Source organism: Cupressus sempervirens, chromosome 10, assembly GCF_028749045.1.
Source record: "Cupressus sempervirens isolate cs-2001-9-10 chromosome 10, ASM2874904v1, whole genome shotgun sequence".
NCBI classification, from domain to species: domain Eukaryota; kingdom Viridiplantae; phylum Streptophyta; class Pinopsida; order Cupressales; family Cupressaceae; genus Cupressus; species Cupressus sempervirens.
Genome location: NC_143127.1, coordinates 277,347,618 through 277,419,706, shown reverse-complemented (window position 1 = coordinate 277,419,706; position 72,089 = coordinate 277,347,618). Strand labels below are relative to the sequence as shown.

General features: G+C 34.1%; 2 protein-coding genes, 1 long non-coding RNA gene and 1 other non-coding gene across 4 annotated transcripts; 1 reads left to right on the top strand and 3 right to left on the bottom strand.

Annotated features, from left to right (window-relative positions):
- The first annotated feature begins 11,413 nt into the window (after nucleotides 1–11,413).
- On the top strand, nucleotides 11,414–12,806 carry LOC149533723 (uncharacterized). Its single transcript, XR_016357222.1, has 2 exons — nucleotides 11,414–11,545; nucleotides 12,472–12,806. It is a non-coding gene; the product is annotated as an uncharacterized LOC149533723 (long non-coding RNA).
- Nucleotides 12,807–13,422: 616 nt separating this feature from the next.
- CALS5 (callose synthase 5) lies at nucleotides 13,423–65,521 on the bottom strand. Its single transcript, XM_089805248.1, has 43 exons — nucleotides 65,246–65,521; nucleotides 63,925–64,107; nucleotides 63,731–63,831; nucleotides 62,552–62,673; nucleotides 62,323–62,416; nucleotides 62,036–62,146; nucleotides 61,622–61,750; nucleotides 61,408–61,500; nucleotides 61,218–61,309; nucleotides 60,314–60,440; nucleotides 60,061–60,198; nucleotides 59,879–59,955; nucleotides 59,683–59,770; nucleotides 59,475–59,585; nucleotides 59,261–59,378; nucleotides 58,398–58,732; nucleotides 58,104–58,156; nucleotides 57,871–57,931; nucleotides 57,706–57,787; nucleotides 57,562–57,611; nucleotides 57,134–57,220; nucleotides 56,713–56,835; nucleotides 56,521–56,615; nucleotides 56,317–56,401; nucleotides 56,054–56,214; nucleotides 55,298–55,421; nucleotides 55,103–55,197; nucleotides 54,752–54,908; nucleotides 54,493–54,644; nucleotides 26,490–26,599; nucleotides 26,276–26,401; nucleotides 26,117–26,185; nucleotides 25,820–26,009; nucleotides 25,575–25,686; nucleotides 25,340–25,459; nucleotides 25,121–25,236; nucleotides 24,923–25,006; nucleotides 16,107–16,219; nucleotides 15,771–16,000; nucleotides 14,739–15,536; nucleotides 14,599–14,649; nucleotides 14,108–14,293; nucleotides 13,423–14,009 (listed from the first exon to the last, which is right to left on the bottom strand). Exons 2-43 carry the CDS (start codon nucleotides 64,097–64,099, stop codon nucleotides 13,779–13,781), a joined length of 5,772 nt encoding a protein of 1,923 aa, XP_089661374.1. The 5' UTR covers nucleotides 64,100–64,107; nucleotides 65,246–65,521; the 3' UTR covers nucleotides 13,423–13,778.
- LOC149533722 (small nucleolar RNA J33) lies at nucleotides 26,108–26,188 on the bottom strand. The gene has a single exon (XR_016358230.1). It is a non-coding gene; the product is annotated as a small nucleolar RNA J33 (small nucleolar RNA).
- Nucleotides 30,681–33,113, bottom strand: LOC149533721 (uncharacterized). The gene is made up of 5 exons (XM_089804459.1): nucleotides 32,882–33,113; nucleotides 32,614–32,765; nucleotides 32,072–32,472; nucleotides 31,524–31,929; nucleotides 30,681–31,420 (listed from the first exon to the last, which is right to left on the bottom strand). The coding sequence occupies exons 2-5, from the start codon at nucleotides 32,756–32,758 to the stop codon at nucleotides 30,840–30,842; spliced, it is 1,533 nt and encodes a 510-aa protein (XP_089660585.1). The 5' UTR covers nucleotides 32,759–32,765; nucleotides 32,882–33,113; the 3' UTR covers nucleotides 30,681–30,839.
- Nucleotides 65,522–72,089: the final 6,568 nt, after the last annotated feature.

Sequence of the window (72,089 nt, the reverse complement as noted above, 5' to 3'; positions counted from 1 at the left end):
AAATGCCTTATTAACAATTTTGATGATAATATTAGCAACTTTGATTCATTTTGTGATGAAGGCATATTCTCAGTATATTATTCACAAGGTAAAGCTTATTTACAAATGTTTTAATAAAAGGTTAAATTTAATATTTGAAAGTGTGCATGTGAAAGTGGATGTAGTTGTAGAGGATAAACAAGAGGCACATGTGGATGATATTCTTGTTCAGAAATATAATGCCCCACCCGAAGATCCTTGGAAATAAGGATGGAATACAAGCCATAAATTTTTTTTTACAAGTATGAATGCACATGACAACATCATATAGGGATCACAAAGATTGCAACAAAAGACTTCACCATAATCCTGGCAACCAACGAATCTCCGAACGCCACTACCAAATTGACACACGCAAACAAAAGCCAACAAAAACCATGCACAAGATGAGGCCTCAAGAAATGACCACTCATCAAAAAAACACCAAGTTGGGATAAAATGCAAAATCTTGAAATTTGGCTAAGCCTGAAATCCTAAAGCCTTGAAAATTGGCTAAGTCTGGATTTCTGAAGCCCTAAAATTTCCTAGAATCTTTATCTTATCTCTGAGAGGTCTGAAACCTATCTCAAAAGATTTGTCACATATATTAAAATATATCTTAAGTACGTCAACTTATACTTAAATGATATATTTTAAACCCCAAAGGACTACAACAAAAACACGCAAAAAAGGACCTAAAAGAAAACAACCTGAATCCAAAAAGCAACAACATAGGGTCAAAGAACACCGAAAAGGGTATCCAAAACAACTCTCAAAAAGTTTGGATCAAATCGAGAAGTGCCTGCTGCTAGCCCGCGCAGGTTTTTACAAAACTCGTGCGATACTTTAATACAACACTAAAAAGTATCACGTGGCATTTCTAAAGAAGGAGGGTGACACTTTCAGAGTTTGAGTGATACTTTTCTCAAGGGCATGCGATACTTTCAGGGTATCGTACGACATTTCTCCAAAGGAGGTGCGATACTTTCCAATATCGCACGACATTTCTCCAAGAGGCGTGCGATACTTTCCAGAATCGTACGACACAATTTCTATGGGTGTGCGATACATTTTTATGTCACACCATGTTGATAAAATGTCGCCCATAGAAACACAAAAACACTTAAGGAAAACACAAAAGGGAAAAAATAGAGAAAAACAAAGTTCAGAACCTCCACACCGGGGAGGACCGGATCCACATAGATCGAGGAGCGAACACTCGTGTGCATAATCAACAAGATGCCAAGATCAAGAAGGAGATACATCTACCATCTAAAACTACAGCAGAAAAGAACGTACTGAAATAAACATCATAGTGAACAAAAGTAACATTGCAATGTACAGAAATAACATCACAATAACAAAACAACCAAATTAAGTATGCGGTTCCTCCCAACCATCAATAGCATCATAAGACCATCATGGATCCTAGTCATCCCCCATGTGTAACATCCCAAGCCACCGATCGGATCATCAATACTGTTGTAATAGGGACGTCACTACTAAAACATGCAACAATTTAAGCATAAGGAATCTAACATGCTAGTAGAAAATCATAAGATAATCCTACAGTAGATAACATCACCTATCACATGCTAAACATCAATAAGCAATAGATATGCTACTCTAGCAATTCACATCATCTAATCATATGCTAAACATCCTAATATGGGAATGCGTCAAATAAACTAACATCATCTAAACATGATATCCAAGCATTCCAATGAAAGCATAAATCACAAGAAAGCATACTCTGAAACTCGAAGTACCAAGTGAAAACATCCAGCAACGATTGCACTAGGACACAAGATCGTCTCTGTACACTACTCCCTAGCAGTAGTGAAGGTAGCTATGCCTCCCAACCACGTGGAACCAATAGGTCCACACCTGTCGTGCTGATGGATCCAACGAGCCCAACCTTGCGATGATCCCACGCCCGTAGGTCCCACAATGAACAAAACAATAAATCCTCATGAAGAGGATTTTGGGTTTTACTCTCCAACTTTCTAATTCAAAAGTGAGAAGTGAGGAATTAAATTCCTTTTTGGATATTTATTCACTTTTCAAGTGAATAATCGATTAGGGAAATAACTAGCCAACCTAGTTAAACCTTGAATCAACCCAAACAAAATAAGGCTATTCCTAGAAATAGGAATTCATCTATGGCAAAGCTACCAGAAATTAAAATAAATCAATTAAAAAGCCCAAAAACCCAAAAACACATAAATCTCCTTAATAACTTTCGTGACAATGCAAACCTCTAAATGCACAGACAAGCTTACTGGTCTAATCACATAATGCAAATGAGTTTAGATTTAATAATCACCGAAAGTTTTAATTAAATAATTAAAATAAGGATACATCAACCATACAAGGACGATATTGGTAAAATATGAAAGGTTGAATCACTAACTCCATGTGCCATTGCCAAGGATATAAATCATGCACACTAAACAACACGATCAAGTGCAATTGCATTTAATAACATAGCCAAAGCAATAAATGCATTAAATCACCTAATTTAACCATTTATTTAATTATATTACAATAATCTATTTACATCACTCACATTCGCATAAAGCATAACAACGCAGGAATGAAGTAAATAACCATAACATTAAATCCATCACCTAACATAATAAGAGGTATGTCCAAATACCAGATAACCAAATATCATCATAAAACACACTGTCATCTCAAAATGGCATCATCATGCAATATGATTAACTAAACGGCATAGTAGTCTAACATCTATGATACTGAAATCAAAGTATAACATCTGACCCTCAGGTCATCTCAAATGTAAAACATCACATAAGTAATAGATATCTCACAGATCAAAATATAACAAGATAAATGTCATAGCACATAACCAAATAATCCATTTTAATTACTTAAGCATTTAGTAATGATTGTTTAAAGAATCAACAAAAAGGCACTTAAAACACATAAGCAAACATAGTCATAGACATGACTACCCACTGCTACAGGAACCTAGTCCAGTGTAGCATGGTAATAGTACACAATGTAATCTCTACACACATCTCAGGATGATCACGGAACAACCTCATGATATCACATCGATCCTGGTAAGCACTGGCACAAACCTCAGTGAACCATAAATCAAATCATAATCTCAAAAATCAGTCAAAGCATAAACAGAGCAACTGAAACAGAAACATAAATCCAAACACCTCAACGGTGTAGACCACTCATGGTCACAATCATGATCCAACACAACAAAAGATCAACAAGGTTGCATCCATCAGAATGACTTACAGAAGTCAAATGCGAGAGGCACTACAAGAAAGATGAAACAAATGTGATCAAATTAGAATATGAAAATGAAATTGAATAAAGTGAAAAACTAATAGAAAATTAGATTTCTCTTTTCTGCAAAAATGATAGGAACACCAAATCAAATATCTCTTATCACAAAATTAATAGGAAAAAAGTCTGTACCTAACATATTAAAATGATCTCTTATCATTATCTCTTTTATGCTCAAAATGATCCCATATTTGTATACAAGGATCAAGTTACAAAATGAAAGGACATGCCCTTTCTTGACACAACTATCCCTAACAAATGATATTAACTCTGATTATGAACAATTGACTTATGACAACAACTTCAAAATAGAAAATTATAAAACTCAAGACAACATTGGATCAATCTCCAAGAAGGATGCCGCATTTCTTAACATATTCTAAATAATTCTTGGATCATAAAGGGTCTGCATTATGCATTGTGTCCTTATTAATGATCTCCACTATGATCACACATTCCATGTATGTTGTAGAACCTTCTAGTTCTATATCATCAGTATGTGCAATATCTAAGGCCTTCACAAGGATACCTTGGCACTCATTCAACCATTGATATTTGTCTTGTATTTCTCCCTTATTAGCCATTAGGTTGGGCACACCATCTTCTTTTATAGTTGTAAATTCATCAAAAAAAATTTAACTACCTCAAGAACTTTTCATGCCTATCAATAGCCTTTTCAATGACCCCAATCTCTTGAGAAGAAACCTATTTTTATATTCTCATCATGTAACAATATATCTAGTCTATTTTTAATCCTTTCACTTGTGATCAAATTCTCAACATTTTTTATATAGGATTCACATAAGTTGTCAAAGAAAATAGACATGTTCTCAAACCTTTTTATCTACATGTGAGAACTGGTGTCAACTTTGAAACTATGTATTTTCCTTAGAAAAGTTTGGTCTTCCTTATGTAATTCATCATACTTTGGCTTCCACTAGCTATCATCTCCTAAGGGTACTCCTGGATTGGTTGTCCAATCCTCCTAAAACCTTCTTCATAAAGATACTTGTATTGATCCTTCTCCTTCATTAACTTTGAGATTTGACCCCTATTTATCATGGAAAAGTTCACCCCCATATCTCTAGAAATTATTGGCTCAATATCCCCTAGCTTTAGCTTCATCATATGTCCAAATTATTCTTTAAGATTTATAATATTAGGCTTCTTTGAAGGTGGATATAGTGCCTAGAGCAACAAGGCTTCCTTACTTGGATAATATCTTGAACCAATGAAAACATCATGCACTCCTTCAAAATCTAATTTAACATCCCTTATTCTATGACCTTAGGAGGTTAAAAAATATGAGTGAATCCCAAATAGGTAAAAGTATCACAGTAGCTTCCATGAATAACCACTTTCCTCCCTGGGGAATCATGTTCTCCACTTTTACATTGATGTTCTCCTTAAGATTCCTTAGCAAACCTGCCTCATTTTCAGGGGTGATATTTGAGACACTCTCCCTTAATTTGTTACCTTTCTAACTAAATAGAAAATATTTAAACTCCTTACACTTGACCAAAACTTCACTTGCAAAAAAAATCATGATGTTCAATCAACATGTTATCCTTATGGATATATAAGTTAGAATCAATTTAATCATTAATGTTAGAGCACTCTTGAATGTTTTCTTGGTTTAATTTGGATATGGCCACTAGTTTATTTAGATCATCATCCTTTGTTTCTTTTGAACTCACGTCCCTTAATTATTGTCTCTTTTCATTCAATTTCTCATTAGATTGATTGACGCCCCTTTGAGCCTCCCCCTCTTCCATATTTCTAAATAGATCTTTAGTTTCTATATGGAATTGAATATAATCACCCAAAATTTGCTTCTCCTTGAAAGAGTGAGTATACTCTTTAAGATCATAATGTCTCCTGGTCTTATTCACAAAAAAATTATATTCTACCTCTTATGATTTCCTTTGCATCATCTCATAGACTATGGTTGACATAATGCCAAAGTCACACAATTTAAGAGTTCCTAGTAGATTAACCCGTTTGTGGTGTTTCTCATAATGGAAACGGTTAGAAATGCTTAACTGCGTCATGGTCTCCAAATAAGAAAATATGTTTGGAATACTTTTTTGAAGCATGTAAGGGGATTCTTCAAATATGTAGACTTTCGAACATGTAAAACCCAAGTGCACATACCATTCACCCCAATTGTGATCAATAATATTTCTTTCATCAAATAATTTGGGTCTAAGAAATTTATTAATTTCAATACTGATATAAGGGTCAAACAAAATGTTGTACATTTGGGAAATGATATCTACAAACCACTCTTCAAAATTTATATAATTTGACTCTTAATACTTAGATCCCTACACTAATGTCCATGATTTCATTGGATGATAATTTTCCTCCTTACCCACAATATCAACTTTGAATTGAGCTAACCAAAATCCCTTTTAATAACCATGAATCAACACCAAATACATAAAAATAGAGTAATTCATGAATCTAGGGTTTTCATCCTTTTGTATAGATATTAAACCCTTATATAATTTTTTCATAATATATGTCGTATAGTCAAATGGATTGGGATTGTATAGTGAATGTCTGTAGGTATTACCATCAACCCTACATTCATCAAATGTGGTATCTCCACATTGATCACTTGTCCACATGATAGATATGTATGGTATAAATAAGGCTAAAATAGAATCATATAAAAAGGAGGACCTTTTTCATTTGAAATTTGGCTACTCTAGCCATCAATCATTTCCCTATGTAGGGGTAATTTGCAACCTTTATATGTATTATCCACCTTGCAATATTCTTCTTCCAATTTACACAATGATAAGAGCATATTAAATGTTTTTTTCTAGTTTTAAAACTTCATCTAATTTATCGTCAACAATAATAATGAATGGATTCCCTTGTTCATCTAGTACATATCTATTTTCACTATCATAGCATGTTGCCCACAATTTGAGAAATTTAGCATTGCCAAACACATTTGGCAATGCTAACTTCCCCAAATTCACAATCTAAGGGTTATTGAGAGGAGTAGGCTTGTCTCTTCTCAAATAATGAAATATAAACAATTCATATCCTCTTACCTTTGTCCAAACATCTCCTACAAATTTGTATTTTTCCTCCAATTTATTTCTTTCTAAAAAATATTGCTTGGACCTCTTTGATCGAGGACTCAATGCTAGTATTTGATCAATCATGTCTTGACTCAATTTCCTACTTTGGCTTTATTTTGCTTCTTTTACATGGTCCTCAAATTCAACACTTTTAGCAGACCCTTTCCTAGTAGTTGTGCTTGAGGATTCCATATTTTCAAAACAAGGGGAAGGAACATTGGAAATGGTAGGAAGCTTGTTATGTGAAGTAGAAGAATAGTGGAAGGAGTATGGAAAACATTACGAGGATTTGGTGAAGTAAGATTATAAAATAAGAAAAGGAGCATTTTTGTAAGAAGGTATGAATGAAGGAAATGATACACATGGAATACTTGTAGGAAGAGAAGGAACAATGAGACTAGGAAGACTCACATATGTGGGATTTGAAGGTTGAATTGAAGTGGTGATGAGAGGTGGAGCACAAGTGCAAATTCTGGGAGTAGATGTTTAAATAGGGAATGTTGTTTCAACACTTATAAAAGAAGCAACACAATCTATCTCTTCATAATACTACATCATAGACTTAACAATATAAACAATAAGATGAGAAATTTCATGCAAGAGGGTAATGCCTTGTTCATAATGTTAAATAAGTTTCCATAAGCCTTTTGTAGTGGAAAAAGATTTAAGATTATGATGTTCTTGAGCTAACCAAATATCAAATTCATGAATTAAATTTTATACTTAAGGAGGAAGTCTTAATAATTCATCTTCATCATGAGAAGAATGAGAAGATTTATTCTCCACATGGTAGGATTAGGAGCACGAGAGGAAGGATATTTGTGTCATCAAGATTCCTAGAAAAGAATGAGGGTTCAATATCAAATGAACCCATGAGTTTATGACTTCATCTAACTAGAATAATATAGGCTAGACTTAAAGTAGTAAATCTCATGCACACGGTGAGAAAGAGAAAGAAGATGCAATATGAGGATGAAAAGAGGGTATTTGAATGCAAACAATGCAACCAAACCAAGGTAGGTATGAAGTAGATCTAAGTAGGAAGCTATGCGATATAAGATAGAAAAATGATCTAACTATCAAATCAAGAAGCATATGGAAGAAATATCACATAAATAAGATTTAACTATCCAATCAAAAGGTAAAAAGCATGAAAGCATAATTTATATAATATGAATATGAATAATTTATATAATAATATGAATACTTTATATAATGATATAATGCCATATTTTTTGTAAACCTTACATCATTTTCTCATACTTTTATCATTTTTGGTATGCAATTCTCATAACTACATATTCAAAATAAGAGACACAGTGTCAAGTGTTTGCCATTGATATGTGTAGTTTATAGTAAATAAAAAAAGAGGCAAAGATAGAGGGAGAGAGGAAGAGGGAGATAAATAGAGCGAGAGATAGGGAGATGTAGAGGGATGGATAAAAATACATTGATTAGGACAAAAAGATTTATGGATTGAGAGAAATAAAGGTAGAGAGAGACAATGAGGATGAGATTAATAGATATATAATTGAATTTATATTTTCTATCGACTATATAGAAGGTGGCTAGATCTGATGAGTTAGAGAGATGCATAGGTAATGAGTTGCAGATAGAGAAATAGATAAGGGAAGAAATGTGGATGGGTGGGAATATAGAAGTGAATAATTATAGTAAGAGGGAGAGGGAGGGAGTGAAACATGAATAGGTAGAGAAAGTCATGTATAGAGATGAGGGAAGGGGGTAGACATGAAGATTAAGATAGAGATGAATTAAAATAAATTACAATGAAGCTAGAGAGTTAGGGGGAGAAATAAATGATGAATATATAGAGGAAGACATGTGTAAAGATGTGGGGGATGAAGATAAAGACGTAGATAGAGAGGAAGATGGAGATAAATAGATGGAGAGGTTGAGAGGTGGAGAGTTAGAAGAATACATAAAGATAAAGACAGGGAGATATAGAGTAGGGAAAAGAGATAAAGATAGGTAGATATAATGAGATAGAGAGATGAAGATTTAAGAAGATACATAGGAGGAAAGGGAGATGGAGTAATATAGTTGGCAAGACAAAAGAAGAAGAGAGGGTGATATGTATAGAGAGAGAAGAGTTGAAGAGAAAGATATATATATATATATATATATATATATATATATATATATATATATATATATATATATATATATATATATATATATATATATAACAATAGTGTATAAATATAACATTTCACCTTATTTTCTATTTATTTTTGATCCTCCTTACACATTTCTTTTTTCTTCAAGTTTTAAAAAAATTAGTGGAACTAACCAAATTTTTAAATAATATATATAAAAATTATAAATAAAAATTAACTTTTTAAAACATAATAATTTTTTTTTGAGTTGTTATGAGTGAAATAATAGTAGACTAACTTAAGTATTTTCTTAATTTATTAAGTTAAATATAAGTTTAGACTTAAATTGAAATATTTTTGTTGCATTGAAAATTAAAGTGAACTAAAATAATTTTTTTCCTTTCATGAATTCAATGATATCAATATTTGTTGAATGCAAAATATATTTAATAGTTTGAATTATACATACATATTTTAGACAATAAATGTGCTATTACATATTTTGTAAGATTTAAAAAACTGAATTTCATGCTCATCAATATAAACAAGGAAAAGTTTCATTTAAAAATAAAAAAATTAAACTTAGAATTTTGTTTTAAAAACAATTCTAAGTATTAATAAACATCACTACAAAACCACTCTCAAGGTGACCCATAAATATCACTCTAGAATTTCATCAAAACCACTCTCAAGATGACCCATTAATCACTCTAGAATGTCATTGCACTTATTCCATTTTAGTTATTATATCGATAGAAATACGGAAAGATAAAGTGAGACTATATAGACACATTCCTAAGATATATTGACATAAGGAAAAATATTCATTTTAGTCTTTTTAGGTATGCCATCAACGCCGTCAACTTTTTAACATGAGGACAAATGAAAATGATTAAAACAATTATTGTAGTCTATGCAGATGATCTAATTATAAAAAACAATTTATGTCCTTATAGTTTTAAAATGGGACCAACATAAAAAATACAATAGAAATCAAGAATCCAAAAAAAATACAATAGAAATCAAGAATCCAAAAAACAAGAGCTCCCATTGAGCTAGAGTCTCCGCTTTATGAAGGGCGTTTTAAGCTCGATAGGACTTTAGTGAGAAGAATGAATGTAAGAGGAGGTAATTGCTAAAATGTTTACTAATGTGTTGGATGTTTTAGTATATACTTCTATATTCTAAAATTATGCACTTCTAAAATTTATTTAAAAATTTAAGTTTTGATAATTTTTAATTAAAAAAATAAGAATAAAATTTTAAAGAAAAATGAACAATTTCAGTAAAAATAATTTTTATTTTTGAATTTCTCATTGATCAACCCATTTGGTAATTTTTAAATATAAATATCTCATAACATAAGAATAATATAATTATTAGTAACATAAAAAAATTCAAATAATAACTATTTATAAAATTAATTCAAATAAATTATTTTTAAACTTAATAAAAATATTATTTGATATTATTAGTTGTGAAGTAAAAAGTAGAAAGTAGACATGATTAATATTATTATTTTAATTGTTATTATAGAAGTTTCAATCATGTAAAGTTATAAATTTGAAAATAAAAAATATAAAAAATATTTAGCTTCTTTAATTATTATTTTGTCATATTTAAATTAAAAATTAAACTAGTGTTTAAACAACTTGGCCATAAAATGTCATTGCATCTTTAGCACTACACACGTTGATGTTGTCAATGTTGTCAGTTTTTTATAAACATTAAAGACATTATATAAAACATTAATACATCCTTTTTTCTATTACGAAGTATTTATTATAATCTTTATAAAAAAATAGAAATTTGAAAAAGGAAAATTGAAGGAAAAAGATTAAGTAAAATCCTTTTTTTGTTTTTGGATGGAGGGTTTAGACTTGCGAGGTAACCTAGCGAGGCATGAAGCCTGTGAGCTACCAACCAATGAAGGTGACCCCATAGACTTTTTAGGCACCTGATTCAGGGCTACTCATGCTTGAAACCTCTTCCGCTTAGAGCCAATGACAGAGGGGGTTCAGACTTGTGAGGCAACCCAATGAGGCACGAAGCCTGCGAACTACCAATCAGCGAAAGCCACCACACAGAGTTGTTAGGGACTTGATATGAGCCCACTAGTGCCTAAAACCTCTTAGTCCTTAGCTCTAAGGACTGAGGGGCATCCACGCCGTCAAAATCACCCAAGGCACGATCCCAACCTCATCCCTTATGATGTCAGAGCTTTGCATTCAACAAGACTTGATCACTGGTGGGCTCTTTATGAACCATTCAACTTCACCAGTAGACCAAGGACCCATTGACCTAATATCCAATTTTGAATCGCAAGCTTCGTGCCTCACTAGGCTGCCTCCCAAGTCTAAACCCTCCATTATATATATATATATATATATATATATATATATATTAATCCTTCCCATTTTGAACCAAATTTAACCCAAACTTCAGAAAAATACTAAACCTCCCAAAGACTGCCTTTGAAGTGGTGCAAATCAAGGTAAAGTGCTAGATGAAAAAATTACGATAGACAATAGAATTGAAAATAATATATGTTCGAGCAGGATGATTTAGAGGGCAGATAAGTGCCCATTGTACAAGTGTGTGGTAAGTAGCTTAGCTAAATGATAAACTATTTTGTTTGCATCTTCATCTAGTGGGCAATAGCAGGGCAAACAAAATAGTTTACCCTTTAGCAGTTCCCGCAGGGAGCTTAGCTAAATGATAAACTATTTTGTTTGCATCTTCATCTAGTGGGCAATGGCAGGGCAAACAAAATAGTTTACCCTTTAGCGGTTTCTAGCTTTATCACCGCCTTTTCCGGAGGCAACTATTGAAAACAAAGTCACTGAAGTCTGACGCTCTGACAATGCATTCATTTCATAGTTATCTTATCTCTGCTGTCAAAAGGATTTGGTTTTAAGAACATTTAATGGATAGGCGTCGTGGCCAGGGGTGCCAAAGAACAATCGATCAGGTAACCGTCAGGTAAACGGTTCAGACTTTATCATCCAGTGGTCGCAGTAGTGTTGAATGCTTCTGAATTAATTCGAGAGGGAGGCATAATGCGGCATGATTCATGTCCAGTCGTCCACTTTAGAGCTTATTAAGGCTTTGAATCTGATTCTCCCCCTTGCCTTTGTCTCTCCTGCATCTGTCCCGATGAACACACTTATTTGAGTGGAATTGGAACTCAATCTTGATAGGTCAATGACGACTGGTGTTTATGCTATTCAAATTACTGGAAGCCACAATAGAAGTAATGAAAGATAGTTTCAGTGCTATCTATTTGGGGCTCCCCTGTATCCCTCCATATCTGCAGCCAAAGGCCTATTTTAACAGAAGGATAAACATTGCATCAGGAAGATTAAGAGTTTTAAGTTTGTGATTTCTGGACCAGAGTTTTATTGTTCTTATTTAACTTGTTGGTTCGTGCCAAAGTTCCCAAATCTGATCTATTTCTGCAAGGAGTTGCCATTGGCGGACAGTCGGGGACTGTGTCTTTGTCTCCTGCCATGTAGCATGGCAGTTGCTTCACAGAAAACCCCACATTTTCTCAATCATAGCTGCACATTTTCTCAATCCGTATATAAAATATCCGATTACTTAAAGCATCACTGGCGGAATCATATTTCAGGGTTGCCACTTTGACAACCAAATCCTCCTTATTATTATATATATATAGTCGGAATAATATATTATCATTTGCTTAGCTTATTTCTCTTCATTGCTGTTTTTGGGCTGCAACATTTCTTAATGCCGTTGATCCCACCCAGGATTCTAAAAGGCTAAAGTTCTAAAGAATTTGAAAGATTTGAGGACATATTTCAATTGTGTTTTTGAAGTACGAGAATGATGCTGCATATTTTAAAATGTGTTTATTGGATTTCGATTTCAATTGTTTACTGGTGCAGATTATGGAAAAGATCTTGTTCAATAATCATGCAAGGATTGCATTGCCTGAAGAGGGAGATTAAAAGCGTAGGAGAAAAACGGCTGCCTTTAGCTTCTCACACGTTGACCGAGTATCATTATTTTGTTTTGTTTTAGAGTTCTATACTTGTCTTTGTTACAGACTTGACAACGGTAGAATTTTTGAATTGATCAAATTAGTAGGCTTGCATTTGGAGACTTGGGATTTGATGCAAAACTTGATAAAAAAGGTTTTAAATTGTATATGCAAGAAATACATCTTCTCTGTTAAAGAGTCTTGGAGGGCAATAAGAGATGGTCCACAACTGCTTGATTTTCTGCTGGGTTCATTTGATTTATATCTGCTTGATTTTCTGCTGGGTTCATATGATTTATATTTGCTTGATTTTGGATGGGAGACATATGCCCTGCACAGATCCTATTCACATTCTTGACTAAGTTTTTGTAGGCGTTGATTGCAAGTGGGGTATTGGCGGTGCATGTGTTCTATAGATGGCTGCTTACCTTTATCTTCAAGTGGGCGTCTTCAAGTGGGGGTATTGACTATGGAGGCGAAGCTGGTGTTGGATCTTTCTCTTGGAATGTATTCACAAGAAGAAATTCTATCCAGAATTCTTGAAGCAGAGGAACATTCCAGAAAATTATTTTTCTAATTTTTTTTGTGTCAAAATATGAATTTTACCCCTAGCAAAATTGCAGCTGGACAATCAAAAAATAGAAATTACTATTTGAAAATTAATTAAAAAATAAAGTAATTTTTAAACTTTAGAAACTCACTAGTTCTGATTTAAAAAATTAAATGTGACCACCACGACTGATGAAAACATTCGTTCCCTGCCTATTTAGATAGGCAGGGACTAATAAACATTCACAAAAATATAGCTAGTCGCAAAGAAATTAAGAGGAAGAACATGAGAAGAATCAACACACTATTGAATAGAACACAACAGAATTGAAGAATCCAAATAGGAACAGTTGAAATCTATGCTCATGTCCTTGAGAGAGCAATCAGGGTCATTATTTCTAATGACGACTGAGACAATATTTGAACTTCAAAAGATGATAGCGTCTTCCTTACATTCATTTAACTGCCACGTTGCCACTACTAAATATAAGAGGAAGATTGAAAAAAAAAAAAAATCAACTTAAGATTATTTAGAGTTACACTCGAGAATTATACGAGTACAATGCCTTGTCTCTATTGCAATATGAGACATGCAGGCAGAAGATTTCGAACCACAAAAGAATCACAAAAGAAATGAAAGAATCACATCAGTAATGAATATGATCAATTTTGCTTCTTTCCACCCGCCAATATCCGGGAGATCTGCAAGCCTCTGCTGAAAGCTTGATTGAAGAGCAGGCGAGTCTGGAACTCAGAAACAAAGGGAAACCATGCAAGTACTGCAACAGGTAAGAAAATGACCAAACCCATCACATACTCATAGGCTCTTGCAAGGGACTTTACTGATTCCCAGTAACCAATCTTCACCACCACTGGTCTGCATGCCTGAGCAATCTGCACGGACAACAACCACCACAAGTTAGGTCTTACATTTCCTTTCTGCCACTGAAACCTTCATTATCTGTTGCATGTCAGTCCATGAGTTTAGTTACCTGAAGCAATGCCCACCCTGTTGGCATGAAGGCTAAAATACTGGCGAACAAATCCCCTACAGAGAGTTCAAGGAGAGAAAATAGTACTACAATGATTGCTATGGTTCCAAAGAAAAGGAGAAGTTTGAGTAATCTGAACATTAACTGAAAATCTGCACTGAACTTTTTTCGTCCCATGGACACCACCTGCAAAATAGATGATCCATAAGGAATGAACTAATGAAGAATGCATCACCCATTATCCTAATAACGAAAATATACTACACATAATATCGTTCTGTTCACCAGAATGTACATATACTCATGGGCACATACATACATAGATACACGTGTGTGTAATGTATGTATAACTATACATAATACATAGATACATACATATAGACACGTACATTCATATATTCATACATAAATACACATATATGGGCACATACATACATATATTATAGGGAGAAATTCTTATGATGATAAGAAAATGTTGCCCAAAAGCATACCTTTAAAATCAGCAGTACAACAACAATAACAAGCCACGATAGCCCATACACCTGGTGATAAAATGGACGTTCAATTTAGTGTTAAGAATCAGCACAAAGAAGTAAAAGAAAACTGAAAAGAGGAACAGGTAAGTGCTTACAATTATGTTTTTATTTCCGTTAGCTATTTTTAAATTGTACACCAAACCATATTGGTACAAAAAGAATCTTAAGGAAAGGAAAATCTCCAATATTCGCCCGAGAAACCCAGTACACCGAAGATGCTCCTGTTCCTCATCCCACCAAGATTCCCAACTTTTATTTGCAGGCACACCAATGCCACCCCAGCTGTTTATCCATTTGCTCCAATCTTCCCAATCATCAACAATCTTTTGCCATTCAAACCCTGATGGGTTAAACAAGAATGGAGCAAATAACCATGCAGCTACCAGGAACCACATGGAAATGTTTATAAAAATGTAAGCTAATGAGTCTTTTGTTGTGGTACCATAAATGTTATACACAAACAATAGCATCATCAGCTCCAGGCCTTTTGTAAAATGGCTTCTTGAATAAAGCCTGTAGTTTTCTGCAAATTTTTCATGTCGCACCACAAAGCCTCGTCCAGTGGCCCTGTACTTTGCACCACCGTGCAAAATTGTCCGCCCAAAGTAATGAGTTTTTGTTCCCAGAGAGAATGTGAAAAAGAAAGAGGCAAGCTGAAGTTGCATGATGATGAAATCACCAAATGCAGACCGGAAGCCTCGTTCTAAGCCAATCTCCATTATCATTGGTAAAGACATCAATATGCCTATCTGAACTAAAGACTGTGATGCAAGAGCTGCCTCAAGAGGATAATTCTCATTGACTTCTGCTTGTTTTATCAGTGATTTTTCCAACCCACTTAGTGCCAAGTACAGTCGCCCATATAGAAATGCATACACGGTGATCACAACCAACTGCATAATTCAGAGAAACTTGCTGTTATGTTAATGAAAGATTTAATTTTACTATAGAGTCTTACTGAATCAAACATCATTGTTCCTCTTCTACTTGTTAGTCAAGGGAAAGGAATATAGCAGCTAGAAACCACTCATGATTGTTAAATCCGAGAATTAGTAAGATTTACATACCATTGTGGCAGCTAGAAAATATTATCTCATTAATTCTGAGAATTAGGAAAATCTACTTACCATTGTACTGACATAATACCCAACAGTTGTGTAATAGCATGACAGCATCCGGAAGAAGTCAAACCGATGCCCTAGTCGGTAAATATCTCGACTTAATGCCTGCTCTCCATTGCCACAGGCTACCTTTGCTTCAAAGAGTGAGATTTGATTTAGTCCCACGTCTCGACCTTTTCCCACTTGAATGTATTCATGGTGAGTGACATTGCCTTGCCTTAGGGTGGAGTTGAAGCCTGATTAGACCAAACCTTACAATGAGTATGAAAAAAATCTTTATAATATAAGCAGAATGCCTATGAAACTATTTGCATTATAAGGCTCTACAGGCTAGGGAATTACCTGCAAAGATGTCCTCACTCAAGTTGATGACACGTGATGCCTTACTTATGCCTCCTCGTGTAATATGGAATATCCTATCAAAGACATCTGGATGGCCATAATGGAAGCGTACCCTGCATTAATATTGGGAAGTAATCAAGATATATGGTTGAACGAAATCTTATATGGAGACACATTGTGCAAACATGTAGAGAATCAATGGCAACAAGTAGGAAATCAGATTGGGTTTGATCACTAGAAACCATTCACCCAAATGTAAAGGGAATCGATATAATGCTAATAAGAGTTGTGACAAACACCAAAAGGAGGCGGTGTGTCAGAAACATGCACTGATAACTTCTCACTAACCAGCAATGTTGGATATTGTTCATCTCATAAATAAGAATCAGGGCAACTGTATCAAGAAACCTAATTCTCATTATCATGTATCTTTGTGCTGTAGGCACAAACCTGGTAATACCCTTAGAACATTAGAGGACAAAATATGAATTAATAGCAAATTGCTAGTCAATCTCCAGTCACATTTCATGGCACAGACCTTAAGCACAGAGGATGGAGTCAGCTGCCTTACACATTAAACCATATATTGAGCAGGCACCCTATGTTATGGCTACTGCATAGTACCAAATAAATGCAAACACTGGTGTCCAAAGAAAAGAAAACATATAGTTTTGTGTATGTAGTTATTTGCCTTCAACTTGAAATTACTAAAACTATAGCTCGGATTTTCAAAAGGATCTGAAATTTCTTTTTAATGATTAAATATTGGGACAAAACTGGACAAATCTGTCTTGCCCAAAAAATAGATGGACTATTACATTTCTTGCCAAAATTTGGTAAGGACACAAGTGTCAGTTCCTACTTTCTTTTTTCATGTATGATGAAATATTGGATTCTGTGATTACTAAGCTTGTACTAAAATGGTGGCATACTTATGTTAGGTTTAAGTTTCAATCCACTCTTGCAGTAAGATTGTTTGGTGTAACCTGGGAGTGTGGGACTCTATTATCTATGTGCAATCCAATCTTAGGCTAAGACCATTTGATGTATCCTCAAGATGAATTAAAATTGTATTTTCTAGGTCAGTCCATTATGCAAATAAGATCACTTGATGTAATCCATGAGTAGGATGACTGCGCAGCATGTTTACATCATTCTTAAGGTTGTACTATCTAGTTGTAATCTGCTGGTTTGCTAAAATTGTTTGGTCTAGCTAATTATATATCAAGACTATTTGTTATAGTGCATGGGAGGAGTGAGATTGTATTTTTGGTAGCTATCCCACTCTTCAGTCAAGACTCTAACATACCAAGGGTAGAGTAAGGTGCAATAAATTAATCAATAAATAGAGTACGACTATGCTGTATTTTGTAGTCTGGGAGAGGAGTATGATATGCTATTTTTCGTAATCTGGGAGAGTATGACTAATTAATTGGGCATATCCAAGTCTTGGAGTAAGATTGTAGTAGTGGATGAAATGCAATTGTGGAATGAGGCAGTGACAAAGCTGTTCAATCTATGAGTGAATTATGGTTGGCATATTGTGTGACACAGCGGGGGTTAAGATCAAAGGGCAAACAGGCTAATCCAATTTTTAGACCAAGGGTATGATAAGAGAAAAGCATAAAACTGTCTCACTTTTTGATTGTTTAAACTTTGGAACCATCAGACTATCATGGATTCGCAAGTCTTCTAGGCTGTGTTCTGTTATTTCAATTGTTAGCGAAGGTAGTGCAAGTTATTTAATGGTTATAAACAGTTCAACCCGATAGTAGAGACCCTACTGATAATTACTGGAATAGTTATAAACAAGGGGCTTTAATTGAAAAGTCATTATATCGCTGAAATTGTAATTACACATGAACTTTTAAAAAGGCATCAATTTTTTAACACTCGTGGAACCATTCTTGGTATGAATTGCTATTCTTATCTCAAACAGCCTATGTTAAGTTCAACGTGTCTATGTAGTGTATTATTCGGGTCTTGATATGAGATTATGCCTTGGATTCATCCTAGGTCTAGCTTAGGTACTCTAGGTTCCCTATTAACTAAACTAAACAGAACATTAAAGAAATTCAATTCATTTCAATGATGATTGATTAGAGTAACATGCAGCTAACACCAACAGTGGTGGAAACAACGATTACAAAGATTACATCACTCTTTATTAGGCAAATACATGAGGAAGAAATAAGTAAAATCTGAAAAGAAATCATCGCTATTAATAGGATGAAAACTAACCCACGATGAGAACTAACCCATCATGGATCTATAAATAACTTCTGAATTGAAGTCCAACACTAAAATAATCATGTCAAGAAACTCAAAAATATCAGTTAGTTTTCTACGTACTCATATTATTATGAAAACTATTACAAAGTAAAAGCATACCCCTCTATGCTCTAAATTAGATCCTTGAAAATTACAAATATGTTAGTATTCGATCTTAGGTCTAGTGTTACATCCCAATTTTTGACCTAATTTAAAATATAGCCGTTGTGGTTCACATGAATTCAGTTGACAGTTAAATTTGTTATAATCGTGTGAAATAGTAAAATGGTTAGTCGTTATAACTTCATGTGAAGATAATATGCTAGTTGATTATTTATCATGAATTCATGGAATTGAATAGGTGGTTAGCCATTATGATAATTTATGATTAAATAACTTGTTATAGTAATATGATTTAACTGCGGAGAATTTCCTTGTAGGAAGCACGTCGAAGGGGTGGAAGCATTGTTAGAAAAGAATTGGGTATAGGAGCATCACCATCACTGAAAAAATGGGCATGAATTGTGAATCACCATGATTGAGGACCTAGCGACTTGAACATCAGGATACAATCTATGGAACCACATGAGCTATTAAATAAACATTTTAAAACATAAAATAATTTGATTAAAAATATAATTCCTACCTGAAAGGATTTTAAATGATCTTTCACCATATTATTATAATATGTACTTATGTATGTACATATGGATATAAAATGAAGTGACATTATAATATTATTTTCTTATAATAAAATGATGCCACCTCACCAATATATTTACATGTACATAGATAAATATAAATCATAATAATTTTCGAATTATAACCTTCCAACTCTTTTTCCATCTCTTTATTTTTTTTTTTTTAAAAAACTGATTGAACACTTCGCATTTAATTGGTGCTCAAAGAGCCAAGATAACTTTTTAAGTTACGAAAGCCAAAGTCTTTTTAAAACCTTTTTATATCATGAGTCGGGAGTGACAAAAGATGCAAGAACACACATTCCCTATTTCCTTTTATTATCACATTTTTCCTTGCTTATTTCCGACTTCCTTCACAACCGATACTCTGCTATAAAACCATTGAATTTCTGCAAGACCATGGGAAGACCTTTTTCATCTCATAACAATGTCATTCTATTATAGTTTGTCGTATATGTTCTCTCCTTGCTGAGGATTTAAGAAATATTTGTACATTGTGGTTACGTCTACAAGAAGTTGAAGAAGAGCTGATTACCAATCATTTAGCAAGACTCCAGATAGTTCCGAGTTTATATCAGGTCATGCGATAATCATTCCCAATTAATGTTATTACAATTGTTTCAATTTCATAGCTGCAAGCTATAGATTATCCTCATTCATAACTAAATAACTCTACGGAGTTTCTTACCAATAAGCATAGTAAAGTGTCTATAACATGGAATCATAAGTTATTTTTGCCAACAAACATTGGAATCAGATGATAGTTATTTCTGCAATTATTCTTTTACAGAATAAAATCTTTTAAATCATAGATTGTGATAAGCTGGAAACATATAATATTCTTTTATCAGTTGAGGATCAACAACAAGAGCTAGTTGCTCTAAGATTCAAACACCTGGGACTCACCCGGCTGTATAGCCAAGGAAAAGGGTGAAGAGGTGAGAGAAAGGAACTTGCATTAATATGAAACAGAATCAGATGTGATATAACAATGTTTATTACTTCTAAAAGAAATCATTTAATAGCTCATGCATGATCATGTTTATTGTATTCTCCTGCTATCAAGTTGAGTGGTGTGATTAGATATTAGAATGCTTAGTGGATGACAAGGTGTTCCATGTCTATTTCAGGTAGGAGGGCCTTTCTCGTTAGAGACTGTGTGGGGTTAAGTTATGGTCCGAGGTTGGGTGGTTAAGCACCTGACAATGTTTCCCCTCTCCACAAGATGTTGGACATGCATCAGATAAAGATAAGTTATGCATTCAAACTTTTGTTGGAAATAGGTATTTTTTCTTTTATGATGTATATTCAAGTAGAAGGTACGATTAATTGAGTTGTATCATTGTTAAGTTATTTCTTTAAATGAAAACAACTCTTGTCGTCAATATAATTGGCAACCAATTAGATCAGTTGATCTTCTAACTGAATGTGGAATATATTTATTTGCAAGAGATAGAAATATCTAATGGATTGTTATTTCAGTCTTTCATTTATAAAAATAATGATTATGAGCATATCTTCTAATCTTATGTTATTGCCTCAGTTAAGCAATTGGAAGGAAAGGAATGATATAGTGGTATTTGATGCCCTAAATGATACGGTGGTATTTGAAGCCCTAAATGATATAGTGGTATCTATTGTCCTAAATGATCCAATGGTAATTGATGGCCTAATTGATACAACGGTATGTGATGCCCTAATTGATATAGTGGTATTTAATCACCATTTGATATTGATATAGTGGTAATTGTCATTTAATTTTGATATAGTGGTATTGGATGGTAATTATTATTTGATCCTAAGTGATATTTATGAACTAACTTGGGTGTTTGCAAAAGCATCCCTAGATTGATTTCGGTGTCGAATACCATGGTATGTAAATTTTAATTTTCATAGTAAATTTATTGATGGTGTTTTCAGATATTAGTTATGAGTTTTCTGTTTAAGTAATTGTAACTGTAAATCACATTCACATGAACATAACTGATATAACTGTCTTCCTATGAAAATGAAGTAATTTAGTTGTTAATTAAGATTCGGGAAAATTGGTTGTTACATCTAGCTTAGGTACTCTAGGCTCCCTAGGGATCTAGTTAGGATGCAAATCAATCTAACACAGTCATTTTTTCTATTTCAATAGCTTTTAGTGGCAATGGGTTCAGATGCAACCCCTCTCTTCCGAATTATATTTTGCTACTTTGAAAAGCTGTTTAAATACCATAAAATTTTGAAAACTTGTGGGGAATAAGATACTTTTTACCTTGGTGCTCCCAACATTATTGTAACTACTCCTAATGAACAAAACAACTTATTCTATTTGTTTCTTATCTGGCCTTGACATTCTACCTGGTTGATAATTGTTTGGAGTAGTGGTGGATAATTTTCTAAGATCATATATATGTTTATTTAATATTTAATAAATAAATACATTTATAGAATTATAAATACTAATAATTGATTTCTATTATATTTCTCACACATAAATTATTTAGTTATTTAATATATTTATATATTGTACAAGTGAACCCATAACAATATTGAGCTTTGGGAGGGGATTTCTGCTTTGTCAAAATTGAACTTCAAACCTATAAGAATCATATAATCATAGTCTATCAAGTTCTTGAAATGTTTTTCTGGGTTTGACTATGGCTTTTTGCGTCCAACATCTTGGATCACATGTTTAGATTTTCTCCCTTGGTGTTTTCTTGGTTGGTGTTTAGATTGTCTTATGATCCTTGCTTCTATTTAGGCACTTGGGTCTGCTAAATCTTTTCACTTCTTTGTTCCCATACTTTCATTCCCTAATGATGGATCAAAGAGTATGATCTGAGATGTTGGAGACAAAAAATCTAGAGTCAAATATAGAAAAATATTTCAAGACCTTGAAGGTCCTATATTCAAGCCAACAACTTATCAAACAACAAATGATTTACTGATTGTTAACATTTGTTTCCATTGCCAGCAATAACTATTCATGGCAACACGAAAAGATGAATTTGTAGGAGTGAATGGGGCAACCAGTACAAGAACTAGTTGATATGTAAAAGACAGGGGAGATCAACTCACTCAAAACCCTAGGTATTTGTGAGAAGTTTTGGTTAGAGAGCATGCCAAGGATTTGTTAGTTAGGAACAAAGTACTTAAGTGTCCATTTGACGTAAATCATAAACAAAGAGGTTGATTATCAATTCGATAGTTTGCCTAGATTATGAAGTGAAGACTAATGTTGTACTCTAGGAGTCTATAGTATCTATTAGACTAATTGAGCTAGGAAGGGAAGAAGGTAATGAGATGAAACCAAATATAGGAATCCATCAAAACAATTTTATGGTGGTACCACAAGTTGCAAAGAGTAGGCCAAAGTCCCAACTATAAACAAATAAATTTACAAGTTCAGTTTACTTCAAGAAATAGTTTATTGCTCACAAAATAATAATGTGTTGAAGTTGTTGGGCTACTTTCTATTGTTGAGGAAGGAGGTTTAGACATTGCCAGTCAAATTAGTTTAGATGTTGTTGTAGAAGAGTTTACTAAGTGGGGAGTTTATGGAGCCCCCTCAACTTTAGGTGTGTGTGTGTAGCTTAAAGAATCTCTCATTGAAGAAATAAGTGGTGAAGAATACACAAGCAATTCTTGAGGTATCAAAAAATGCGATTGGAAGACACCAAGCTAAGAATAACAAGGCAAAAAGGTAGACAACAATAAGGGGAGCTTGAAGGACACCAAAGTAGAACAAAAATCATTAAGACAACAGGAAGGTTGGAAAATTTAGTCACGCTAGAAAAAGGTAGAAGAGAAAATGAATTTCTTGATCAAACCTTCTTGAGGAGAATCTTACCAATGCAATTACATGGAAAAAGACAACAGGTGATGAATATTCCACTAGCCAATCGAAATTTAAGAGGAAAAAATTGTCAAGATTCACTATTGATGTGTCAAAATATCCAATTTACCATTGCAAAATATTCAATAACTATTTGGCTGTTTATTAGGTTAATTGATGAATGTCTTTGTTGTGATCATTCCTAGTCACGCTTGGGGGAGTTTCATTTGCTTTTTTCACTCTTATATATGTAATCATGTAACATCAACAATTTTTTTGTTGAAAGCTATAATACATACGAAGGATAGTATTAAATTGTATGAGCATACGACCATAGGATCAAGTAATTATTGGGTGAACTAGAAAAAATACATGTTGATGGATTGAAGAAATGATGGTTCAATGATGGTTGGATACTTTTGTTGTGAAGGAAGATTATGGGAATGCCATCTTCATGTATGACTATATATATGATTGTGAGATGGACATTGAAAATAATGTCCTTAGAATTTCAATGAAAAAACAAAGATAATAATATTGTTGTTGAAGTCTACAATACCTAGCACAAAAAAACATAAAAATATTTGATCATACAATTCTAGGACCAAATAGTTGTTGGGGGAATTAAAAAAAGACATGTTGATTGAAGAAATGATGGTTCATTGAGTGATTGATACCCTAATTGTGAAGGAAGATGAAGGTAGTACCACCTTCATCTAGGATGATGTTGATGGTCATTGAAAGTAAATAAATGTCTTCTCACTCTATATGAAGAAGAAAAGATGATAATGATTCAGGTGCAAGTCACAATAGTAAACCAAAATTAATTCAAAACCCACAAAGAGATAAGCTCAAAATGATGAATTCAAAAAAGATATTAATAAAGGTTTCGAAGATCTGCGATGTAAAGAGTGCAAGATTTCAACCCAAAGATATCATGAGATTTTCCAAATAATTTTGCACTCTATCTAAGGATTGCGTATACAACTTGAGAAACAAAGTATCGAAATACATTTCACCCTAGTAGAGTAGCCAAATCCCCCATCATGCATCTTAAAAAATATAACAATAAAGTACATATTTTAGCATCTATTGCAACTGAATAAAGAATAATTAGAAATTTCAAATTAATAATTGTGGAGGTGGTCAGAATAGCATTAAATATGTATTGGATATCCCATGTTCAACCTATTGTACAATGTTGACAGCACATTGTTGTGTCACTTTGCACGAAAATCTCACATAAATTAATGTAATATGAGATTTCTCTGTAAATGGTGTAGATGAGGAGATTATGATGATACTAGTTGCCACTAGCAAATCAAGCATAAACATCAAAATGATTGATGTAGCCAAAGACGAGGAAGGGTTGTTCACACAAACCTAAGAAAAGAAGGTTGCTCATGTATAGCAAAATATAGGTTTTTCTGAGCAAGAGTTTACATAACTCTGACAATGATGCTCCAAACTGCTATAATAGCCATAGTGGGACATGCCATTTAATTCAAATACATGGACAGTGCCAAGTCCATAATTGGCTGTATCTGTTTTTACCAGTCTTCAGTTCAATAATCACTGGGGTAATGAAATCTCCAATAACAGATAAGGGAATGAGATTTGGCAAAGCAATGATTCTTTCAATGACATCTAAAGTATATTGCAGTTGCACCACTGGCTACAACCCTAATCTAATCAATGCGCCAGACATTTTCACCACAACTTTATGCATAATGTCGATGGAGATAGTGAATATAATAAATAGCCCCTTTCAATTACTAAAAGGTACTCAAGTCTATGGTATAGAAATCTGAATATTTGATTAAACATATGAGCCAGTGTATGTAAAAAGGGATGTCTAAAAGGTATCTTATAATCAAGAAAAGATGAAGTGAGGAACATGTATGATTTGGTTTGTGGTATTGAAATCAAAATATTAGATAAAACATATGCACCATAATCTGTAACCACTGATGTCTAGAAAATATCTTATAGTAACACAAAAATGGAGTGATATTTCTTACTTCAAAGGGTTAGCAAGAACTCGCTGACCAATCGTAACAAAACTTGTTTCTTGATTAGACATAAACCAAGCCAATGAGGATACACTGCACATCAACAAATCAATAATCTTTTAAATATCTATATTCAATAAAGCATTTTAAAGTGCAGTAGTTGACTTGAAATATAGATGTCTATTTGTGCATGCCTTAACATGTTACCTTCCAGTGAAAATGTGTTCACGGACACCTAAAATTGTTGGAGGGTGTACACCATGGTCTTCATGGAATTCTTCCAGTAAATTACGCATCTTAAGAGCTTCTTCCAAATAATTATCCTTTAAGAGAACAAATCCATGTAGCCATCAAGAAAATACGTATCAATATTCTTAGTAATTTAATCCACTAGGTTGTTTAACATGTTTACTGTATAATAACTACCTGATTCATGTCAATAGTCTGCAGCGCTTCCCCACGTGTAAAAATAATGGCATGATTTTGATTTTCTGGTTTCCCCTCTCCTAGTTTTGTTGGTCCTGGGAGTTTAATGCGGTATATTTCCTGTAATTTGAAGATTGTGTAAATATCATTAAATAGGAAAAAAGTGGACATTTGCAAGCAATATCTAGAATATCTCCAGCTATATATAAGCCAGTTATGATATAATAGGCAATACCTGATCACGATTATTGACTGCTTTAACCAATACTGAATAGTACACTTTTTTGACACTGTTCTTGTCCCTCTCTTCAACCTCATCGATATATGCAACGCGCAAGGAAGGATTGCTGCACAGAAGAACACATAGTTATTATTGTTCAAGCTAAAAAAGAAGAAGTAAGTTTTCAGAATTAAATATTTTAAATACAAATTTTATAAATCTGCGTACACAGGTAAGCCATGTAGAAGCATCTTACATACTTGACCATTAAGTTTAAAATATCTGTAGCTCGGCGATCCCCATTTTGCTTTTGGATACCATAGTTTTGGCAGGTAGCAACATAAGTGAATTTCATGTCAGCTATAGCTTCTAGTTGAGCACATAATGACCTCTGGCTCTTTGGATCATCATCAGTTGGAAAAGCAGCTGATCTGTAACCTTCTAGAATCTCTGCAAAGATTACCTTTAAAAATTTAATAAACACAGAGTAAATATGTGCAACTACAAACCATGCAAATTTTGGGTAGTATATTGAAACAAGAGGTTAGCATTTGTACCACTTTCCGAAGCCAAATCAAGATATGCTTGTAGCTTCAGTGCTCTTTTATAATACATCATGCCACGGACTGCAGAAATTCATCCAAGTGTTGGTAATGTAATATCAAACTGAAACTATAATGAATAAGGAACTGCAGAACTTAGTGCATACTATTTACCAGTTCTAGACAGCGTTTGACCTCTTTGTGAAGCCCAATGACGAAGCTGAAGAACATTCTCTTCACTTGCCCATACTTCGCTTTCCCTTTTACAATTTAAGCGCTCCATAAAGTTACTCCATTCATCTGCTTAAAAACGATAAGCTTAAATTTGCACCAGATATTTTCTAGCTTTGCAAACTGATACTGGAACATGCCAAAATATGAACCAAACCTGGAAAGATCTTTTGCAGGTAAAAGACTATTGAGACTCCATCCTCATTTTCAAGTTCAAGATCGCGTTTTGAATAAATAGTCTCTTCACTATAATATGGAGTAAGAATGCTGTCCAAAATCGCCAAAATTAAACATAACATCAGTTAATATTGTCAAGATCAATATGTTTTGCCAAAACATATCGGTTGGTTCAATGTGATGCATTCCAACTTCAATTTTAAGTAAACAATTTGTTTTGATGTATCATGAGTTGCACGAAGATGACTAGACTATTAATCCTGATTGGAAATTTTGAGAAACAATAAAGAAAGAGGATATGAACACAGTTGTTTCTACATGTATTTATCATAAAATCATGTGTTTATTTGCTTACATGTTTGTATATGCTTATAGAGAAATTGGTGTTTGATATTCTGCAAAAAAATACCATCTTCTGCAGTTAAACAATTAAACGCTTTTAAATTAGTCTACAGTGCACATCCTTCAGCGAGCATGGGCTAGATTAAATTTATTATTTCTGGATGTTGTCAATGTCCATGGATGGACTTGTTGGTAAAGCTATTTTAATTGCTAAATGACTAAAGTCTGCTGATAATTACTATTGATGTTGAGACCTCCATACATCACTACTATCACTTGTACATGATTTACATCATCTCTTTTTTGGAGAGGAGCTTTGTTGCACATAATTTTCTCCTTTGCTCTGTTTGCAAGAGATTAGTTATGCATGTGTACCTAACATGGCTTTGGTGTTAGGACTCTTACTGCATTTATATTTGCATATTGCATAATAATTTCACCCCCCAAGTTACATTGAAGGGAGGATGCTAGTGTGAATGAGATTTTTTTAAAAATTTAATTATTAGTGGGAACCAAGGTTGCACCAAGATAGGGGTACCTGGATAGAGGAACCAGCATGGTAGTATTTCAAAATCGGATGGGGTTACTTAGAGATGCCAAGTTGAATCCTTTTCTATTTTATGTAATTATATATATAAGAAAATGAATATAGATTAGATATATGAGATTATGCATATGGCACTCTCACAAAAATAAAGAAATAAAATGTACATCTGAGGAAAATTCCAGACTCTCAAAGATCAAATATTTAGTTTTAGTCACATAGACTATTTTATATTTGCTTCAAAAATTTATCATTTCATAATGAGCATTTATGTTTATATCAAGGGTAGTTTTCATGCCTCAACACACCTTGTCTATATGATCAAGTTGTGTAATGTCCCCAATTTTTATAAAGTTACTTTAACTAAGTGGTCCTAAAATTTAAATAATATCATTAGAACTTATTTAATTATTTAATTTTGCATTGCATGGAGGATAGATTTGAATATCTTAGGGCAAGTGTAAGAATTTAGAAGCCAATTATGAGGTATTTTAATCTTATTTATATCAGATCTTTACATCAAAATTTGTTATAAAGGATTAGGATATCATTGAAGACCATAGAAGGCGTTGCCCTAATGTCTTAATGTCGCAGATGCATATTTTCTCATTTGTAACTAGTGTTATATGTTTCAAAAAAATACAAAAACATTTGCATCTTCATTGTTCGACGTTTTGGAGTTCTTTGCAAGCATATTTATTAATGTTTGACATTTAGAAAGTGTTGAAAACAATTGATTAATTGTGTATTGGCTTTGATGTTACACAAAATGTCATATCATTGCCAGTCAGTGTATGCTATGCTCACTTGGGCATTTGAAGATAATTTTCTGTGTTTGTCGAGCATTTTAGAGTTTGCCAAGTTCAGAAAACAGTTTCTACTAAGTTCACTTGGGCATCAAAGAGAAGTTTGCAGAAGTTGAGTGTTAACTGAGCTCACTCGGTTAATGAAAAAAATGTTAGATGGACCAATGTTAATCGAGCTCATTGGGTTACCAAAGTAACTTTTTGTATATGCAGTGTTAACCGAGTTCACTTGATTAACACAGAAAAATCGTTTTGAGTGAAAGTTCATGTTTTATTGCTCAAGTAGAAGAAAATTGGTTATGGCACTAAAGATTATGTCATGTGAACTTTGATAGTCTAATCAAGATAAGCAAGAAGAAAAGAGTAAGAGGTATTCCTAGTTTGAGGAAACTTGATATGGACCTATGCAAAAATTGTCAAATTAGTAAAATGAGAAAGACAAATTTCAAAAGCAAGGACTATCATTCTGAAGAAGTCTTGGAGCTAATTCATACAAACTTATGTGGACCTATTGGTATCGAGAGTTACACTGGAGATAAGTACTTTATTTTATTTTTTGATGATTATTCTAGAATATGACTATAATGTATCTAAAAGAAAACTCTGAAGCATTTCAAAAATTTAAGTGGTATCTGGAAAGAGTAGAAAAAGAAACTGGAAAGTAGCTAAAATGTTTGAGATTAGATAGAGGTGGTGAATTCATTTCAAATGAGTTCAATGAATTCTACGTTGAAAGAGGAATTAAGAGACAAGTATCAGCCCCTGGTACACCACAACAAAATGGAATAACTGAAAGAAGGAACAAATCCATCATGGATTGTGCAAGAACTTTGATGATAGAAAAAAATGTTGTAATCAAATACTGGGAGGAAGCAATCGGTACTGCAATTCATACCTTGAATAGAGTACAGTTGAAGAAAGACTCAAATCAAACTCATTATGAATTATGGTATGGCTACAAACCTAATGTAAGTTACTTGAAAGTATTTGGTAGCAAATGTTATATCTTAAAGGAATCTAGGAAAGGTAAATTTAATGCCAAAGGTGATGAAGGCATATTCTTAGGATACTCTTGCAAAAGTAAAGCATACAAATGTTTGAATTTATTCACTCATAAAATCATATAAAGTGCACATGTGAGAATTGACGAGTTTGCTAAAAAGAGTGAAAAGGAAAGCAACAAAGAACCTAAGGATTACAGAAAGTTTGTTTACTCTGAAACTGATACATTGCCAAATCTATTTGGAAGTCAAGAGGCCTCACCTCTTGAGTCTCTAAAATCTCCAAAAGCTATCGAGTTGCAACCAGTGCAACCTGAGTCACAGTCTGAAGGACCCAAGTCACAATCAAAAGCTACCGAGCTATTGCTAGGGAAAATCGAGTCTGGTGGACCCGAGTCACAGACAATGGGACCCGAGCTTGATGTAGAAGATCATGAAGAGGTTAGTGGAACAAATTCCAAATCCAAAGTACTTGTGTTAGCAAGATATGTCAAAAGGCATCATGCACCTAATCAGATCATTGGAGACAAATCAGATGGAATAATGACAAGAAACAAATTGAAAGTTACATGTTTGCTTGCTGAATTTGAACCTAGAAATGTAAAGATGTTTTGGATAATGAAAGTTAGATTAAAGCTATGAATAAAAAAATTGAACAGATAGAGAGGAATAAAACTTGGACTCTTGTTCCTAGACCCAAGGATAAAAATATAATTGACACAAAATGGGTTTTCAAAAATAAGCTAAATGAAGATAGAGAAGTTTCCAGAAACAAAACAAGGTTAGTGTGTAAAGGTTATCCTCAAGAAGAAGGTATTGACTATAGTGAAATTTTTGCTCCTATTGCAAGATTAGAAAGTGTTAGAACCTTATTAGCATATGTAGCACATAAAGGATTTAAAGTTTATCAAATGGATGTAAAATTTGCATTTTTGAGGAGGACATTTTATAGGACAAACTGAAGGTTTTGTGGATCCTACCAAAAAGGATATGGTCTGTAAACTACACAAAGCATTGTATGGTCTCAAGAAAGTTCCCGAAACATGGTATGAAAGACTTTATAACTACTTGATATAGATTGGTTTTCAAAGAACAAATGATAACAACAATCTGTATATCAAAGAAGAACCAAATAAGAAGATTGTATTGACAAAAATCTTTGTAGATGACACTTTATTTACAGGCAAAGAAACGTGAATCGGAATCGGCAAGGCCGAATCGAATCGTGAATCGGCAATGAATCGGCGATGAATCGGCAAATTTGAAAAACCCCTTTAAATTTAAAGATTTTAACAATTTAAAACTTATTTCATGCACCCTTTATTGAATATAACTTAAGCACACTATAACATCATCAAATAGAAGTTAAAACTTAACATACATAAACATGGAACATAAAATCCATCACATACGTAACTATGTTATCTAAAATGTAAATTGTAGGCTAGCTGAAGTAAATAGAAATCAAATGATCATAATGATTTAAATCATAGAATGTATGTAAGATGATCCATAAGACATCAAATCATAAATGTATGTAAGAATCTAAGATGAAGATCCATGAAAGTTTGAAACATATGTCTATCAATGATTCAGTATCAATATCTATAAACAAAATATAAAAACAAGGCTCCAGCTCAAGCCTCAGGCTCATAGTCATCATCATCCTCAACATCATCCTCAAGCTCGACTACAGCCTCAGCCTCAGCCTCTGAGTATCCGGTCTGCCTAGTAGCAAGGCGTCTAATGTAGGTCCTAGAGGACTGTCGAGCCATATCTCCCGCATATAAGACGGGCTCACGAACGTCGCTAGGGCCTGTGTCTGTGCGTGCACGTGTGCGTCTACCAATGCCTGAAGAACGTGCTCTAGCTGCCTCAGCCTCTATATCCACCTGGTCAATCCACGCACGGTCTTCCTCAGTGAAGACTGGATCTACAACCTCTGTGAGCCACTCTGATTTTGGATCAATCTCCTCCAGAATGATCGGAGATGAGTCAGTGCTCAAAATTTGTCTGATCCTAAGACGGAGGTTGTAATGAACGAAGACAAGATCATTCAACCTCTGCACTGTCAACCTGTTTCTCCTCTTCGAGTGGATGTGCTCGAACATGGACCAACTGCGCTCACATCCAGAAGCCCTGCTTGGCTGACTCAGAATACGAATGACAATTTTTTGAAGTTTTGGGGTTGTGGCCCCAAACATTTGCCACCATCTATCTGAAATAAGGGAAAATAAAAATAATTAGTCTCATTTACAAATTACAAATTACAAGTTAACTCTAAAATTACATAAACATTGAATATATTATTTAATTTTTACCTGGCTGTATTGTTTCCTGAGCATCTATGGCTACCCTGCTAGAGAAAAGTGGCCCTTCTTTATTATTGAACTTATCAAGCTCAATAATTGCAGCACTGCTATACTCATCAGTACTCAACCTCTGGATCATTGTATATAATCTGGTGAGAACCTCCTCATCCGCCTTGAAGTCAGGACGGAAACGAAATGCCGAATTCAAAAAGTAAGCTGCTGCATGGATGGGTCTGTGGAGCTGATTCTGCCATCTCCTATCAATGATGTCCCAAATAGGGGCATACTTCTCCTGCACTCCTGCATACTGAGCTCTAATGGCCTCCTTGGCCCTATCCATGCCCTCATATATGTAGCCCATAGAGGGCTTCTCCCCATCAGCAGTTCGTAGGAGAGATACAAGGGGCTCAGTGGCCTACATATAAAGTAAAACAAAAATTTGAGTCAAAACTTAAACATAGAATAATTCAATAATATAACTTAAGGTAAAACTAAATCATTAAACAATTAGCATAGTAAACTGTAAAATATTAAATGTTAAATTGCAATAAAATTACCTTAAGGATTTCTCTAGCAGGTTTCCAAAAACCATCATCATTAAATATGCAATCCATCACATCTATCCCTGCAGTGGTCGTAGCATAGGAAGATGAAATCCACTCCCGCCCAACAAACATGCTCCTCAAATCATCCCTTGATGTCAACAAGGATTGCAAGGTGATGAAATTCGAGGCAAACCTCGTGATCCCTGGACGAGCTAACTCTTTGTCTCCTGTGTACTTCCTCATTGTGCTAAGGACAAATGAATGATTATAAATAAACTTGCATATGTTTTTTGCCCTTTCCACACATGACTTGACCCACTCAAGTTTGCCAATTTCCTCCAACATGAGGTCAAGGCAGTGTGCTGCACAAGGGGACCAAAATATGGTGGGGTTCCTCTCCATCAAAAGTTTGCCTACAACAATTTTAAGATAATTAGAAATTCAAATTTCAAACATGTTAGAACTTAGGAAACTTAGAAATTCTAAGTTAGAATTAGAAAAAGTTCAAAATTCAAATAAATTTATTTTCAAAACTTAAAAAGTTAAAAGTTTACCTGCAACAACATAACTTGCTGCATTATCCGTCACCACTTGCACCACATGTTGTTCCCCCACCTTTGCTATAACTTCCTCAATAACCTCACATAAGTATGTGGCGTTTTTTACATGAGCAGAAGCATCAATGGATTTGAGGAACATGGTATATCTTACAAGTAACAAAACAACGAATTATAATTACTATTAGCAATCAACAAATCAAAATTTGAAATAGTCAATCACGATTCAAAATTATGTATGTAGGAAAGTAGAATGATCAATCACCTCCACAGGATACAAGAAAATTGAGAAGTGTTCTTCCCCTCCTATCTGTCCAACCATCAGTCATGATGGTGCAACCCTTTTCGATCCACTCCTTTTGGTTGTTTTCAAGCTCATGCCTCATATCCTCAACCATTTCCTCTAGAAGGTATCCACTCAACTCAGCCTCAGTTGGGCTTTAAACCCTGGACCACAAATGGTAACTGCATCTATCATGTTCTGCCAATAAGGAGTCCTGTCACAAATAGATAATGATATTGATTAGAAATTTAGATGTCAAAAACTAAAATCATAAAACAAGTAGATATAATTAAAGTTTTACTTTTACTTTTAACTTTAACTTTGAAGATAACAAAGAAAAAAGAATCAATTACCTGGCTGCAATAAATGGAATGTTGCAAAAATACCAGAATTTGCAAATCTCTTTTCTGGCAGCATCATGAATCTCCTTGTTCAAACCCATGCCCTCAAGCGTGGGTTGGGAGCCAGGAGTAGTGCGGGGCACAAAGTAACTATCCATTCTGTTTTTTCGCACTCTAGGCCGCAATAGGTTGGTGTTGGACTCTGTCTCAGTATGAGACCGACTAACACTAACACTCACATGAGCACTAGCACTAGGATGAAAAGGAGGCCTAGAAGAACCCTCTCCAACACAACCTACGGATGCGGAAGCTGATGCAGATGCACTTGTAGATGTAGATGCGGTTGCAGATGTGGGAGCACGGGAGCCAATACCTCTTAACCCTTTAAGTTGCATTTTCTTAGTCAACTTGTCTTGTTCAATTTTTTCTAATGCCACTAAACAAGTGCGTTTTGCCTCAGCGGTTTGATGAGTGCAAACTGTGACATCATGGCCAGGTATGTCAGCAATGTGGTATTTCAATCTATAGATACCTCCCGAATTTATTTTTTCTTTGCAAAATTTACATTTTGTTTGATATTTGGTTCTCCTAGGAAACTCTTCATTATATTTCCAACATTCATCTTTTTTACCCATTGTGAAAATTGGAAAATGAAAGCAAAGGGCTGCTGCAATAAAAAAATTCATGTAGAAAATCAAAGTTTGCAACTAATAAACAAAAACTACAAAAAAACAAACCCTAGTTTGCAATTTAGTAAAAATAAAAAACATTCAAGATTTGCAAATGAACACTAAAAAAATTTAACAAAAAATGCATACTACACTAACATGCAAAAAAAAAATCAACACTTACCTCTTGCAAATGAGTTGAGGAGTGTTGATATTGACTCCTTAATGCTCCCAATGCAATTTATGGCCTCCCCAGATGGACTTCTGATCTCTTTAGGAAACCTATGGATTCTCTTTTCTCTTCTTCTCTCTCACTCTTCCTCTCTTCTACTCATACTAAGCAAATAGAAGGCTCTTTAGGGTTATAACAAAGAGGAAAGTCAACTTAGAAAGCAAATAAAACATGTGTTTTTTTTTTTAAATTGAACTTTCTATCCTTGCTGCCGCGGCCGATTTCTGGAGATTCACGATGGCGATTTTGGCGATTTTTGCCATGAATCGCCGATTTTGGCGATTCACAGGAAAAAATCGCCACCAGTGATTTTCGATTCCAAAAAAATCGGGAGCCATGAATCTTATTGCGATTTCGGCGATTTCATGGCGATTTTTGGAACTATGTTTACAGGAAATGATGACTTATGCAAGGCATTTTTCAGAAGAGATCAGTAAAGAATTTGAGATGTCCATGTTTGGAGAAATAAAATTCTTTGTTGAATTGTAGATCCAACAAAAGAAAGATGGTATCTACATTACTCAATCCAAGTATATCAAGGAGATACTAAAGAAGTTTGGAATGGAAGATTTAAGAGCAGTTGGAACACCTATGTCTACTAGACACAAGCTTTCCAAAAATGATAATTCCGAAGAGGTAAATCAAACCACATACAGATCAATGATTGGAAAACTACAATATGTAGTGCACACAAGGCCTAATATTGCATTAGCAGTTGGTATGGTGGAAAGATTCTCAGCGAATCCCAAAGAAAATCATATGATGACAATCAAGAGAATCATGAGGTATCTAAAAGATACTGAGGAATATGGATTATGGTACTAAAAAGGAGGCAATTTGGATTTAAAAACATTCACAGATGTTAATTGGGCAGGAAGTATTGATGACAGAAAGAGCACCAGTGGTGGAGCAATCTTTCTTGGTAAAAGACTAGTGTCTTGGACAAGCAAGAAGCATAATTGTATTTCTCAGTCCACAGTAGAGGCAAAATATGTGGCAGTAGCAGTTAATTGCTCCAATGTTTTTTGGTTCAAGTAATTGTTGGCAGGTATGAAGGTAGAAGATCAAGAATCCAATGGTTATCTTCTGTGATAACACTAGTGCAATTAGTATATCAAAGAATCCTATGATGCATACCAAAACCAAGCACATTGCTATCAAATATCATCTTTTGAGAGAATTGGTATAAGACAATGAGGTAAGATTGCAATATGTGAATACTAAAGAACAAATTGTAGACATATTCGCAAAGCCATTACCTAAGGATGCATTTTTGTAACTAAGAGGTAAGTTAGGGGTCATTCCCCTATTTAAAGCTCACTATATGAAGTTTAATGATGCATTAACCACAACATGTTGAAGATCAGTTAGTTGACGCAATATTGACAATGGCACATTGCAAATGAATCAGTACATGAGGTACATTGATCTCACAGAAATTATCTAAAGAGGGAGAGTATATATTTCACATAAATTTTATTATTTTCAAATATGTCAAAGAGTAAGAACTTGGTTTGATATCAAAGAAGGAAATTTTTCTATTAGAAAAAGATGTTGAAGATAGAGTTTTGTTGATAGAGGGAGAAACTAAAGGCAGAGGAAGTTTACACTGATAGAGGGACCTCATGGACAAGAATCAGAATGAAACTAAGGATATGTTCCTTACTTTATTCTTTCTCTAAAAATTTCATTATATTATGACATGTTGTGTTGCCATCAATGCCAAAGAGGGAGATTGTTAAAAACAATTGATTAATTGTGTATTGTCTTTGATGTTACACAAAATGTCATATCATTGCTAGTCAAGGTATGCAGAGCTCACTCGGGCATTGAAGATAGTGTCTTGTGTCTGTTGAGCATTCCAGAGTTTGCTCGAGCGTCAAAAAGAAGTTCACATAAGTTGAGTGTTAACCGAGCTCACTCGGTTACCAAAGGAACTTTGTGGAGATGCAGTGTTAACCGAGTTCACTTGGTTAACACAAGAAAATAATTTTGAGTTAGTGTCTACCAAGTAGGGTCAGCTAATGAAGGATTTTCTTGTTTTGGCATAGTGAGTTCAATTGATTTGTTTGTTGGTTCTTGTAACATACAAATTTTTCTAACCTAATTCAATCAACCTTTTTTGTAATTAACTAATTTCATTTCACATGACATTGATTTCTACTAACTGACAATAATTGAAGGAAAACTCTTTTCAATATATCTTGCATATTCTATTGAATATCCGGAAATACAAAATGAAATATTTATGTATTGCTAACATTTAACTACTTCTAATTATTCAACTGAAAATAAAGTAACAACTATTCATAAAGTAAATGTTCCTTATAATGAAATGAATTAACTAACTAAAATACAAATGAGATATTAACATTTAACTACTTCTAAATATTCAACTGAAATAAAGTAACAGTTATTCATAAGTAAAAGACTCTTTAACTTGAAATGAAATAACTATCTATTCATTCAGAGGTTTAAAGTACATACAGTATATTTGGAGAATTTTTTTAATTTGTTGTCCAAGCCTTGGCATTGGTGAGAGGAGAAGCATTGGCATAGGCTTAACCTCCCAACTATGGACCATCACTTATCCCCACATATTCTAATTTAGAATGACCCTCCCTACCTCGGGATCGGGCTTGGGATGTTCATAAGTCCAGCCATCAGAGTAATCGGGTGGGTCGAAGTCCCAATAGTTATTCTCCGAAATAACTGAAGCGTTTGGACAATCAACAAAAATCACTTGTTCGGCATATTTGCCTAATTCTAACCTGGCTAAGGATTTCAAAATTGGGTCTACAAACCCGATCTCCACCAACTCGACTTGACAAAATCTTTCATGAGTGGAGCATGCATGAGCTAATGTGTTATTTAACATGTTATTTATTAATTCTGATACAAATCTTGTTTTGTAGATTCTCAACACCTCCTCACCATCTTCAGGCTACCAAGCCGGTGATTCCTAGGTGCTATCAAATTATAATCACAGAGTTACTTTACACCTTCTTCACCATATATTGGCATCATTGCCTGGTGAATTCATTGGTGTTCTGATTTCAAAATATCATTTTTTCCATTATAAGATATATTTGGATGTAATTGGATCTAAACTGATATGATTGATTTTTACATAATTGATAAACTTCCATGTCATGGATTACATCAATATTATATGTTGCAAAATAACTCTATTTCCTATTCCATAATTTCGGATGAAACAACAGACAACTTGTTATGAATTCAGTGTCACTAATATCTTATTGCTGATGATATACTAAGAAAAATAATAATAGAGGAACCGGCGGTGTATGGGATATATTTTGCTTGATATGTATCGAACTTAGCATGAAAAGAACATAAGGAAAAACTTGAGTTACGGCAGATGCCTTACATGGCTCCTCTAATGAAATCCGAAAAGAGCTTTGTGCTTGGAAAGAAGACGTTAGTCCTATGTGAAGATCTGCGGCAAGGTATGAAATAGAATGGTTTAGACAGTAAAGAAATCGAGTTCTGAGCTTTTTTGTTTGAAGAATATCGGCAGAAAGGAGTTCGAAGGAAGAATGGAAAATATTAATGAAATGATACAATTATGAAAATCTATAATATAGAGAAGACCCTGACTCTACGGCTTCTTTAGTTACAAGAATCCTTTTGAAAGCCATTCAAATCGGTTTAAAAGAAAAAGAAAGGAGGGAAAGAAAGAAAGAAAAAATAGCAAGTTTAAAAATTATTATTATTTTATGTTCTTATCTACGTTCATGTGTACATATTGGTAAGGTGGCATCATTAGATTATAATTTATAATGTATTGGTGTCATCTTATTTTTATATACATATGTTCGTATTTGAGAATGTAAAATAATAGTGAAATAATAATAATAATTAATAATTCTTTAAAGGTAAGAATTTATGTTTATTTTACATTATTTATTATAATGTTTCTTTTATAGCTCATGTGGTTCCACCATGTAATATGTTGCCAAGTCCTAGTAACCTTGCCAAGATAGTTTTAGGTCAAACTTGTCGATTCTGATGATTGGAATTATTCGACCATCCCCTTCCGATGACCCCGTTTAGCAATGCTTCCCCTCTCTCTTCAGTCTTCTTCCTATAACCATCCAAAACAACTTTCTCGCCAAGATATCAATTCAAGATTTTATAAATTATTAACTTAAAATCATCAAGTGACCATTAGAGATTTCATCAACATCAAGATAACTAACTCTTTTCTCATGTTCATCTTATATACAATGGCTATAATTAAATAACTCACTTTCACATGATCAGGGAGAAATAAATTGATACAACGGCTATAATTAACTAACTCACTTTCACATGATTAGGAATAAATAAATTGATACAACGGCTATAATTAACTAACTCACTTTCACATGATTAGGAAGAAATAAATTGATACAACGGCTATAATTAACTAACTCATTTTCACATAATATTGATTCGTTAAATCAACGGCTAAATTCAACTTAAAATTTGGGATGTAACAGTTCTAGATGATTGAGGAGATGAATATTAAGTATTCTAAGTTGTATTCAAGCCGATTTGACATTGTGTAAGATATAAATATAAGGTCAAGTTGAGGAATTGAATGTGTGGAACATAACAGAAGATTTGAAGATGCTTAGAGCAAGCAAATTAGAAGGATAAGTGGAATATCTTTGTTGAGCTGCAAAGATAGACTCAATCAAGAATGATCAAGTATACAAGCTAGAATTGAGATCTGTAATCAGCAATTAAGTTGCATCAGAAATTAAGTCATCTCATTGTTATTTTCTAACCATAGTAGCAGTAATCTAAATCTCTTAACAGAGTTGTCTTAACAACTATTTGTAAATCCTCTAACAAGGTGGCATTTCTAGATTGAATTGTCTAAAGACTTCTAACAAGGCCACTCCTAACAGGGTGATCAAATCCTCTAACAGTGTATTTTGTAACCTTTAATAGGGTTGGCTCCTACCAAGGCTCACTTTAGAAGAGTGAAAATGAATAAGTAGTTGCAATGGGTGTTTTCTCCTAAATTGGGTTTCCACATTAAATCTTGGTGTCACTTATATTATTTCTTTCATGTGTATGCAACTAAGTTAAGCAAGATTAATCGCAGATAATATCTTAAGATTTTCATGTTAAGCATTTGCCAAGTTACAACATTTTTGCTAGTGTAAACTAAGTCCATGTGTGTTTGCCGAGTAACAGCAGAATACAATTTAATCAAAGTTTATGTTTGATTTGTATCGACATCAAGGGATCTGGGATTTATTTTTGTAGTAACTGATTCACCCCTCTCCTCTCAGTTACTCTTATATTTCCAAAAAAACGAAATCATAATTTAGATTTGCAGTATATCCCTTGTGTGCAAAGTGTTTGACAAAATTCTCAAGCTAAGAAATCAGAAAATTAAAATCAAAATTGCATGGAATACTACATCTAGCCTCACCTAAGTCTCCAAGTATACATGAACACCTGTAATCAATCAATCCATGCCAAACTCAGAATGCAACATGACACTATCATTTATTATCAAGAAAATGATCAAAGTACTCAACACCAAGAAACTAAACCAAGATCAATGCCAAAGCTCTAACCATAGAATTGGAAACATAAGCATGGCAACATGATCTAAACCATCTCTTCCAAAGAGATGATATGCTCCAAGTGAACAAAACAATCTCAAGAAAAATGTATAATGCCAAAACTTTAATGTCCGATTAAGAATGTATCATCACCACAAACACCTCAACCAAAGACTCTAAGAGTCCTCTGCGGCTCTAAGAAGTTAACATCACCAATCACATGAAGCCACTATCTCAAACTAGTGAACCAACAATTGTGAAAGACCTTTCTACGACAACATGATCTAAGGCATCCTCCAACATCTACAACACTAAAAAAGATAATCCATCCCTATGTGATGAATATAAAGTCACTACTAAAGCTCTCCAAGCACACCATCTTCCAAATCTGAAAATAATCTTTGCTCATGGATCACACCAAGTAAAACTAATATTTTTAAACTAAGGAAACTCACCATGCTATAGGACACCATAAGCAACTATCCAAGTACTCATTTATCATCCATACTCTCATCCACACGAATGCACAAGTGACCACAAACAAGGCTAGTTAACAAGTTTGTGCCAATAGTGAATCAAATCTAATGGATATAGACAGTCCAAATCCAAGTATCTCACTGTAATTAAATGGGTAGCCTACCCACCTAATTGCATAACTTGTAGATCCAATCATTTTACCATACAAGCCCACTATCACATCAATGCCATGTAAAAATGAGATCTCAAAGAGAACTATCATGTAGATGACATGACTCAAACACTAGATCAAGAACATATCCGATTTGCCAATTATGTCCACATTGAGACCATAGTCTAGGAATCCAAAAAGCATCACCACAAAAATGTTGAGTGACAAATCACGTATCATCATCCCCATGAAAAGAAAGAATCACACCTCCTATCACCACCATGCACAAAGCATGCATACATGTAGAAATATAACTATCTCATTCAGTAACACCCTAGTCGAATTAGGGGCGAGACAATAGCTCTTCAATAGATCTACAAAAGTTTTTTTTTTTTTGAGCATGCAAAAGCACTATGTTCATGAACACCCCATGCACATCCACACCCACTTCTCAACTAGAAATTGAACCCATAACAATGGATTGTCATAGATGAGCATCACCCTGGACTTTTGAGGAAAATATTTAAACCCTTCAGATCCAATGAACAAGAATCTAGGCCATGGAAGTACACAATCATCCAAGTGGAAATCGTAGTATAGGAACTCCAGGCCCTCTTGTAGACGAACTCCACAACCACTACTAGCACAAGCATCTGAGAGAGATAGGTTATTCTAGAAGCTTCCAAATCATCTAGTGATCAATTCCATAGCTTCTGTGTGTTCCAAGTAACAAAAGAGACACCTTCCAATAGCCATGCATCAAGAATCATTTTGTTGTCAACCAAGAGCTCCAGATCAATGCCATTTCAACATAACCAACTTTATTTTCTCCATCTTCACCATCCTTCAAAAATTGTCTGTTGTCTCCTAAAAAACTAAATCAGCCGTAAGACTTCACTTCATTAAAGGATTGAGTATTGGCCAATTCCTTCAAGCTCTGCAAGCTAAAATATCTTAATAGAGTAAATACCTAGAACCAAAAACAATATCAATCCTCACATGCAAGCATCATGCAATTCACAAAGTTGAGCTCTGAAACTAGGATCATGCAAGAAGGATAAGTTAAATTTTTTTATCACAGTTTAGAGGAGCATACAATTGAATTGTGAAAAGGTAAGGATAATATCCTACCTCTTTGGTTTCTTGAGGATTGCGTCCTTATTTGCCCATGTGTGCAGTTGGCTCCAATTTGGTTTTCAACATGCCTTCCTCACCTAAGATCCTCGCCTTAAATAGCGATTTTTTAACCAAGTGTACTAGAGAATAAAAACATTGATATCATTTTCTTAAGTTGGCTAAGGCCAACTAAAATTTATTTATTAAAAATTAAATATCATCTGTAAAGGAAATTACTAAATTTATTTCAATGTTATTTAAAAAGGAAAATAAAAGGGTGCTTTGAAGCATCATCACTTGCTATGTTGACCTTAAGCAATTTCAAGTTGGGATGCTCAAAGATCTTTGCCCCTTCTCATGTAGCATCTTCTAGTGGTAGTCCCTTTCACTTCACTAAATATGCCAAACTCAGCTTATTCCTTAAGCTCTTCTCCCTTACATTTAGTATTGCTTCTAGTTCTTATATTAATTTACCTTCATAATCAAGTGGTGATAATTCCTTTGACGGTGCAGTTTGTTGTACAAGGGTTTCTTTAATATAGGAAACACATAATATATTTTGAATTATGCTATTAGATGGTAATTCTAGTCTATATGCAACTTGTTCCATCTTCCTTACCACTGAACAAGGACCATACAAATGTGGTTTCAACTTTTTTGCTCCGCTCCCCTTAATGGATGACTATCTAGTCTACAATCTCAAAAATACCAAGTCACCCTCCCCTAACAATCCTTTCATTTGGTTCCTGCTAGCATATACCTTTTGTTGATTCTAAGCATGCTGGAGATTCTCTTTGAGGGCCACCAAAATGTCCTTGCTTTGTTGGACCATAACTTTAGCACTAGAACTCTACCATTAGTAAAACATAAATCTACAAAAGAAATTGCATCTTAACCATGTAGTGCCTTGAAAGGGGACATACCAATTGGTATATGATGAGCTATGTTGTAGCAGTACTCACCCAAATGTGAGCACGTAATCCATGTTGTTTGCTGACTTGTAACAAAATTCCTCAAATAATCCTCAATCCACTTATTTATTATTTTAGTCCGTCCATCCATTTGTGAGTGATAGTTGGTGCTAGGTAACTTTGTCCATGTCAAATGAAAGAGTCCTTGCCAAATCAAAGTAAGAAACTTGTTGTCCCTGTCACTCACAATTGTTTTTTGGTAAGCCATGAAGTTTGAAATTTTCTCCAAAGAACAAATCTGCTACCTGAGATGTTTTAAATTTTGAGAATATAGCATGAAAGTGAGCATACTTTGTGAGCCAATCAACCACCACATATAGACAATCTTTTCCTTTGGCAATCCTTCGATCAAATCCATTGATATACTTTCCTATTTCTGATTTGACATGGCTAAAGGCTGCAACAACCCAGCTGGAAAAACATGTCCCTCATTGTTTTGTTGGCGCTCCTTGCATTCCCTCACATGCTGCAGTACATCCTTTTTGGCCCTTTCCAAGAAAAATATTCCCTTCTTATCTTTATGTTTTGTAGAAATACAAATGGCCTACAAGTGAGGTTTATGACAAGCATTTGAAATCCTTTCCTTCATGTTAGAATCAACTATAAGATGCACTTGTCCTTTGTATAGAATCAGCTCATCAGCCACTTTAAAACTCTTATCTTGCACCTTTCCTTGCACAATATTGTTGGAAAATTCTTTACATACTCAACAACAATTACTGATCCCCAGTCAACATAGATATCAAAGGCAGTGTAAATGACATTTCCAGGACAAGGATCAACCATTGCATTGCTATTCTGTTTAGCATACTTGACATCAAAGTCATAGGCTTGAATTTCACTTACCATCTATTGCTGCCAATCATTCAAATCCCTTTGATTAGGGAAGCATTTCAGATAGTTATGATCAGTCTTAACCAAGAATTTTTTACACATCAAATATTGCCTAAACTTGGTTAAAGCATGCATTATGGCCAAGATCTCTTTATCATAAATTGAAAGTTTATGCTCAACTTCTTAAAGCTTCCTACACTCATATGTTATAGGATGTTTATTTTGCATCAAAGCAACCCCTATTCCTTCTCCCAAGGCATCACATTCAAAACAAAAAGAGGTGAAAAATATGGAATTGCCAAAATGGGGGTTAAACTCATCACCTCTTTGAGCATATCAAAGGCTTGTGTTGGGCTGATGGAGTCCATCTAAATGCTCCTTTCCTGGTTTGGTTCGTTGAAGGAGCCGATAGTCATGTAAACCCACATGCAAACCTTCTATAGTAGCTGCACAACCCTACAAATCCTCTTAGTTACATTAGATTGCTTATCCTAGGCCAATCTTGGATGGCTCCGATCTTCTCTTCACTACACTCACTCTCTACTCACTGATTTTAAAACCTAAAAACAAAATTGCTTACAACTTGTTGTGAGGTTTTCACACCATCACCCATTGTAAATGGGAACCCCTCTTTTTGCTGATAGGTTTAGGCAGTAGAGTTTGGCAACAATTTGGGCTTTATAAGGTCTTCATGGAGCAAAACTTGAAAATTTCAGCAGTTTTCCAAGCATGGAAGTGAAAAATTGATATATATTTTTGAGCCAAGGATGTGTGAATTTTCCTAAGTATGAAAGGGAGATGAGACACCTCTTTGTCCCAAGTGAAAAGGAGGCAAGATACCTCTTCATCCCAAGGAAAGGGAGATGAAGCCTCTTCGCATCTCAAATGGGGTGGACAAAGGCTCTTTTCATCTCAAATTTAAGGTGGAGGAATCACATTCTCGTCTCATGATTGAATAAAGAAAGATGTATATAAGGTATGAGCATGGGGATTGAATTTCGAGTTTACCATTAGAAGATAAACGTTTAATGTAATTAAACCTTGCAATAAGCTCTAGATTAAATATTTAAGCAACGTTGGATTAACTATTCAATGATATTAAGGAAGGGGAGGTCAATTTTAATGGCATCAGTTGAGGTGGAAGTAAATTTTAAATTGAGATAAGACCTAATTTGCCTCAATTTTACAAAATGAAAATGGATTTTAAATTTACTTTGATTTTGTAAAATATGTATTGATTTTAAATATGAATTTTTTATTGATTGATACATTTGTTGTTGCATTGAATTTTTCCAAATGGCATCAATTTGAACAAATGGTCAATTGAAATTAATGGAAAATAAATCAGAAATGGTAATAAATTAAATATTTCCAATCAACTTGAAGTTGTAAAGGTCCATACATTGAATGAATTATTCCAAGGTCGACAATTTTTCAAAATAAATTAGTTTCAACCAATAGGGAGCCAATTTAAATTGATTTGTTCAAGGAGTCTTTGAATTTAAATAATTAGCATCAATTTTAAACAAGGAAAATAACAAATTTTAATGATGTTGATTATTACTAGTTGCAAATCAATTTGAAGATGAGAGATGAGATTTCATTTTATTATTATTTAAAGTTCAAATGTTAAGTTTGTGACGATTTTTCTAAGTCTTTATAACTCAATATGTTGAAATTATAATTTAAAATTTCTCAATTATTTATAAGTGGTGGCTTGCCTTGTAGGTTTAAAATAATGATGAGATGGCAGCCATATCCTTAATCAATGAGAATGAGCCTAGTGTCCTTATCATATTGTGTCTAGTTTCATTGAATCTGCCAAGAGAGAAAAAGCGGAAAAGAAAAGAATATTTTCAAGGATTACTTATTGAAAATACAAGTGGCATCATCTTACCGGTCCATTAAATGATGGCTTTGTCTACAAGTTTTACTGTTCTACAAGCTTCTATCTAACTGCTCCACATTGGTCCATTGTTAAAATTGGTGATCAGATTTTTTTACTTTACTGAATTATATAAAAGACTTTTCGAGCCTTATATATTTATAAGATTTTGAATTATGGCAATCAATATATATGGGAGCTGATTAAACAATTTACACTATCTTGGTTGAAAATCTTATCCCACTTGCAAGTAAGCGACCACCACACTTTGGTGGACCAAATCCACAACATCAGTTTTGATTGCGAGCAATTAAAATTGTAGTCAATGAGTACAGAAAATGTTGCAGACAAGTACTTCTGGGTTGTCGACGTGTATAAAAGAAGAAGACTTGGAAGTAATGAATTTTTCTGATGGTTGTTTTGAAACACAGGTCAAACATTTATTAGTAGGTGAAAAGGAGTCACCATCCAATGGGGTGACTCCAACATGGAGTCGTGTCCTATTGGGATGTGACTCTCCATGTCACTCAAACAAAAAACAAGTTTCTTCTGCTATTGACCATGTATTTTGGTCAATCACCATTTAATTGGATTCATCGATCAAAAAAAACTCTTAAATATTATGCAATATTAAATACATTAGATATATTTACCATGATATATATATATATATGTGTGTGTGTGTGTGTGTGTGTGTGTGTGTGTGTGTGTATTAAATTGCATAAATTTAAACATTAAAATATTAAATATATATTTCAATATGTTCTATCTAAATTGACTACATAAGACTTTAACACCTACAAATTATTGTAATTATTTCAGTGGCTCATTTGTAAGTGCATCTTATCAAATTGTTATGCTTATTCTATTTTTTTTATTGGCACTTGAAGGAAATGTGATTTTTTTATTGGTCCACATGGTGGTGCCTAATTTTAATCGGGTAGACATTTAATATTTGTAGCTATAGTTAGGAAAACCCTAATTAGGGCATATGTGGATTAATGTTGGCCCTTGATTTCAAATTAATATTGACTATTTGTTGTAATTGAGCTCCCCATATAAAGGCTTGCTCACATCATAAGTAAGAGAGCTATGTTGGAGAATTATAGCCAAAGTACTACCAAGATTGTTCTATATTCATTGTTGGTCTTCATGGTGGATATATATGATCATTTTGGAGTATTGCACGGTTTTTTTATCCCTCACTTAGAGCGGGATATCATTTCATGTTATTTAGAAGTTGTTCAGTTGGATGGAAGAGATTGTGGATGTTTTCTTTATTGACTCGAACAAATCCAGGCCACTAGCCTCTCGTTGATTGTAAGTATGCCTTGTGTGGCTAGCTGATGATTGAAAGCACTTAACTTCAATTGATATTTAATCTGTAATTTGCATCCATTTAATGAGATTGAAGAGGAGATATTGATGTTGAAACCATTAGTATATTCCTTAGAAGCTTGCACTAGCTGGGTGGAGTCACTAAGTAAGCTACATCTAGTAGAGTTTAAGTCATTTACTATCCCTTGCATTCATACTTAGGAGGGAAGTAGTTGAAGTTAGCAATTTTAAGTTTAAGGTGAAGTAGATATTGAAAAGTCAAAACTATTTATTCATTGCATAATTGTAAAGCTAAATCTTTAGAAGTGAAAACACTTGATACCCATTGAATAAATAGCCTAAGTCCCCTATGTGATTACCATCAAATAACATCATTCTATTGAGCAAGTATCCACAAATTAAATGAATCTTGAAGTCATATCATCATCTTACTTTGCAAGATTATCAAGAGAGATGACCTCTTATCAAGAGAGAATTGAGTTTTTTGGGTTTCATTCTGAAACATTGAGTGTTTGATTCTGCATGTTTTAGTGGAGTAAAAATTGCATCAATACAACCCATATTCACATCAATACCTCATCCAAGTGCTTTAAATGATCTTCCCAAGTTTTGCTATAAACTAAGATATCATCAAAGAAGACTAGGACAATCCTCACCTATAAAATGAAAACCTAATTGATGCATGATTGGAAAGTTGTTGGAGCATTATTTAGACTGACAAGCATCACCAAGAATTCATAGTGCCCATAATGACATGAAAGTGTTGTCCTACGTATAATTTCATTTCTAACTTTGATTTGAAGATACCTTTAATGCAAATAAATCTTGGAAAAAGCACTTGGATAACATTAGAGCATCACCAAATATTTAGAGTGCCCATAATGACATCAAAATACTGTCATTTTCATCCCTAACTTTTATTTCTCAATACTTTTTTGTTTGAGAGAACTTTTTGTAGCTCAAAGTGGACATGTCCTTTTGGGCTCCCAAGCTCATAACTTTCTGCTGTGATGTTTGATTTTCATATTTTTTGGTGTTAGAAAGGTATTGAGGAGCTCTACTTTCTGTCCATGCACTTTTTCCCGATTCAGCTCTGGATATCAACTATTGAGTATTTGCAATTTGAGGCATTTACTCAATTACTTGGACATACCATATCTTGGAGAAGTTGTATTTGCTGGAAGGACTTCATTTTCAGTTATACATAATATGTAAGTTTTCAAATCGATTTACATAATATATTTTTCTATTTTGCTTGTTTCTTGTGCTGTGGCTCTTATGTCTAGTTTAGGATTTGAGGTTTTAACTCCTCATAATTGCTCTTATGGGATTATGGTCTACCTTGAATGAGGAGCAATTTGTCCTCACCAAAGACAATTCAAAGTTTGCACATAAGAACAAACGTGATGGGGTGATGGGATTGATTGCAATGCATGTTTTGAATTCCTTATTCTTCCACATTGAGGAGTGAACTACACGTAGAGAGGTATGGGATAAATATAAATATCTCTTTTGTTAAGTTAGTGATGTAAGAACTTTACAACTAGAAGTAGAATTGACATCTCTTTCTAGTGATCCATTTCCTACTATCAAGGGTTATTTGGTCAAGTTCAAGCCTTTCAGATCTCAAATAGCGGGTCTCAAGAAAGAGCAAACTGGCAAGTAATGCATTTTTCTATTTTGTTTAAAATGACTGGCACTTTTTATATTTCTCTACTTTCTTTTATTCCACCATGGATGGCTTAGGTGTTTCATCTCATGCCTACATTTGAGACGTTTTGCAAGAGATTGACAAGAGAGCAACCAAAACCTTGTCAATTTGACAGTACTTCTCATGAACCAATAGCTACACTACCCAAGGGAAAAGGGAAGAAAAAGAACAAGCCTATGACAATATCTAGAGAGACTTCCACCACCTCTTCTAAAAAGGTTCATTCTATGTAGGAGAAACCAAGTGTACCTTTTGCAAAGAGAGTGGATATAATGAAAAATTTTGTTATGTGAAAGAAATTCATGAGTTGAAACATACTTTTGAGGAGCATCAAAATCCATCCTTCATCTAGTTCACCTTCTAGCAATCTTGATGACATTTAACACTTCAAAAGGGGTCATTACTAGCTTATTGTATTTTATGATTCCAATATCTTTTAGAAAACCATATTACAATATGTTTTTGATTGCATCTAGCCAATTTATTCATGTTGCTATTGTTAGAGATGTTAACTTGGGTACAAGGTTGGCATTCAATATGCTTTGCTTTCCCAAGATTACCCATAATCTTCTTTTAGTTAATCATATTACACCAATAAACAAAATAGCTGAGTTCATATCCAATTTAGTGCTCATTTGTCATGAGATAGGAGAGCTTGTTGCAGTGGGTATGTTTGATCATCAATGTAAGATTCCCATTTCAATGATGATGATCCTTATGTTCCTCTATCTCCCTCTTCTGTTGTCCTCTTAATGGGTTTGTGGATCTTGTCATCATTTTCCCATTACTTGATTCATTAGAGTTGAGGATTGACATGTATTCAAGGACATTAGCAGAGCAAATTTGTTTTTTGCACAACTTCATTTCATGTGTTTCAGACTTGGTTTTTCATTCTTCCTCTAAAGGTTTGCAGGGCTTGCTTGAGGAGCTAACTTTTCTCACATTGTAGGATTCTCTTAAGTCTTCTAATTTCATTGTTTCTTCTTTGATTGGGGTTCTTCCTAATTTTAATGAGACATCTTTGGAGGCACTTGATGCTTCTCATTTGTAAGACTTCTTTATTTAGATGGAGTTTGGATCTCTTTCTTTCTCGGGGGAGACAAGTTTTTCATTATTGGATTCTCTTTTGGCTTCAGACAGACTTCATTGGTTTTGATGATACTTCATTATAGGGGCAAGGTTTTTCTCTTTCATTTCATTGAAAAAGTTGTATTGTATACTTGTGATGGATGTAGGTCTTGGGGGATATTGATGTTGAGATCTGCATACATCACTTCTATCACATGTACATAATTTGCATTATCTCTTTTTGGAGAGTAGTTTTTTCCGACAAGGTTTTCTCCTTTTTTTCGTTTGTGAGAAATTATTTATATATGGGTACCTAACATGGCTTGGTTGTTGGGACACATATAGCATTTTCATTTGCATATTGCATAATAATTTCACTCCCTAAGTTTCCCTTAAGGGGCGTGTTTGTGTGAATGAGGTTATTTAATATTTCCTATCTAATTATTAGTGGGAACCTATTCACATATTAGTTATCCAGGATCATTATATCTTAGGTGGCATTCTAGAAGTTCTATTATAATGGGACCATGTCCCATTTTTTACTTTGTCACATAGGTCACAAAATACTTTCTTTAAGCATTTATTATTGTTAGAGTTTTATGCGACTCTACAACACCACCAGGATCAAATGAAAGACCAAGATAACTTCCACAAGAGAATGGCAAGACAATTGCATGAAGATGCAAGAATGCTATTATTGACAATGGACTTGATTGACATCCAATGGATTGATTTGAAATGTACATAATACGCCTCCTAATATAGGAGAGGCGATAAGAGACAATGATAAGGAGAAGATAAGCTATCACCCACACAAGGTGGAATCACATGTCCACCAAAGGTGGATCATCCTCCATTATGCAATGAAGTATGTGCAATGATGAGGATGATAATGTGGTAAGTGCACTAAAGGTGGAATGAGATAACAACTATGACCACCCAAAGTGAAATTCTCCTACACCATGTGTTTAATTGAGGTGCAAACTCCCAAGTGTCTCAATCACAAACTAGTATGAAATGCATTATCCTAAGTAAGCTTAAGTAAGTGTAATTAGTGAATATTTAATTACACCAACACCCCCCCTTAAGTGCAACTTAGGGGAATGCACTTAAACTCACAATGCAAGATGGGTCTCAGCTACTAGGCCATTTTAGGTACCCACGTACAATATGAAATGCAATACATGAAATGATATCTCTCATAAAGTGGAGAAAGAGAGAAAACCTCATGGGAAAATCCTCCCCCAAAAAGAGAGACGAAAAAAAGATGCATGAATGGATGGAGTATTCAAGACCCCCCAAAAATTACATACATCATGTATATACAAAGGATGATCCTCCCATAGGAAGGAAATAAGGAGACATGATATCCCCCCCATAATGAAGAAGCTCCAATGTAGATGAAGAGTACCTACAAGCAAAATATAATCCAATGCCTACAAGAAACATGTCTCTCCTTAGGAAGAGATAAATACATCAAAAGATGAAGAAGCCACTCCATGTAAAAAGTGAGAAAGGAGGAAGAAAGTCTCCATGTATGCATCTCTAAAGACTGAATAGGTGTCTCCAAGTTCAAAGATTCTGTCACACCATCAAGCTGACCCATGAGATGTGAAAAAACAAGAGAATATGAAGAGTTGGGAAATCCAATCTCCAAAGAAGGTGAAGAAGTATCTCAAAGAGAAACCCCCTCAGATGTATTAACCAAATTTGCATTATGAGATTGGTCTGAAAGAGCACCCAGGAATTCATCCCATACTGCAAGATGTGAAGCCTAAAGATCATCCTACTGAATAGTAGAACTCATGTCTAAAGAAGCAGGAGGTGGAGGAGTAGAAAGTTCAACACTTGTCTCAAGAACAAAATGATTCAAGTGTCCAATGTTCTCCTCTCATGAATTATTCACCCTTGATAAAGGGTTAGGTACATCATAAATATCATCATCATTATCAACAAAGTGTGCAAAAGAATACAAGCGTGATGTATGATCAACAACTCCCATAGCTATGCCATCTCTAGTCTTCATGTCCCCAATATAGACATAATCAAGAGTGAACTCAACAATTTTACCTTGTGCCCCATGAGTAATTTGGTAATTGGAAACGATATTAGTGGTCAAGGATGGTACACAAAGAAAATCATTAAATGTACCCTCTCCCATAGGAATAGAGCCTTTCCCACAAACCTTCATGTATGTATTATTACCCATCAATATAGGTGGAGAACTACAAGTCTCAATAGAAGAAAACATATCTATAGAAGATGCCATGTGATGTGATGCACTTGAATCAAGAAGCCATTTACCTTGCTTAGGATGTGTGGAAGCAATGAGTGCTTGTCCTTTGCCTTTGGATGATGATGTAGATGTATAAACTGTTTGATATTGAGAAGAAGGAGAAGACACTGATGAGGGCAGCTGGATTTTAAGAATGTGAGTGAGTTCATCAATCTTCTTATGGAAACATTTATGCTCATCATGTACTAACTTTTTGCAATAAGCACATTTATCTCTCTTTCTTCTAGATGTTTCCTCTCTTGAAGAGGACCTTTTTCATGTTGCTTAGGATCCTTGTGTTGTTTGTTTCCCTTTCCTTTGGGAGTCTTTGGAGAGGAGTCATTTGCAACCAACACTTGATACTTGGAAGGCTTCAATTGACCCATGTGTGCTAACTTTGCTTGTTCCCTTGTGAACTGAACTGTAGATTCATCAAGAGAAGGCATTTTGTATGCACTACCAAGAGCATCCATAGTAGCATAGAATGTGGAAATAAAGATTGAATATTCAAGACCTAGCTTGGAAAGAATAGATGATATCAATTGCTCATCATCTTTAGTAATACCACAGTTAGAAAGTTCCAATCTAATAGAATTGAACTTAGAGAAAAAGTCTTGAATATTGTCAAAATCACATGGACTTAGACCTATAAGCTCATTCTCCAATTTGTATTTTGTGATTCTATCAGGTTTACCAAAGATTTCTTCCAATGTAGTCCAAGCATCATGAGGATGTGTTCAGGATGTAATATGATATAGCAAATCATTGGAGATGGTAGATCTAAGAGAGCCAAGTGCTTTATCCCTTCTATCAAACCATTTCCTTCTTTCTGGAACACCTGTAGCTGGTTCTAGATCATGTCCAAGAATCATTCTAAGCAATCCAATACTCATCAACTGATTAGAAATTGCTTGTTTCCATTCATGATAGTTATATGGAGTGAGCAATGGAACTTTTGAAAAATCCATAATGAATCATAGAATGATTGAAATCAACTAATTACTCCTTCAAATTACTGATTCAATTAAGAAAATTGCAATCCAAGTATTCACCAAGTGCAAATATTGCCAAAAAAGACCTATTTCTGAAAGTGATATGCCCACTCCAAATCACTAAAATCTGATTACAAATCTGGAAAGTACAGTTAAATCATGCACTTCCAAAAAAAATTGCACCTGAAAATGTTATTGAATGTGCCCAAATAGAGCCTCGAAAGTTGCAGAAAACAGGATTTGCAATTTTCAGAAAACTTCAGAGACGAAGATCCAAAATCACCCACAGCATTGTGTAGATTGTGAAATTTTACCCCAAAATAAAAAAATTGCTCAGAAAAAGGAGTCCGTATGAGGGAGATATCATTGTTTAAAAATTGCCTCTAAAATTATTTTTTTTGAATCGCCGCTACCGCACCTTCAAAAATCAAATAGCTCTAGGTTTGGCCTCAAACGTACGATTTGGATGAAAAAATTTCGATTTAGGGGTTTTTGGACCTCCTCTATATGATGCCAACCTTTGATTTGCACCAACAAGCTCCAATTTTTGTCTGCAATAGAAGGTCACAAGATACCACTCCTGAAATCTCCTCTAAATTGTGATGTCCAAATTGTCAATGTTACACCAACAATAAGTAAAGCCAAGATTGCACTTCTTGAGTAGAGGTGGTCTTCACACCATGAGAGCTTTGATACCATGTTAGTGTTTTAGGTGACTCTACAACACCCCCAGGATCAAATGAAAGACCAAGATAACTTCCACAAGAGAATGGCAAGACATTTGCATGAAGATGCAAGAATGCTATTATTGATAATGGACTTGATTGACATCCAATGGATTGATTGGAAATGTACATAATAGGCCTCCTTATATAGGAGAGGCGATAACAGACAATGATAAGGAGAAGATAAGCTATCACCCACACAAGGTGGAATCACATGTCCACCAAAGGTGGATCATCCTCCATTATGCAATGAAGTATGTGCAATGATGAGGATGATAATGTGATAAGTGCACTAAAGGTGGAATGAAATAACAACTATGACCACCCAGAGTGGAATTCTCCTACACCATGTGTTTAATTGAGGTGCGAACTCCCAAGTGTCTCAATCACAAACTACTATGAAATGCATTATCGTAAGAAAGCTTAAGTATAATTAGTGAATATTTAATTACACCAACAATTATATTCCATTGAGCATTTAATGTTTGTGTCAAGGTAAGTTGTTATACCTTGTCACATCTTAGATTCAATCAAATTTCTGGATTGAACTGTGTAGTTTTTCATCTTCAACGTTTTGGACCAAACTACATGATCTGTCATTAGGATAAAGTAATAGCTAGAGAGCATAGAAGCTATTACTTCACCCTGATGATGGATCATGTACTATGGTCCAAAATGTCGTTGATGAAAAACTATACAGTTTAATCCAGAAATTTGCTTAAATTTTAAAATGGACTGTGCAAAGCGGAAACTACTTGACTGTAATTATCACATCTTTTCTGTATAACCAAGGTGTTTGAATATTGTAACATAGCATATATCTCATTATCATTTTCATATCAATTGATTTCTCAATATCCATGCAAGCTCCTGTTGCAACACTCACTTGTATTTCTTTAAGAGGCCCAAAGATAGTTGAGATATCTGAATTCTGTCAAAAGATGGACTTAACCATGGCTAGTAAAACAATGATATTATAGGGCCAAGTTGGTAAGATAATACTTGAAATTATTGCAAAAACTAATTGCTATCATAGCATAAGAGGTCATCATGAATACATATTCTACTTATGGGAACTGCAAGTAGGAAGTTTAAATAAATCTTGGTTTTCTACAATTTCAGAAAAACGGCTGCCACCAAATCAGAAACACAAGATATTGTGCAAACCTGAGAGAGAGTACAGAGAAACTGATGCTAGCATAATAGAAAAATCTTACAAACCTGAAAGAGAGCATTTTCCGAACTGTAGGTGCATATGGCATGTCCATAAATAAAGAGTTTGCAAAAAAGGATATGCGTCTACGTGCTTCAAGATTAATTGGAACATCCATGGCAGATTCCTTCACTGTTAAAAGCAAGTGAAGCCTTTTTATCTGAGAAAACATCACAAGTGCAACAAAAAGGTACGCTGTTATTCTCATATACATGCAATTTCACACTACAGATCAATGGTAAGACATAGAAGCGAAGTGATGCAAACCTGTTCAATCCACTGGGATGTTGCTGGGGGTGGAAAGATGACTGCAGGTTTGGGTTTAATGCCTGCAAACAACTGTCTGTTTGTTTGGGGTGCATCTGCAGAGTCATGCCTCCCGTTGTTTGATTCTTGCTTTCCCTGACTAGATTCTGAGAGCTCTCTAACAAAGCAAGAAAACAATAAAAAATGGTTAGTAAATTGACCTTTCAATTCAAGAAACAATCAAATAAATGGTTAATAAATTGTCTTTTCAATTTGCATCATATTGACGTAGCAGGAATCGGATCCAATGACATCCAATTTTTATTTTATAAACTGCCTTAAAAGTGAAACAAATCAAGGAACAACACTTACCTGATTTCATTAACCATCATATCACGGGTAACAACTTCCAACATATCTTGAAGTAATAATATTACATTGTCACGCATTGATGCTTCACCCTTTTTCTGCAGTGAAGAGTTGTTTTTGACATGCTTATACTGACAGTGATACAAGATATATTATTATAAAAGGACAAAAGTTGATGTCGTTTTGGACAACACATACCAATATCTCTATAAGCTCTACAAATTTTCCATAAATGGTAGGTAAAACACTCATTCTGAAATTGATTAGAAGTGTATTTTTTGAGATATTTGCTTCAACCTCATTTATCAATATTTCTATTATCCTGTTATGGAAATAAACAAAATTAATGTTAGAGCAGTGACACTGGAAGCAAAATAAATGTGGAAACAAACCTAATTATGATTTAATATTCAAGATTAAAGGAGTACATTTTCTACTAGAATACATGGTTAGGTATATTTCAGTAAATTAAATATAACCTTATGTTACAAGCAGCATAGGGTTCTTTTTCATAAGGGGAAAACTGAAAACTACTAGAAAATTCTTCCAAAAATTTCTTCTGAGTGTTTTTTTCAGTTCAAAATGGTCAATGTTGATCAGATATAATCACGCATGCAAAGACTGGTCGCTCTTAGAAATGTCCTTGTATTTATAATTTGAATATCATGGTATTTACCTTTAATGCTCTTTATTGTGTATTATAACTTGGTATCCTGCATTTGATGTCAGGTGAATTTGAACTGGTTACAGGTACCACCTCGTTTTTACTACTTAGTATTGAATAAAAAACAAGGTAGGCTAAACCAAGATGAACATTTAAATGTGTATAAGAATCATCAAGGAGAAATAAATTCAACAAATTCTTCCCGTGTACCAAATGGAGATAAATATTCTTCTTGAGGAATTATATCAGAAACAATTTAAAGTATCAATAAAAACTGTTTAAACTCCCACCTTTTCTCATTGTCCCCAGCAACAAGTGTGTTCAACACATGTTTGAAAGACTCATAACATTCAACAACTGCACATTTCATGTATTTGTCAGCACATATGCGTTTCCAGAGATCTGAATCTCTTGCCCTAAATTGAGCTGCCATATCTAATGCTATTGGAATCTGCACATTTCAAAGACATCCATATAAGGATCCTGTTGCACGTAAGTATGACTGGACACGATAATTTTCAATAAATTTACTGATATTCCAAGGACTGCAAACCTTGCTGGCCAGCAGAAACGGAGGCCACTGAATAAGATTTAGACTTGTATCCAAGGAATATGGAACTAGTAGAAGGTCCATTTCTCTGTATGGTCAACATATGATGTCAATTATGTGGAAAATGTTATCTTCAGAAATTCAAACTATTGTTGAGAATATCAAAGGTATTAATTGGTATCTAATCCTAGGATCAAAATTCCTTACCTGTCACTTAATATGTCTTCCTCACGGAAGCTACAAATAACCTCATTCCATAGCTGTGCAAATTTGGCAGCTTGTGTCCTTCTGCTTGGGCAAACCTGTAAGGCAATGGTGTGCATGTAAGATGAGAATCTCTTCTAAATTATATTTAATGCACTCTTATTTTGAAACATGGAATATATGAGTCTCATTAACCTCTTCGAATCGCCGGGCAAAAGAAAATTTTCTTTGCAGACGCCTTTCAGATGCCACTAAGTAAGCATTGAATGCACCAGGTAAAGAATGAAATCTTGATCTCAACATTCCCAATGTCCGTATCTGCAGTTTGAAATAAGCTGGATTTTACTAATAAGATTTGTATTCACAATATCTTAACCATGAGCGATGTGTTGATGTTAGTTTGATATTCATTGCATGCTTCTAAGAAATAGTTGTTGATATGCTTAGGGTAACACATGATCTGAGGTACACCAGCTTATGATGTGTATTACTATCCACAATACATTAATTCTGAACAATGTTTTGATGTTAATTTAATATTCTTAATGCAACTCTATATTCTTAGAATAAAACAAGATCTGATGTACATCAATACGAAACTCATTACTTCCAGTACCTCTCCAAGCCTTCTCATGGCTCCACTAAAACCACCAGACAAGGTGGAAAATATTGCATACCATATCTGGATGTCCATAAAATAAATCTGAAGGAGTAACAAAAAAGAAATATTAATATATTTGGTTGTGCATAATTTGTATGAATAATCACAAAAGACATTTTCACTTGTACAAAGCAATTTGTATTGGAAAGATTTAAGTTATACAAAGCTATTGTTATGTTTCAGATTTTTGAGGAGCAGTATTCACAAAGGGGTTTTGAAGCCATTATTTTCTGTACAACAGTGCATTCTATACAGCCCTTATTGACCAAAATTTTGATCTTTAAAGGAACAAATTGATGCAGTAGAATGGCATAAGTAGAAAATGAGAATGATTTGTGCATAATTACATAAAATCGAAACTACAAAAACCAAATGCTACATACCAATATTACAGGTCCCCAGAGAGATGTAACTGCCCCGATATTTCCTGGTACTGCAAACATTCATGGCCCAGTATCAGATGAGAATTGCTTGGTGACTATATTAGAGGTATTATGAGAAACATTTGAAACTTTGAAGCCCAGTACCATTTGGGAATAACTCATGCCACAGGTAATGAACATCTGTTACATTCATTATGTCCTTTGTTGGCTGTACAAGAGGTTTTATCTGCATGGACAAGGTGTCTTTCAAATATTAATTCCACAATCGATATTAATTCAAGAGCCTGTATGATTAACTTTAATTTTTACTTGTATGTAGTAGCTGAAAGCCAATTTGCTGATCAATAGCAGCATCCAGAATAGGGTATACCTGCAATTGCAACAAAAGGTGCTCACATTTATTTAAGAAAAATAAACTGAATTTGATGGTTAGCTTTTTCTCTTGAGATTGCCCAGTTTTAGTTCATTTTATCATTAAATATATAAAATATGGATTAGTAAGTCCAATCATGACTTTGTGAACAAGATATAAGGAAACTCACTTGAACAGTGTAAATTGGCTCTCATGCATTCCTCTCCCAACATAAATTCTTGTCTAAAGGTGGTACACTCAATAGGTTAGTGTAAAAAATTAGCTTCATAGTTTTTAAAAATAGGACACCATCTCCAAAACAGTAGCCTATGCTCATCATCCATAAACATTACAAAGAAAACATTGTGCAAATAGTAATGTAATAAATTTTCTTTTTCAATGTTGGCTACAAATTACTAATTAGAATTCCTATGGAAACAATTATACACATCTTAATAAAACTTATGAAGGTTAAGCAAGATACCTGTGACCACCAGAGGAGAAAACGTATAATATGCCAATCAGATCTTTCAATCCATCTCCGCAGCAATGGAAATACAAAGAATGCAGCAGATAGTATATTAGGGAGCAAATATATGACAACAGCTGCTATATATAATGATGGTGTCTTTCCCCTATATCCAATCCACCGCTGAATGATTTTCAAAATTCCAGATGGCTTTTCCCATGTATGCACATAGCACAGCAGAAGGACGATAACCCAAGCAGCTGCAACAATTAGCTTCAGAAATAGTCGGATCAGAATATTAATTCTTGTGCTGTTATAAGCTTGGAAGTTCATGAAAACATCCAAAATGCCTGCGAAATTCAAAAGCACATCAGAAAAATGTGGTTAATCTACCATATTACTTAAATAACTTTTAAATAAAATTTTATAGATAACGATGATAAACTGATAACTACATATTGTTCAACTGCAACATTTAAATCTTTCGACTAAACAGCTTTCCTTTTAATAGCTTCTGGATTTAATCATGTGTTTATTTTTAGCATTAAAAATGAACACACAATCAAATCCAAAAGTTACAAAGAGAAATCAAATAGACTCTGGAAATCTGATAACATCACATAACTTTTCTTATGAAAGATGCAATGTCAGGAACACATCCAATGAAAGCATCAATTACAGGGCATTTCAGAAATTAAATTAAAAGCTGATAGACTATCTTTGTAGACTGGCCATGGATATACCAAAATTCCCCAAGATATCTGCCTCATAATTTCCAGGGGTAAAATGTGAATTATAAATTGTAAGACAATACTAATTGTTGGAGAATTTGAGAAACCACTAACAAATATATCATTAGAATTTTATGATATATTTACCCTGAATAAGCCGTAAGCTTGCTGCTGTAATGAAGATACTTGAGACTTTCTCAATAAGGTTGAGTTGATAAATATCCTTTAGGGACCCTGATCGATTCCAAGCAACAATGATCATGGCCTGTACAATAGGAGTTTTTCATTTTAGGGAAGGAAATTCTGGAATAATGAAACCTGATAGAATGGATAAAAATACAGCGATTCTCTTGGAAAATACCTGTAATGCCAGAATGAGGAACGTCCACATTCTGTCAAAACTTCGAAAAATGTGCCAGAAAGTACGCATCTCCACAAAGTTCATCTTTCCAATTCTTTTAGTTGTCCTTTTCTGACAATTCCAGAAAGCAAACACTTACATATGTCAGTTAAGGTTTTCCATCTTAGCCAATTTGAAAGCCAATTTATACCTTTATAGTTAGACATACATGTGTCAAATATCCTGTATCTGTTGAAGCTCCGAAAAAGTCAGTATCATCACGCATAGGCCAACCAAGGCGAAAACAATTGACCGACCTGTAATGTGAAGTAAATATGAGAAAGAAAGTAAAGTATAAAACATAGCATTTTGGATTTTGGTTGGGGTCAATTCAAAACTTGTCAAAGATGCTAATTTTCACAAACCAGAAATATTCGTTCAAGTCATCATAGTTGCACCAAGCTGAATGGGGTGCTGTTCCATTCCTATTTTTCTTGGATTCCTGAAATGCCAAAATAATTAGTATATACGGACTCATTTTATTTATAATGCCAACATCCATAGTGTAAATTCCTGTGAAATCTGACCTAAACTAACAATAAAATACCTTTTCAACTATATGATATAAAGGTGTTATGACTTTTGTCAGAAATGATTCTTCATCACCACCATATGCTGGTTTGATATTCTCCCCTGTGACAACACTGACATTTCCCTCTAACATACCATGCAGTTCATAGGCCATCTACAGGAAAACATTAATAACTTAAAAGCTGCCGGAAATTAAAAGGACATAAGATCCATGTAAGGCCTTAAACATTAGAATCTAATTTACTGGAAGATGTGATTGGCATACTCACATTATGAAATATATAGCAAAGACATTCTGGCATAAAGCGGATGTTTGCAGCTTCACCCCATATCAGCAGGTAGAGTGCCATGTAAAGAATTTTACGCTGGTTTACATCTCGCTCTACTTTTGGTAAGCTAGTGAGATAAGGTCCAGTTACCAAGGCCAAGCACAATTTATACCCATCAAAATTCAACATTTAGTAGACCACAACAATGCAACTCTAGAGGCTTAATAAATTATACAAATGCTTCTACTTCATTATGGAAACATCAAAAGTAAATGAATTGGAACTCCACAGATATTTGTGACTCAAGATTATCACACCCAATAGGAAAACTGTAAAGAAAGACAAATAAGCAGAAACACAAAGCAAGCTATCTTCTATAACATGCATTAAACCCCATTGAAGTCCAACATTTAGTAATACTACAGTAACACAATTTCAACAGGTCACAAATACAAAACTTCAAAGACGAATAAATTGGAACATAAATGCTTGTGATAAAAGATTATCATACCCAATAGGACAACTGTTTATAAGAAATACAAATCTCCATTACACAAATAAAGATGTTAATGATTCATATAAATACACATTACCTATCTTCTATAACTTGCATTAGACTATGCTTCTGACCAAGAAGTTCACACCACTTCTTTTAGTTATTATAGAAATACACATTAACACAAATAAAAGCTTCTGACCAAGAAGTTCACACCACTTCTTTTAGTTATTATAGAAATACACATTAACACAAATAAAACTATCTTTGATTGGTCACATTAATCTGTGCTCCAAACAAGAAAATTGCACTTCTTGTAGTTATTATATAAATGCACATTATACAAACTTCTTGTAGTTATTATACATATGGACATTAACAAAAATAAGACTCTCTGCTATAACTCACATTAAACTGTGTCTCCGGCCAAGAAATTTGCACCACTTCTTGTAGTTATTGAACAGCTTATTCATAACTGAATCTATTGCACATTTGTCAAGCTGCACAAAGAAATTGTTAAATTAGGCAAAGAAATTGACTTTTCACTCTAAAAAATCATGGCTATGTATGTTTATCAAGAGGAAAGAGAACCAATTACCACATTGAGAGGTGTTGGCTTAGGCTCTAATCTTATGTGTACATTGGCCAATAGAAGAACTAAATGCTCCCTTTGGTTTGCCACATTATCAGTCTGAAGGCAAGAAATAAGCATAGAAAGCAAATATTTGTCAAGCCTCAGATCATACTTTTTCAGACTTAAAATAAAAACATTTTTTTTATGACATCATTTTAAACATGACATAATAGTTGACCTGAAAGCCAAACAATGCTTGCAACCAATCAAGAAGATCTAGTTCTCTTGTCTTCTGCTGTTGCTTCTGAAATGATGAAGGCCAATTCAAGCCACGGATGTTGCGCAGGGCAGCTACAGTAGCTCTTACCTAAGAAAGCAAAGACTTTTTCTTCGAAATAAGACCTATAAACATATACACAGAGGGATACAAATATGCACATAGGTCTATACATATAGAAAGGATTGAGCTTCAAAATTATTAAGTAACCAAATGGGCGTATGCCACTCATCTAACATAGAAAGTACTACCATACATTCTAAAAAGGTCCACATGTTTGGCTTATTTTGATATAGGGAGATGTCCAAGTGAAGTCCGCACATTAGAAAATTTCATCTACTTTGCTTCTGGTAAACTTCTTCAGGATTTTCTTACCTCTTCCTGTTGCATAATTGCTTGTGAAGCACTTGCAGCATCAAGAGGAAGGATATTGTAAGGTGCATATATTTCCTTCTTTTCTTGAACGTCTTTGGCTGCTGCCATAATCTGGTTATTGTTTGTAAAAACAATTTAGTATACGCACCAATTTGATCACAGATACAAAGTACTAAGAAAGTTTAACTTGTGCTTAATATTAGTCCTAGGTGCACTGCAATAATTAAATAAACTCAAATAGCTATATCCAAAAATATTTTCTGTAATCATTCTTTTGTAAACTTAACCTCAGGGGCTAATTCTTCTTTTTTCTTTTTATTAACAGCACACAGCACTTCAAAAAGAATCCCAGCTGTCTGATATGCCTTTGCAAGCTCAGCCCTGTCAAATTAAAGACACGATAGAGAACAACCACTTAGAGTTCCTTACATGAAAGAAGAAATTTTGTTTAACAATAACAGTTAGCTACTTAATTGGACACTCGTTGTACAAGATAAACTTTTGTAATTAGAGAACCTGTTAGCCTGTTCAGCTCCATCGAGAGCCCTGACATAGTTTTTATAATATTGGCTGTAAAAACGCTCAATTTCTTGTGCATCTTTTGAGAAAACTCTTGAAGCTAGTGTTCGCTCATCGTCCTGGAAGTTAAGAGCCAATAATTATATTTGATAGGAAAAGACGCATAATTTTACAAAAGATATTGAAAAATCCAGTATTGCATAAGAAACATATTTAATGGTTTGATATCTTTCAATTAGATAAACCACCTACCTCAAACTAGGACATATGGACGGCCTAGTCGTTCTAGCCACTACAGAGAAGACTAAATGTACAGATTATTTTAAAATCCCAATGATGAAATTGAAGGGAACAAAAAGGTGACCATAATATCAGATATGCCAATTTAAAAAGATCGATTGTTTATTCCAGGTGTCAAGTTGCAGGAAGGGTAGAACTTGAACACAATGTAAGCAAGACATGTTACTACGATTTTTCTGATTCTTTTGCGAGAGGCCTTTTGAACGCTATTTGAATTTAGTGGTACCAGAAGATCCTCATAAGGAGTCGGCTGGTACCGAGAATACACTGGACGGTGAAGACACTATTTCTCACTATTGGATGTCCGGAAGAAACACGAAATGGAACGTTTGATAAAACAGGACAGCAGTTAGACTCAGGGATAAGGGTATCAATTGTGATACTCTAACCGTGTAGAGTTAAAAACTCTATTCGCTTGATTTCAACTTTTTAATAGTCCAAAATGCCTAAATTGTGGCGCATGCTTACAAAAGTTTGCAGTGTAATTTGACCCGAGCTTAAAGTGTAACAGATAGGCTCGGTGGAATTCTCGGGACTGCAGGATGATATCCAATTCGTGAAAGCTTAAAACTAATAGGAAGGCAGCAATATGCAGGGAGCGAACACCGAAAGTCCCAAAATTTATTTAGAATTTTGAATTGGAAGGAATTGAGTTTAAGTTATAAAATGGCAGCTTTAAGCCTGGTTTATTTACGGCATGTTTAGTTAACATACCTCTCATTAGCTGTTTCGCACTCGTAGTTAATAAATATATTGCTCATTCTATTATAAAAGAACTAAAGAGAGAATTGAAAATCAAGGAGGTCACGATTTAAATGGACACTGAACAAGCACCCGTTCAGAAGCCTAAAATTTTGCATCCAATTCAATTTTTACCTTCTCCAAGCGTTGCGCCAAAGCAGTCTTAAATTGGCGAACACCTCTTCCACTTGAATTGGGATCTAGCCGATGAGATTTTTCCAATGCGTAAAATCTGCCTGCAGTTACCAAAAATTTGAAAGAATCATTTTGCGTAGCTTAAATTAGATTAAAGTATTAATTTCACCAAATATTTTACGACTACTACTTACACAGAAATGCGACACGTGGACGCTCCGATTCTATTTCTCTGGCAACCTGCAGAATTGGTGCAATACTTGCAAGCGACGACGGTACAACTTCTGTGTCAAATACTTCCGAAGTAAATGTTCTTGAGTTGGTGCTCGGATTGCGCAATTCACGTTTTGAAGCCTCTGAACTCTCCATTTAAACCCCTGCACCAGATGATATTTTAAAGATTTTGTTAACCTTAGAGGACGCTTTCTGTGATGAATTTTTTTGAATATTATACTTAGTATAGTCGCATTACTGGTTGATTATTATAATAAGCTCGAACCTCGCTGGCTGCATCCTATAAAATCGTAAAACCAACCATTTGACACGCCAGATTTTCAAAAAAATTTAACGAATTTGCGAGACTTTTACAAATGTTTTACAAGATTTGAAAACAACATTTCGAAAACCTCGAATGAATTTCAGAGATCTCTATGTTATTTTCACAGGAACATGAAGAAAATGTAGCATATCAACGGGCATTTCAAAAATTTCAATTAAATTGCAACAATTCGAACTAAATTTGAAACCATTTCAAATATCTCTACAGAGAGAATAAATCAAACCAGCGAAAGTGCGTAAAAGAAAGAGTCATACAAAGAACAGTCAAAAATGATCTCTGCGCAAGAGATTTTTAAGTCTTGCACTTCATTTATCAAAAGTATATTTCACTACATTCTATGTCAAACAGTTATCCATGTTTGAAGCCCCGGTTCCGTTGGATCTCAGGGATTTCACCAGCGAAGTCTTGGAAAGTTTAATGTGCTAGGATAACAAGTTCAAATATTATTCACTGCATAAAAGAAACATAAAAGAAAACAGAAGGAATTCAAGAAAGCGCACATATTTTCGGGTTTCCTGGTAAATCCTTTGGCTAATCTTTCCCAGTATATCTTCAAGCTCTTACAATTGCTTATATTATTGTCGATGAACTTTTTTTTCAGATCTTAACCTCCAAAAGCTAGCGCTCACGATTTCTAAAAGAAAATACATATTTCTTTAAATAAAGACAAAGATCACCATCTCTGTGAACCAAGCATCTAGTTGATGTTCCCTTGCATGCTTACCAGCTTAAAAACACTACAAAAATATTACACGCCTGAATACACTACCGCGATCAAGAAGAGAAGATGCTATTTCAATAATCAGAATACAACGGAGCTTCTCACAGACATAATGTAGATGATATCAAAATTGAAAGAAAAGTCAGTGGATGACAAGGAAGATTTCAAAGAAATAGATTGCAAAACAAAAGAATATCAGAAAACAGTGACGAAAGATGCAAAGAAACGAAGTAACCTGTGGCTGGGAGAGCCCAATCCAACCGAAGCAAAAGCCTGTCACTCACGGAAGGCTTGGGTTATTTGCACGGAGGTTTTATGGTTCGATCCCGCGTCCTGTTGCTGCACAAATGTGATTGTGAGCCAAATAAGGAATGCAAAGGAGCATGTTGCGCATGACGAAGCGGGCGTCCACCACCTCTCCTTATATCAACTCACACGGTCACATGGTTGCATGGTCACATGGTCAACAGTTTTTAAACTCCCAAGTCCTGGGAATGGAATGTTTGAGCCTTCCAGCTTAATCAGTTTACGTTGGTAATCATCGTTCCTCGTTCCTAAATTTGATATAACGGTCAAATATAAATGAATATTTACATTGAAAAGATAACCGTCAAATTTAGGTCATACCTTTATGATTCTATGTTTTTAAAAATGTATGACAATGGCATAATGGAGGCGGCTATCCATTTTTATGAAAATTTCAGCATTTGATTTTCATGATTACATAGTTTGTCGTCGAAAACAACAAAAATTTGGAAAAAAATCACAACAATCTGGAAAAAAAAAATGTTTGACTTTGTTTTGTCTTTAGTGCATTTTGTCTTGGAATTAGCGTGTCCCATATATAATAGTCTGTAATAAAGTTTTTATTATTAGTACCTTATATAAGTGGAGATAGACTAATGTTTTCTAGTGAATGTATTTGGCATTAGTTCGCATTGAAATCTATGTTTTGTAAAATATTTTTCATGATTTGTAATGTTTGAGAGGAGTTTTATTGTTATATTAAATTATTTATAAAATATTTCTTTTTCTAATTGGTTCATATTTTTGGGTTTGATTATTTTTGTCATTCAAATATACAAGAATTTTTAGATCAATATATTTGTAATGTTTTGAAAGTATTTTTCTAGAAACTTCTTGTCAAGACTTGAAGAGAAATTAATTTGTAATATTTTAAAAGTATTTTTCTAGAACCTTCTTGTGAAGGTTGGGAGATTGAAAACCTTTGGAAGGTTGGGCATCATGTTTTTGCTCAACATTATTGCCCTGCCATTGTATTAAAGATTTGTTTAAGCACAAGTAGGATTCAGGTATGTCTATCTTTGTCCCTTTTTCATTAGAATTTGATAAGGCTGATGGATCATAGAGTTATCTATTCATTACCATTTAAATTTCTTTTTCTTTAGTTGAATGGACGGTATTTATTTTGTGTATTGTTTAGCTCTACATGCGTTGACTGTGGATGATTCTAAGAATTACTTGCATATTGTACAAATGGAGGAGTTTCACACCCCGCCAATCTGTGTTGGTCTACAAACATAGAGTTGTAGGTGTTCAGTGTTAGAAACCTTCTGCAGTTGTGGACGGTGATGGAAATTAGGGTTGTAATTATAGAAAAGGGGGAAGTCCTATTTTGGTCAGTTTGTTGAGTTCAGGGGCGCTCCTTGCATAGAATCCATGATGAGATGCATAAATTGGATGGGCTGTGATGATGAATTTATGTAAGGCACTCAATTGAGAGTTAAGGGGGGTTTGAATTAGTGTTTTGGTTAGTGGAAATAACAAGGATTGTTTAGACTAGAGAGATTTCATAAAGGGAAATTCGCAACCCCCCATATCACTCTCGAGTGAAAGATCTATGATATTATCACCTAAATTTTTCAAGGTACTATTATAGACTATTGATAGCAGTTGCCCTCCACTTCAGAACTTGGCAACCTCTGTTATCTACAATTTGACTAGGTCATATGAAACAAAGAAAGTGATGAGCAAAGTAGGATGCATTCCTCTTGTTGCGAGGATGGTCGATGACAATACTGATTCTTCTTAGGAAATTGTTACTTGGGATCTTTTTAGTCATTTTCTCATTAGAAGAAATAAAAACAAATTCATCAGAGATGAGGTGAGATTCTCATATCAGGTAGGGCTACTCAATATTGAAAATGACATCGTGGCCAAGAAATTTGCCCTTTTGGTAGCATAATCCCTCTCGAATAACACCAGCGAAAAGAAGGAAATTGGTGCAGAGCACTTAAGCAAAAGTTTTTTTTTGTTTAATGTAATAAAGTCCAGGGGTTGGTCATGTGATCTCCCTAAGACCATCCACCCATGTAATGGATACAAGACCCCATGGTGCTATTATAAACCTGGGCATCATTTGGTCCAAATAAGGTGAAATTTGGTTTGTTTTATGTTTGCTAGGGTAGTTTAAGTGTTTAGAGCTTTAGGATAACATTTAGGAATGGTTGGAAGTCAATTAGGAAGAAGATTTGGTAATATGACAAAAATTGCAAAAATTGCAAAAAGTTGCATTAGCAACTTTTGCAAATGTTTGACAACTTTTTCAAACAACCATCCCCAACGACTAAAATTGCCATAGGGTGGTTCTACCCACCTAGAATGGCCTATAAAGGCTCTAAGCATCCAATGGATGAAGACACTGATTGTACTTGCTCTTTGGATGAATAAAATCTATTGTTTCTGGACAGTTTTGTCTAATTTTTTCGTATAGTACGACCTTAGATGATTGGAGGGTGAGAACATTGTACTGATTTGATAGTCCTATTAAATTGTAAGGTTTTGGCTTTGATTTCAAGTTTCTATCAATCTTAATATTCAAGTTATCAATTTTCTTTGCTCACTGGCCTGTGAAACCCTCAAAATTAGGGTTTGGCCAAAGAAATGGCTCTAACTTGAAACTCCACTATTGGAATTTGTTCCAAATTGGCATGGAGCAAGTTAGGGAAATGTATTTTCATATTTTCAAAGTCTTGGAACAGGAGGTTGTAGTAGTGAATTATGGGAGCAAGCCCTAGGTCTAATATCTCTATGTATTAGACCTTGTTTTTGTGCAATTTGGTTAGATAATGAGAAGGAAGGAAGTTGGGGACTTGGTGTAAGAACAAAACATCTTTGCTTGGGTTAGGAGAACACTCTAAAGTTGAAGGTTTGATTTCATGAACCCATCTCTTATCCATTACCTTGTAGACCACACCTAAAGTAGCTAATTAGGTTTGAGTGCATGGTTTGGGTTGAGGCATGTTGGAGTGGAGTGAATCCTTGTAACTTTGGAGTCTATCAGAACTTGAAAAAGGGTATTCAAAACCATATCTTGTTTGCTAGGTCCTTTGGAAGGTTTTTGAGTTATTGGTGAAAAACTGAATTAGGAGGCCTAATTGGGCTACTAGGTCAAATGCAACATCTTGCATTTTGGGTTGTTGGGAGTGGATCCAACTATTGATTTTATTTGTTTTGATCATGTTGGAGTTGTCTTAAGCCTTGGTTAGTGTTAGGAAGGTTGGGAACATCAAAAACCCATTTTTGCCAAGTTGGGGGTAGTAAGCCTTGTTGCTCCAAGTACAAAGTAGAAGATTTTATGTCTTGATTGAAGAGTTGGGATTGTAAACTTGTTGAAGAGTTTGTAGAATCAGAGTATGGTCTATTGGGAAGTGAGTCAAGCCCTTGAGTAACCCTTTGTGAAGTTTGGAGGTTTGGGTAGAAGGTTTGAAGTAACCTTTGCTTCTTTGTGCTTACTCTGCATTAGAAATTGTCCATGGAAATAATGAGTCTGAATCATAGGTAATACATCATATTTAAGTATCATTTTTGCATTGCCTTGTCTTGTACCCGATTATGAGATAACAATTAAACATTGATTCTAGAAATCATGTTCAACCAAAAAGAATTACTAGAACAAAATTTGAAACTTATTTAGATTTGAACTTCCCTAGTTTCTATTTTTAAAGTTATTTTTGAAAGAAACTTTGTTGTTTAAACATATAATTGAAGGAAACTCAATTCATCAAGGTTACTCTAATTATTTTATTAGTTCTTCTATTGTCATGATCATTCATTGCTTCTTTCCGCTAATCATAATTGGGGTTTACACATACAAATTCAAACAATTACGAAGATAAGCATCAATGATCCTTCACAACATACAAATTCATTATTTTACTTACAATATTAAGCAAATATAAATTAAACTTTCTTCATTAAATGAAGATAAACACTAGCAATCCCCCACAAAAAACTAATTCAACAATTCACTTACAATTTAGCCTACATTGTACTAATGTTGTCTATAAGAAAAAATTCCAAATTACATAGGAAAGATGACTAAAACATGAGCTAAGAATGAAATCAAACACAAAGATAATTCGTTGCATCCTCTTTATCACATTAGTCCTCCTTTAAATCTTAGATGGAAGAAACCTTTGACATTTATGCCTTTTTTAGCTCCTAATGTATCATATAAATATAACAACTTGTCTTTGTGTGCTCCACTGATTGTATACAAATCACTTGTGCCTTTTGTCTTATCAAGAAACTATATGGTTGAAGTCGTTGTCATTGCGCTTCCTCTCATAGTGTTTAAACCTTGTTCATCAATTACCTATTGTTGTCATTCTTATTATAATTGCACATCATTTTCTTATCTTTTCGCCAGTCACCATTTGCCATTACAAAGTTAAATATGGAAGAGTTGGTTATGTCCAACAACACATACTATACTTTTACTCAGCATTCACCACATCTAAATAGTATGCAAAATGTGAAAGCGTAGCTAAGGCACATGGACTATGGTCCAATAAAATAAAATTATAAAATAATACATGATGTTTTTTTATCGATGAATTGATCTAAAATAGTCCGCATTCAATTCTTGTCAAAATGACATGCAATTTTAAATTTTGCAAATTCCAAACATATGGACACAGAGTAGGTCTCATGCAAGATCAATATCATATATGAAGAAAAGTATAAACTTTCCTTAAGAAATGGCCTAAAATTCAGTTGTGGTTATATATTTGCTTCCAATGCATGCAAGGATCTTATATAGAGTTAAATTTTATAGAGAAAAAATATTTTGCACAAAAAAACTATCTTCATATTTTTTAGTTTTCAATTACTTAAACCTATGACTTTTTATATTTCTGACACAATCTAATGATCAATCCCACTAAATTTTTTAAACTTTGATTTTTTTAAATCAAATTCAAGGATAACTAAAAAAAATCCTTACCAAAAAGTTATATTATTATAAAAAGAAATCTAAAGTATAGATTTCACATTTTCTTATTGGCAATTATTTACTTCAAAATCCATCGTGTAGGCATGAATTTGAATTATAATAATCTTATATTATTCTTAGCCTCAACCTCTTGCATTTAATATGCTTTGGTTATTTGAACAAAAAAAGTTTTGTACACCTTAATTTAATTTGTATTCTTTTAAATGCTTTAATTTTTAATTTATAAAGTAAAAAAAACCTAAAAAGAATGGAAGTGAAAAATCAAACATGGTAAATGTAAAATTGAAAATCATTTAATCATAGGGAGAAATGAAAAGGAAAAATTATTAGGAAAAAATACATACATTTCTTCTATAGCCCAATAATCTTAGGGAAAAGAAGATGTTTTGTGCTCTTTTAAAAATTGTTAGTCTCAACACTAAATCAGTGATAATAATGAGGCCATTTACACATGCTAAACTATGACTAGCAAGGAAAAGAAGATGTCTTGTGCTCTTTTAAATTGTTAGTCTCAACACTAGATCAATGATAATAATGAGACCATTTACATGTACTAAACTATGATTTTTAGTTCAAACTTGTTTGACATTTTCTCCTTCATTTTTTAATAGTTAAAGTTAATATATAATAAATATAATCATTACTCATTTTACTTTAAATAAAGAGTAATTGAATCTCATTTTTTGTTGATTTTGCAGGCTTCTGAAAGCATAGCTCATAAGAAGCAAACAAACTTTTTCAAAGCCATAGATCAATGAAGTAAAGAACTCTATCTTCTATTGGAGGAAGTAATCTTCCAATACTTGTAAAAATGTACAAAATGTTCAAACATATTATGTAAAATCAAATGACACCCAAATATTACAAAAATATATACAATGATTTGTGCACCATTTACTGTTAATATTCTTATGCTTGCCTCCTCCTCTTAGTATTTATAAATGTTGTGTTTGAAATTATTTGCAACTTGCATTAATAAATTTATCTTTCTTTCGTAAGTTGGGACTCTAGCTCTACAAAGCTCTTGTTAATAATAATAATACTAGCATACCTAAATATTTAATTAATTTTCTTATTTTGTAAATTAAGCCAAGAGATATCTAATTCTACAATTCAATAATTTTATATCCAAAATTAGTAATCCCACAATTCCACAAAATTATATCTAAAATTAGAAATTCCACAATTTTGTTACTGTTGGAAACTTACAATTGGAACAATTATTGTTTTATCATTGATGTCAAATCTATTAATGAGACATGTTGCTACCTAATTTAAATGTCATATCTATTTGACTGATAAAGAGGATTTGAGAAATTGCTCATAACAATAGCACCTAGAGGAAAGAGTGAGTTATGAAAAGTAAGCTACAATGGACATTTGATTAGATAGAATTTGATAAAGCAAAGTGATTGTTTATGTCAAGAAAGTTAAGCCAAGCTGAGCAATAGAATAAATGGCAAAGGAATGTCGAGTGATGCTATTGTCAATCAAGCCACAGTTAGTGTTGAGCAAATCTAGCGTTGATTGAGCATTAGTATCGATCGAGAAAGGTAGTCGATGCTGAGCTAGAAGTTTTACAGCACCCGATTGTTAAGTGATGACCGAGTGTCAAAACATAGTGATTTCCAAGTAATATTGTTAAAGATGAATTTGAGGAAATTGTGATTCCTAGCCAACTCAGTTGATTTCTTGGGAGATTTAAACCATGTTGAAGATAATATTGATGAGTTGGATCATTAAATTCAAAGTGAGGATTAGGTAAAGACCTAATAGACAGATTCCGGAGAAGTTTCTAGAAGAAGATCAAGAAGATGGACAT

What these genes read in the sequence shown, in the direction of transcription:
- CALS5 (XM_089805248.1), bottom strand. Translation starts at nt 64,099, where the DNA reads ATGGAGAGTTCAGAGGCTTCAAAACGTGAATTGCGCAATCCGAGCACC. An exon ending in TCCTCATTCTGGCATTACAG is followed by an intron (nt 59,379 to 59,474) that starts GTATTTTCCAAG and finishes CCTATTGTACAG; the next exon opens with GCCATGATCATTGTTGCTTG. An exon ending in CAGGGTGGGCATTGCTTCAG is followed by an intron (nt 14,010 to 14,107) that starts GTAACTAAACTC and finishes TTGTCCGTGCAG; the next exon opens with ATTGCTCAGGCATGCAGACC.
- LOC149533721 (XM_089804459.1), bottom strand. Translation starts at nt 32,758, where the DNA reads ATGTTCCTCAAATCCATTGATGCTTCTGCTCATGTAAAAAACGCCACA. An exon ending in AGCAAGTTATGTTGTTGCAG is followed by an intron (nt 32,473 to 32,613) that starts GTAAACTTTTAA and finishes AAATTGTTGTAG; the next exon opens with GCAAACTTTTGATGGAGAGG. An exon ending in CTGCTAGAGAAATCCTTAAG is followed by an intron (nt 31,930 to 32,071) that starts GTAATTTTATTG and finishes CTTTATATGTAG; the next exon opens with GCCACTGAGCCCCTTGTATC.